This window comes from Sander vitreus, chromosome 14, assembly GCF_031162955.1.
Source record: "Sander vitreus isolate 19-12246 chromosome 14, sanVit1, whole genome shotgun sequence".
NCBI classification, from domain to species: Eukaryota; Metazoa; Chordata; class Actinopteri; order Perciformes; family Percidae; genus Sander; species Sander vitreus.
Genome location: NC_135868.1, coordinates 1,933,336 through 2,005,424, shown reverse-complemented (window position 1 = coordinate 2,005,424; position 72,089 = coordinate 1,933,336). Strand labels below are relative to the sequence as shown.

At 42.4% G+C, this 72,089-nt stretch overlaps 5 protein-coding genes across 11 annotated transcripts in view; 4 read left to right on the top strand and 1 right to left on the bottom strand.

The window, feature by feature from the left end:
* LOC144528557 (uncharacterized) overlaps positions 1-11,311 on the top strand; it is a 55,361-nt gene extending 44,050 nt beyond the window's left edge. For 3 of the 5 annotated variants that reach the window (XM_078267223.1, XM_078267225.1, XM_078267224.1), the window contains exons 3-4: positions 2,289-2,516; positions 5,702-11,311. In XM_078267223.1, coding sequence (XP_078123349.1) covers positions 2,289-2,516; positions 5,702-7,332 — 1,859 coding nt within the window. In that variant the 3' untranslated portion in view covers positions 7,333-11,311. Of the gene's footprint in view, positions 1-425; positions 519-2,288; positions 2,517-5,701 lie in introns of all 5 variants that reach the window. The other 2 variants (XM_078267221.1, XM_078267222.1) reach the window with 1 other exon arrangement.
* Positions 11,312-13,763: 2,452 nt separating this feature from the next.
* On the top strand, positions 13,764-40,240 carry LOC144529239 (uncharacterized). Its single transcript, XM_078268242.1, is given in 11 exon segments — positions 13,764-13,903; positions 14,048-14,105; positions 17,624-17,902; positions 19,530-21,253; positions 23,617-23,709; positions 26,340-26,568; positions 28,693-29,843; positions 32,740-32,796; positions 33,062-33,119; positions 34,617-34,895; positions 36,378-40,240. Coding segments are annotated over 10 exon segments (5,262 nt in total). The 5' UTR covers positions 13,764-13,903; positions 14,048-14,065; the 3' UTR covers positions 37,730-40,240.
* Positions 40,241-42,679: 2,439 nt separating this feature from the next.
* On the top strand, positions 42,680-50,241 carry LOC144528574 (uncharacterized). Of its 3 annotated transcripts, none has more exons than XR_013502912.1 (3): positions 42,680-42,825; positions 47,543-49,932; positions 50,181-50,241. XR_013502912.1 is itself a non-coding variant. In XM_078267248.1 (2 exons), exons 1-2 carry the CDS (start codon positions 42,777-42,779, stop codon positions 48,946-48,948), a joined length of 1,455 nt encoding a protein of 484 aa, XP_078123374.1. In that variant the 5' UTR covers positions 42,680-42,776; the 3' UTR covers positions 48,949-49,986. The 3 variants fall into 3 exon arrangements, 1 of the variants encoding a protein (XP_078123374.1); XR_013502913.1 differs by lacking the exon at positions 50,181-50,241 and adding an exon at positions 50,072-50,101; XM_078267248.1 differs by lacking the exon at positions 50,181-50,241 and having other exon boundaries at positions 47,543-49,986.
* Positions 50,242-53,833: 3,592 nt separating this feature from the next.
* On the top strand, positions 53,834-64,087 carry LOC144528565 (uncharacterized). The gene is made up of 2 exons (XM_078267238.1): positions 53,834-53,972; positions 58,397-64,087. Exons 1-2 carry the CDS (start codon positions 53,924-53,926, stop codon positions 60,025-60,027), a joined length of 1,680 nt encoding a protein of 559 aa, XP_078123364.1. The 5' UTR covers positions 53,834-53,923; the 3' UTR covers positions 60,028-64,087.
* Positions 64,088-70,433: 6,346 nt separating this feature from the next.
* LOC144528587 (protein Pat-like) overlaps positions 70,434-72,089 on the bottom strand; it is a 1,884-nt gene continuing 228 nt past the window's right edge. The window contains exon 2 of the mRNA XM_078267263.1: positions 70,434-71,722. Coding sequence (XP_078123389.1) covers positions 71,229-71,722 — 494 coding nt within the window. The 3' untranslated portion in view covers positions 70,434-71,228. The remainder of the gene's footprint in view (positions 71,723-72,089) is intronic.

The window sequence follows — 72,089 nt, the reverse complement described above, 5'->3', positions numbered from 1 at the left end:
TTGTTGCAAACTGGTACTACCGACAAAATATTATGTATGTTATTACTATAATATTAGTGCATTCCTGGAACTAGGCGTCTTGGATATACCAAAAAACGTTTTCAGCAACACCGGGTGATCCCGCGAGATCCAGCACAGAGCACATCTATTGCCAGAAAAGCCTCCCGGTAAAGTAGTGAAGAAGGAGCAAGAAGCGAGAGAACAGAAGAAGAGATCAACGAAATGGCAGAGTTTGAGGGTTCCCACACAGACTAATGTGTGGCGGTGCACTATCAACACCGGCCACCACACATTGCGTTTCGTTATTATTATTATTATTATTATTATTTTTTTTTTAAACGCTATTTAAAACACATTCAGCTGCATTTCCTTTACCTACTCTCCTCCGTCTCTCTGTCACTTGTGTCTCGCTCACACACACACAGCTCCTCCCACCGTGCGGTGTTTGGTGTTTTTAGCCCCCAACGTCGCCATCGAAGGAGAGAAGACTGCTGGCGAAATTCACAAGTTCACGAAAGGTTGGTATCTATCTCGTGAACACCTTTACACCATCACACATTAAAAAGTTCTATAAAAATATTTTATATTCTGAATACAACGTTGTCAGTGTGTTAATGCTGGAGTCCCGACCCGACTAGCAAACAAGTGATTGTGCCCACTTTAGAAAGTTAACTAGTCGCAAGTTTGCGGTAAAATGCAGTTGGGTTGTCGAGGTCAAAACACTATATGTAGCAGCTGTGAATCAAATTAACGTATTCTAAATAATGTTATGTCATTTTTTACTCTTACACTGAATGTTTTCTGCTTAAATCCAGATGAGTAGGGGCGACGACGATGAGGTTGGCATCAAAGGATGAGTGGCTCAATTTTCAAAGGTTGTCTGTACCTATTTGAGCCTGAATACATGGACAAGGAGCTACAACTAATGCAATGTAGAAGTTTGGTACCATTCCGGCAATTATTAGTAGGATAATTTACGAGATAAACCTTGGTTCCATTAGCGCCTGCACTAAGCCATTCGGCTGATTGCGCTAACTCCTCTGATTAAGCAGAACGTTGGGCATTTGTCATCTGTGGTCCGGCCTAGTCTAAGGAACCTTGGGGTGACATTTGACAAATCCCTATCTTTTGAAACTCGCATCAAATCATTGACCAAATCCTGTTTTTTCCACTTACGCAACATTAGCAAATCAAGGGCTGTGGTCTCTCAGTCAGAACTGGAGATGCTCATCCATGCATTAATTTCCTCCTGTATTGACTATTGCAATAGTTTGAGTATTGCACTCTTCCCCTCACTTAACAAATCTGTCTTTCACCGCCTGCAATCCATTCAAAACGCTGTTGCAAGGCTACTTACTACAACAGGCGCACCCATATCACCCCTCTCACTCAAGGCTAAAGGCCATGGTGCAAAGGACCTTAGGGTGAAATTACTCCGAACCATCCCTTTAACTCCAAGAAAAACTTGGAAAAAAGAGGCCCCAGAATGGAGCCTTAGAGAACTCCGCATTTCATATATGTCCGCTCAGATTTTTATCTATAGACACAACGTAGTCCCTGTTCTTTAAGTAGGATTCAAACAAGTTATATACGAAACAATGAAATAAGAATAATATAAGCCTTAAGTGTAATCGTCAGTCTTTAAAAAGCCCCGAGGAACAGCGCCATGTCTTGAAGCAACCATGGGCTTAGCGGCCAATGGTGGAATTGCAAGGTCTGTCAACCAGCCAGCCCAGAAGGACATTTCCCATAGACTTTACATGGCAAAAAAGAAACGTCTATATGTCAGCGGATAGTTATTTTGGGGATACATCAACTTAACAGTCCGAACACTTAAATGGTCCTTGTTCAAACCATCATGTTTCAAATTGCACTAATAGCCAAATCCAGAATTATTTAATGCACATGTAGAACGGGAGAAGACCTACAGGACTGCGCCCACGTCGCCCTGTACTGCAGGCTCATGACGGTTCTCCTGAGATCCTATAGCTGTAAAAATGTATGTAATGGCTATAATTCATTATGTATATTATCTAATGATACATCCGAGCGCTGTATGCTGTAAAGCCTGTAACCTGGATGCAATGTTATAAACATCTCTGTTCCCAAACTGCCAGGGCTAGCTATCTTCAGCGGTAGCTGGAATGAATGGGGCTTCGTGCCAAAACACTGTCCATCCAGTTCTCTTAATACATCCATGGTCTTTACAGCTTGAGCACTCTGGAAGTTAGTATGCAGAAGCATGTAGTCCCTGTTTTCCTCAATGTGTGTTCCCCTGTTTCCGGCAGATGTGCAGCAGCTGTTGGTAGTTAAAGAAGAGGTTTCCCCTGAGCAGCAGAAGTGTAGCTCCAGTGTGGACCAGCAGGAGCCAGAGCCCCCCCCACACATTAAAGAGGAACAGGAGGAACTGTGGAGCAGTCAGGAGGGAGAGCAGCTTCAAGGGCTGGAGGAGGCTGATATCACCAAGTTCCCATTCACTCCTGTCCCTGTGAAGAGTGAAGATGATGAAGAGAAAGGTAGGAACAACTTGGACGTGTTTATTTAATGTGTTTTTAGGGGAAGGGGGAAACACTCTGCAGAAGTCTAGGGCTGCCCCCTCTGAGTGGATTAATCGACGAATTGGTTGTTCTTAACAAGTTGTATTGGTGTCTAAACTTAACTGTCTTCGCTGCATGACGCTCACCTTTTGTCGGCTAAACTTAAATGTAACAGCCTCTAAGAGGACCATCACCTCTCGATGCTCAGTACCCGGCGTCACGGGACCAGCCGGTGGTCTCTTATTCCATGTGTTATCATACGAACAAAGAATGCATTGTTCAATCTGTGTGGGTATGCTAAATTACACTCTATAGGTTTCCAACAAGTAACAAAGTCAGGACTAAGTCAATCTGATAATGATCTCAAGGCAAGGTTGGAGGTGGTAAAGGTAACATGGAGAAGAAAATAATTTGTGGTAGTATGTCTATCTTAACTATTGACACCCGAGCTTGTAGTGATTTTGGGAACTAAGACCATCGATCAAGATCAGGTTCCATTTAATTGTATATTGTAGGCTAGATCTGCATTTCGCTGTCTTTGTACATGTACACTGCACAATGACAATAAAGTTGAATCTAATCTAGATGTCCTGGAAGTTTTTATTAGCAATTATATTAAATGAGGGCAAAATGTCCACCCCCAAGTAGTGTATATCCTCGACGTTCCACTTACGGGATTGTTCCGGTTACGATAGAATATCTGTCACCTTCCTCTGTCTCTGTGTTGGCGTTCTAAACTCTGGTAGATTTATTAGGATTACAGTTAACTGCTCCTCAGATCTCTGCAGGGTAAATCCAGACAGCTAGCTAGACTATCTGTCCAATCTGAGTTTACTGTTGCGTGACTTAAACTACTTTTGAACGTACACGTTCCACCAAAACAAGTTCCTTCTCGAGGCTATTTTGCAGAGGCACCGTGACTCCCTCCGGCACTTAGCACCACCCAAGATGATTGTGATTGGTTTAAAGAAATGCCAATAAACCAGAGCATGTTTTTCTCCCATCGTGGATGCTGTGTGGACTAGCCCGACCTTCCTCCACAGCGCTGTGGAGGTAGGTCCGACAAAGCGAGACTAACCCCCAATTGCTTAAATTGTTTTACAATAGGAATACGTTGGAGTAATGAGCTAGGGTCCAGTTTTGAATTTAATGGAAATAGGGCTGATTTCGTTGAGTTAAGTTTTATAACAGGACAGGGAACTGAATTCTGCAAAAGTTTCTAAAATATGATGTACTGAAGTGGCAGCTTTGTTTAAGTATAACAAAATTTCATCAGCATTAGGGCTGGGATGATTCATCAACATCATCGATTACAAAAATACTTTGATTTTCATAACTTGCGTAGGAATGGAGGAAGATGACATCCCCCATAAAGGCCCTGACACACAAAGCCGACGGCCGGGTACAAGTGGCGACAACAGCCAACTGTGGTGTTGCATCACGTCGGCGCCGGTCGTCATGGCCAAAAAATAGCACTTCTAAATTACCGTAGAGACTACAGCTAACGGCCAAGTACAACGTACATTCTGGGCACACAGTAAAAAAAATTATACCCACAACAAACAACGTTTGCTCGAGCAGCACTCAGAGCCTACGGTCCCTCTGCTTCACTTCCCGCCGGGAATACAGCTGTAACCGGGAGATGGCTAACCAGACTGTGCCTCTCCTGTTCTGTCGTCTGTTCTGTCAGCAAAGAAGCATCCCTATGTGGGAGCGAAGCGGAACTACCCGAACTGCCGGCTGCTGACTCGTTAGCTAACGTTAGCTTGCTAATTTCACCCACCCAAATTACCTTCATCATACACTGGTTACAGAAAATTAGCCAAACAAAATTGTCACTTATCTGGCAATGGCAATGTGCTTTCCTTCCATTTGACAACAGCATATGAATTAAACATTAGCTAAATAGTACTAATGTAGAGGCTGGGCATCTGGCTGGTAAGCTAGCTAGCTTGCTTGCTAGGGGGCTAATTGTTTAGCGGTGCAGAGAGAGAGAGGTCTATTACGGTCTTTATATTAAATATTACAATATAGGATATTTGTATATTAAAGTTAGTTTATTTTGTAATATGTAAGTATGTAGAGATCTTTTAAAAGACATGTTATTGTGGCAATAAATATACCTTCACAAGTAGTTATGTAGCCTAGCTATAGCTTGTTGGACGTTTGCCTTCTTATGGACTGTGGTAGAAGTTCTAGGTGAGATCTGAAACAAAGCTTTAGTCAACAAATTCTTTTAAGAGTTTATTTCTTGCAAGAAAGGTTCAATACATCACAGCACAAGGTCTGGAAGAATGAAAAAAGATACAAAAGACTCACTCACTTAAAAACCCTCTCACAAGATGGCAGACAGGGTATGGGCATAAAATTAACAGCCCTCACCAGCGGACAGCACATGGGAAGGGGTGAATTACTAGCCCTTCTGACTATCATTCCATCTGACCTCCAAATCAGGGACCAAAATGGGAGGTAGAGAAAAACCAGTCCCTGCACTTTAGATACAGAGAACAGAAGAACATAACGTTTGGCTATCAGGATCCATACATCAATATAGGGGTAAAGAGGTCATGCTGCTAAAAACAAAACAAAAAACAAGTCAGTAGTAAGATATGTTAAAAGACAAATATGTGATTTTTTTATTACAGGACATAAAGTGCAAATATACTTATTCCAATAGTTCAAACCTGTTGTGTGTTTTTTAGAAGGAACATTTAAACGTAATTTGGTCACAGTCAACATTATTAATAAAATATTTAAATATAAATTAAATTTTTTGTATTCATTTTGGGGTAATTGTTATACTTATCAAGTAGTAATAAAAACAAATCTTTAGAATAATATCGAAAAATTAATCGATGACATAATAAACAAATAATCGTTAAGCAGCATACAACAATATGACATGAGTGGTGTTATTAAAAGTGACGGGGGCGATAGCATTCTGTTCACCACAAACCAGCCAGGCCTTCTCCAGGTTACAGTCCCCTTTCAATGACCTCCAGACCTTCCTGTTAAGTTTAAATCTTGTTCTCACCACTGTCAGTTACACTGTGAGTTATGAAATGTCAGGGGATCTGTTCCGAAACCGAGGCAAGTTGTTGAATGGTGCAGTTGTCTTGGTTTTGTCTGACGTCCCAGTTTTCCTTAATTTGTGTTTCCTGCAGATGTTGAGCAGCTGTCGGTGGTTAAAGAAGAGGTTCCCCCTGAGCAGCAGGAGTGCAGCTCCAGTGTGGACCAGCAGCAGCCACAGCCCCCCCCACATATTAAAGATGAACAGGAGGAATTATGGAGCAGTCAGGAGGGAGAGCAGCTTCAAGGGCTGGAGGAGGCTGATATCACCAAGTTCCCATTCACTCCTGTCCCTGTGAAGAGTGAAGATGATGAAGAGAAAGCTCAGTCCTCACAGCTTCATCAAAGACAAACTCAACACATGGAAACAGAAGCTGATGGAGAGGACTGTGGAGGACCAGAACCAGCCAGGAACTCACATCCACATCCACTTCTACAACCAAAGACTGAAGACCAAACCAGAGACTCTTCTGAACCTGAGACTGATCACAGTGCTGATTGGAAGGAGACCAGAGAACCTCAGTCAGCTTTAAAATCTCTGAAACATGATTCAAGATGTAAGAAAACATTCAGCTGCTCTGAGTGTGGCAGAAGATTTGGGACCAAGACACATCTGAAGAGACACATGGTGACTCACACAGGAGAAAAACCTTTCAGCTGCTCAGTGTGTAATAAATCTTTTACACAGAGTGGAAATTTACGGTCACACATGAGAATCCACACAGGAGAGAAGCCTTTTAGCTGCTCAGTTTGTAATACATCTTTTACATGGAGTGGAGATTTACGGTCACACATGAGAATCCACACAGGAGAGAAGCCTTTCAGCTGCTCAGTCTGTAAGAAATATTTTACACAGAGTGCACATTTACGGTCACACATGGCAGTCCACACAGGAGAGAAAAGATTCAGCTGCAGTGTTTGTAACAAAAGATTTTCCTGCCGTTCTGATGTCAAAAAACATAAATGTGTTGGTCCGATGGAAACAGAAGGTCATAGAGAGGACTGTGGAGGACCAGAACCAGCCAGGAACTCACATCCACTTTTACAACCAGAGACTGAAGACCAGACTGGAGACTCTTCTGAACCTGAGACTGATGACAGTGCTGATTGGAAGGAGACCAGAGAACCTCAGTCAGCTTTAAACTCTCTGAAACATGATTCAACATGTAAGAAAACATTCAGCTGCTCTGAGTGTGGGAAAAGATTTGGCTTCAAGTCATACCTAAAGAGACACATGCTATCTCACACAGGAGAGAAGCCTTTCAGCTGCTCAGTTTGTAATACATCTTTTAGACAGAGTGGAGATTTACAGAAACACATGAGGGTCCACACAGGAGAAAAACCCTTTAGCTGCTCAGTTTGTAATACATCTTTTAGACAGAGTGGAGCTTTAAAGATGCACCTGAGAATCCACACAGGAGAAAAACATTTCAGCTGCTCAGTTTGTAATACATCTTTTACACGGAGAGATGGTTTACAGAAACACATAAGAATCCACACAGGAGAAAAACCTTTCAGCTGCTCAGTTTGTAAAAAATCATTTCCACAGAGTGGAGGTTTACGGTCACACATGAAAACTCACACACGAGAGAAAAGATTCAGCTGCAGTGTTTGTAACAAAAGATTTGCCTGGCGTTCTCATGTCAAAAAACATAAATGTGTTGGTCCGATGGAAACAGAAGCTGATGGAGAGGACTGTGGAGGACCAGAACCAGCCAGAGACTGAAGACCAGACTGGAGACTCTTCAGAACCTGAGACTGATGACATGGAATAACGTTTGTTCCTTTGAGTCCAAGCAAAACTTCTAGACTACAGACTCTTTACTACATTTAACAATTATATATTAAACACTAAATATAAAATGTAAATAATAATAACCAGCTTTTCAAAATAACCATTGCAATGTGCAATTTTAACAAACACATACAAACTATACAAATATTTAAAAATATTTGTGCTAAAAAGTGCTAAACAACATTACAACTAAAACAATTATAACATTTTAACAAACACTGTACAAACTACACTCACCTAAAGGATTATTAGGAACACCATATTAATACCGTGTTTGATCCTATCCTATCAATATGGGCCAACATTTCTAAAGAATGCTTCCAGCACCTTGTTGAATCAATGACACAAAGAATTAAAGCAGTTCTGTAACAGTGGTAACAAGGCATGACGGATCCATGTTCTCAATCTGTTTACGCCAAATTCTGACTCTACCATCTGAATGTCTCAACAGAAATCGAGACTCATCAGACCAGACAACAATTTTCCAGGCTTCAACTGTCCAACTTTGGTGAGCTCGTGCAAATTGTAGCCTCATGTTCCTATTGTTAGTGGAGCTGAGTGGTACCCGGTGGGGTCTTCTGCTGGTGTAGCCCATCCGCCTCAAGGCATTTTCGCCCCAGGACTGACGCATACTGGATGTTTTTCCTTTTTCAGACCATTCTTTGTAATCCCTAGAAATGGTTGTGCGTGAAAATCCCAGTAACTGAGCAGATTGTGAAATACTCAGACCAGCCCGTCTGGCACCAACAACCACGCCACGCTCAAAGTGGCTTAGATCACTATTTTTTCCCATTCTGACATTCAGTTTGGAGTTCAGGAAATGCATTGAAGCAGCTGCCATGTGATTGGTTGATTCGATAATTTCATTAACGTGAAATAAGGTGTTCCTAATAATCCTTTAGGTGAGTGTATACAACACTAAAGTGCAAAAGAAAATGCAAAACAACATTAAAAATGCGCAAAGGTGGTCACAGTCACAGCTTATGGCAGAGCTGACATCTAGCATCACTACAGGCTATTCTCCTTGGTTTTAAAAACATTTAACCCTTTGGTAATTACACTCTTTTCCAAGTGGACTGTTGATACTTATTTTCATGCAGGCTGTCAGACTGTTGCCCTGCAGCCTGTTCCGCAAGTCTGTCTTGATCTATACACGGAGAGTGAATGATGTTTAGGTTATTTTATACTTTTGTGTAATATTTACAATTTTGATAGAATCTAAGATTGAGAGATGATGATGGTCGCAGAGAAATCCCTCTCAAAATTCACACTTGAGACCGGTATTGTGAGGGGATTGCTGGTAGGAGGGACAGGTTTGGGTAAAGCAGATGTAGCTCATCATACCCAGATGCCATTGCAGTCATTAGGCTTGTTCGAGATGAGCCAGGTCTGCGCAGAATCGATCACTGGCGATCGCCGCCCAATGCATGCTGGGTAGATTTGTGTCCGACTTGATCCCGACTTGCTCTGACGTCACGCACACGTGGGCAACGATGACCTCACGAGATCAAGGCGGCCGCAGTTTTTAGAGCCAGGCGCCACAGTTGCTTTCCATCGACTGCAAGACCCAGGCGGACCCAGGGCATGCTGGGAAACGCCGGCCTCTGAGCTGATCTAACAGCTGATTGGTTCACAATCGACTCAACATGATGTTTTATATCAACTTTTTATTGATTTTGATTTGGAGGGATTTTAACTGCTATTTGTCTGATTTAAAGGCTTATTCGGTACAGAACACCTGTTGTGTGGCTGATAGTGACGTTTAGAAGTCAGAGAGACTAAATCTGGTCAGATTACAGATCATCTCCAGTCTGTTGTTTATTAATATCAGCAACAGATCACATGTACAGCATTTTAACAGCTACTCCGTCATAATAAAAACAACTGGAGACGGTGTAGGAGCTGATATATGGGTCTGATAACATTTTATTAAATCAGAATCGAACCACAGTGTTTCTGTGACTTCCTGTTCAGCCTGAAGGCTGCTGGAATCAGCTGGAAACTGTCCGACTTGACAGCAGAGTTTTCTCACCGCCCTCCGGCTGCTGCCGCCTGCTCTCGTCCACTTTACAGGCGAGGAGCAGTTTATCTCCAACGAGCCTATTATGTCTAGCTGGGACTTGTCCTAATGGATGAGAACATTGGTCAATGACAGAAATGCGTGAACTTAGATAAACAACTTCATATGTTATGTTAATGACTCACTTTTAAGATTCCAGTTGTTGTAAGCACTTTAAAGCTCTGCCATTCTTGGAGAAGTGTCTCCTCATTGATGGGCGGGATCTGATTGGCCAGCATTTGTAGGTCTGAGATGGCACGACTCTCATCACCTTGTGGTCCTGGTGGACCCAGAGCACTTAAGGCACCGAGAATTTCAAGCTGCTGGAACCTCCGCTCCAGGTGCTGAATGAGGCTGTCAATGTAGGGCTCCGTTACCTATTAACATTAGATGTGAGAGAAAATTAAAATTTAGGCTGATAATATTTCAGAGACTGTTTATTCATTCTTGAGCTTGCTTACCTGTGTCTGAAAACGTGCCCATCAGGTGAGGTTGGAAAGAGGCGCCCCACGTCTCCCCCTCTCTTCTTCGGCGTCGATATTAAGATGGGTCACCTTCTCTTTGACCTGAGCTAGAGAGGAGCCCTCTGGTTGCTGTTCACCTGCTGCTTTAATTTCCCTTAATGTCTCAATGGTAACAGGAACCTAAATAGACATTTACAAAGGAAAACTGACATTTAATTCTATAAATAAAAAAAAATCAATGTGACATCACAACCTACATGGTTTTTGATTGCCATGAAATTGACATCTTCCTTCTGGAACAATTTGGAAAGCTGTGCCAGGTAGGGCAGGATGTCTGCCTGCAGGTGAACAGCTGCAACGAATCTGTAAGTTGCAAAGTGCAACCCTCGTGCCACTGGGTCCTTAACCTCCTGGGGTGGGGGTAGGGCAATTAATTCAAATCCATATGGAGTTTGGAGTCCACGGAATTTGGTGTAGCCTACGATGTTTTCACTTACTGTGACTTTCAGGTCCGCTACTTGGAGAAAATGAAGGTGCAGGTCTTGTGGAAAGCTCCCTGCTGGACTGATGAGCCTACGTCCCTCCTTGGATTCACGCATTTGCGCACATGCGCAACTTTGCTATTTCCTTTTGTAGTTCGCTGCGGACATGAGTACAGCTGCTCCTAAAGTTGCACGTTACTTGTGTAAAGCTTCTGTTGTGTTACCGTGTGCGTTATTGTGAACGTAAGTGCACAATTTTATGTCCATGCTGGCGTTGCATGTATCTTTGTGTAGTCAACATGACAGTATCTCTCTCTCTCCTGTAGGGACCACAATGGAAATAAGTCTTTGGGCTTTATTGTGTCATCCCTACTAGTTATGTATTTTTAATGTATGACACATGTACTGTTTCATTTTTTTTTTTATATTTAAGTGGTCAAATAAAATCAATCACTCTTAATTATAGTTCAGGCTCATGTCTACTGTAATGCTATGAACTTACTGCAAAATCTATCATTCAGAAACAGTAGTTGATACTTTGATTCATGGATGCATGTTAGTACAGTGTTGAATATTCATTAATTACAACAATCCTGCTGAGGATTAGATCAGCTGTTGCACTCCCGATGGTGTTGCTGGTTTAATTGTTGAAGAGCATTTCACCGTGCCGCTGGTCTATCACGTGACTATTGTACCTGTATGTTGCTGTTATGTTCATTTGTGGTCTTAGACTGCCATCTAGTGGCCAATAGAGGTAACTGTACATTATACAGTTATACACATTTCCATATTCTGTATTTCCTTATTTTACAGAAACCCACATACAAACATACTATCGCAAGCAACAAGCACTGTATTCACCTGCTGGAATTGGATGTCAATAAATCTGTTGAACTAAAACCAAAGGTTGCAGCGACTCTCTTACTTAGTACACAGCCACCTCGGGTAGCGCCAACACATAACGTACACGGACTTCACAGGTATTGAAGGTGCTTTCTGAAAGTTTTAATGTATGGCACTCCCTCTGCTGCATGTTTACATGCCAGGGCCAGGCGATGAGCAGCACAGTGCACTGACACTTATCTTGGCCAGGTGTCGGTCAACAATTTTGCTGTGCCATTCTGTTTTCCTAAAATTAAAAATTAAAGTTTTAAGTCATTAACTTAACTGTCCTTTTCCTTCATTCATTCACTTTACCGGTCATCACCGCTGCTCCATCTGTGTTAAGGCCAAAGATGTGGTCCTGAGGCATTTCTTTTTTTATGATGACCTGCTTCACAGCTTCTGCAATAGTTGTGGTAGGGCCATCTGGAATGGATAAAAGATCCAGAAATTGACAGAACAGCTGTCCTTCCTTGTCTGTATACCTGAAATATTTACAAAAAAACTTTGTTTAATCCTGGTTTTGTTACACAGGACACCATCATGACCCATTTAAAAATGAATAAGAAGGTGGCCGCTACTGTACCTGACATGGATGTCTAATTGTTTTGTCACAGAGATGTCTGTGGACTCATCAATTTTCAAGCCAATAGCCTTTGACGTTCTATGGGCTTCTAAAATGGGCTCCTCAACCACTTCACCTAGAATCTGTAACATTTCGTCCACAATCCTGTGGGACCTGTAGTTGGTCCTTTTGATCAATCTAGGAAAATATATTCTTAAATTATAGTTAATTTTATTACAAATCCATGACAGCAAATTTACACTGTAATGAAATAAAATTCTTACCTTTAATTTGTCAAAATATTCACAGCCTAGGAGGTCTGCCAGATCCAGCAATGCCGGGTAATTTGTATGGTGCGCGATTTCATGCTTTAGCTCTTTTTCTTTCTCTCATTTCGGCCGGGGAAATGAGAAATGACCCCCCCTCACGGTGTGAATGTCCAAAATCAGGCTGCAAAATCTCTCAAATGGGAGGTAGAGAGAGTTAGAAAATACTATATCTTATTGTCCACCATGACAAGTTGTCTGTTTAACTTCAGACAGTGAGCTGGATTACCTTTACTCTTTGCCCAAGTAAAGTATATTTGTATTTTATTTTCACCATATGACAGGTATCATCCAGTAGAAACTATTTTAATTCAGTAGCTGTTAATTTATTTGATCTGCTGCACTTTGGATCAATAGACTGAGAGTAAACATGATGTCTAATGGATGTTTGTTAGGTTTAAGTGATGCTGTTGACTTAAGCTGCAGATCATCTTGTCTTTGCTGTCTCACAGAACGGTCTCATAACCTGAGAATGAAATGCTGTCCTTCAGAATGAGATTTTCATCCTTTGACACCTGTTGGGTACTTTTCAAAGAATGAGTGCTTAAGGTCCTTGTTTCACAAAATGAATATCAAATGTACAGATTGGATGCTCTATATGTAATAAGTATTTATAAAATGAAATGTCCAAATTTAGCGTTCAAAGCTTGTCCTTTTGATGACTCAAATGTATGCTATACAAAAAATGTGTTTATGGTTAAATCGCTTACAAGAACACAACATTGTTTACAAGAGCACAGGTTCTACATAGATCTAGCCTCTTCATTTGGCTCTCAAAGTTCACCAGATTGATGCATTATACTTTAAAATGTACAAAATGTTCTTCCGGGGGAGCATAACCCAGGACCCCCCTGGATGGTCAGGGATCCGTCGTATCCTTCTCACATTTTATACCCATGACCTGTTTGTATGCCTGAGTGGATCAGCGGACCGCTAACGTTAGACCCAGCCCGCCGTTGAGCTCATTCTGTGTAACCGATGCAGCATAAAAGCACGGCGGAACCAGCTAGCCGGCCGGTGTGAGTTGGCTAACGTTAGCTTGCTAACTCCGCCACCAAAAAGAAGATTCTGTTCAGCTGCAGCGTTTGTGACCAAAGTTTCACCTGGTACAAACAGCTCAGGGAACCATCAGAGTGTCGGTGGTCAGAGTCAAACTGAGGAGAACAGAGAGGCAGCTGAAGACACAGAATCAGAAGCTGATGGAGAGGACTGTGGAGGACCAGAACCAGTCAGGAACTCACATTCACATCCACTTTTACAACCAGAGACTGAAGACAAGTCTGTCTCTGTCGGTGGTATGAAATATACCTGCTCTCAGTTTGGGAAAAGATTTAACAACAAGCCAAATCTGAAGGTGCACATGATCACATGACTGTGTAAGCTCTGCTTTTTGTGAGTAGTTGGCACTAGTCTCTACGTTCAAAACAGTTAGAGACAAACCGAAGTACAGACGTAGGGATAACTAGTTTGCCACGTGGTTTTGCAGATAGTGAAAAAGGTTAAGAGGAAGTTACACTAAACCATAGAGCTTTTATTGTGAAAAGCGGAAGTGGATAAAGTGTAGTATTGACTGTGCTGTGGGTGAATAAAGTGAGACGTACAGTGCCGTCTCTGTTCCGGCATCGGACGCCCGTGTTTCTTTATTTTATAGTCAAACTTGAGTCTAGGCAACAGAAGAAACCCTCGGTTACATTAGTAAACAAACATCTGCCCGGAAGTTGTCGGTACGACCCGTAATACCGTCCGTCCCCGGAACTAACGTTAACTGTTTGTTTTCTCTTTTAATGTCGCAGGGAGTCGGTGCTAAAGCTAAGGTTAGCAGCTAGCAGCTAGCTCCTGCTAACGTCTTGTTGTATTTCCTGAAACAGGTCGGGGGGAACTTTAACATGAAGTCTGAGAGGAAGCTGTCAGCGGACCAGGGGACAGGTGGGACACGTTTACATCTGAAATATATAGAAATATATACAAGATATGTGTGTATACATGTATATAGAAGCTATGTGTGTGTATACATGGATATAGAAGCTATGTGTGTATACATGTATATAGAAGCTATGTGTGTATACATGGATATAGAAGCTGTGTGTGTATACATGTATATAGAAGCTATGTGTGTATACATGGATATAGAAGCTATGTGTGTATACATGGATATAGAAGCTGTTTCCATGGCCAGTAAAAGGGAATATTCCACTGATAGAATGTATGTCTTTTGCAAACAGACTGTGCTGCTACGTTCACAGCTATAATGTCACTGCTACTTCATACTCCTCAACAAACACACCTCCCTCTCTCTCTCTCTCCAATGCACACTTGTAAACGAGAGGTTGTGTGTGTGTGTGTGTGTGTGTGCGTGTGTGTGCAGGGCTCCAGACTAACTTGTTTTACTAGGAGCATTGCAGCCCCTAACAAACAAAATGTAGGGGCACAGGCAGAACATTTAGGGACAACTTATATCGACCTGCAACGCAATTTTTCACATTTCCCCCATGTTAACTGTTTACATGCTTTGGTAATAAATACAGAAACTACAATGTGCTGTTTTATTTTAGCTCACAGTCACATTTTAATTGAATGGTGCTTAACAAATGCACATTCAGAAATGTAAACAAAGTATTATTATTGTCAGTGTACTGTATTATTGCCTCATACAGGCTCTCCCTCTCTCCTCTCTGTCTCTTTTTTTGTTTACACTGAAATAATCATCTAAGGTGTTTAAACTTCCATGGAACGGGGAGTATCTAGGCTAACTAAGTAGCTAACACCCAGGTTGGGAAATATTGAGTAATGAGGGAGCTAGAGAGAGAGGAGCTCACAACACTCACACAAGCACTATTTGTTTTTACGAGGTAAATAGTTATATATTGAGCATCCTATGTGTATTTTTTTTCTTCATAGAAGCGGTATCCACTCTCTGCTGTCACATTTCTACCTCTCTCACCCAAGTGTGGGTAAAAGAAATTTCGGAGCTGACGTTTAAAAATGCAATCAGTGAATGCACTACAGCACTGCTGAGGTCTATCAACACAGCTCCGCCGACCGGAAGTGCACGCAAGCCGGGTTGAGACGTAAACAAAGTGAGGGAAAAAGAGGAGGGCTAACGGTAGGCTAAGGCTAACTCCTTATCGGCTATTACTACGCAGCATTTTCTTCGCCAATGTACGTCTTAATGTCTTTAGCAAACAAATGGATGATCTTTGGCTGCGGATCACCACTCATGTACACCATGTATTGTGGATGGCAACATCATGATTTTCACAGAAACATGGTAACAACAGCGCTGTGCAACATGTCACGGCATACTCTATGCTTAAGGCTAAGATTGTGTTTAACTAGTGTATTGTGTTTAAACTGTGAAGTGGCTGCACTGTTGGCCAAGATGATATGTTCCCCGCAGTTCTGGGGTAGCGACTGCAACATTCTCAGTTCATGGAGTTTGTCTCCTTACAGTTCCTCAACCAGCTGAATTCTTGCAGCCACTCTTCCTGAAAACGGTGGGTTAGGGCCTTTTTCGCCACACAAACCTCTGACTGAATCATCATCTGACTGTGACAGTGTAGACTCTAGCACTAGCACACTAGCCACAGGTCGGAAGAACGAGTCAGTAGTTCACTTGCTCATTGTTCAGACGTACGGAGCAGGTTGTGATATCTGTCTCCTTCCCACAGATGTTTATGCGCGCTTGATTATCTCTAGGACCCTCTCCCGCCACACATTAGCCACTTACAGTGGCCATTCCCTATCCTTCTCACACTCATTGGCCTGCCACAGATTCCGGATTCATTGACGCGCCCCTTCCACCTTTTAATGTGTAAAAAAAAAAAAAAAAGTGGGCGACCAGTTTACTGGAACATTGTCGCAGTCTGGAGCACTGGTCTGTGTGGCTGTGTATGTATGTGTGTGTGTGTGTGTGTGTGACACTGTTTCTGCCGCTGTGTACATGAACTATCATGCGGCATGTGTGTGCCGAAGACAACGAGTGGACACCCGTCCCGAGCGTCGGTTTCCTGGATGTATAATAATAATAACGGTCGGCTCATTGTCCAAATGCTCTCCCTTTGTTTTTACGTTCATATGCGTAGGCGGTGCACAAAAAAAGTTAGGCGCTGCGCCTAAGCCGTATAATAGCAGGGAAAACCCTGCATTTAGCTAATACGCATTCAGCCCACCTATTTCTTCTACCTGCCCACCCTAACATAGCAGGCTAGAACCTGACCTGGTGTTGAATCTACTCCGAAGCAGCAATGCAGGACGTGTGAATGCAGCCTAAAGCAGCCTTTAGAAACTTCAACAGGTTTGTGGTGAATTGTGGGCCTCGTCTTAGAGCTACGCTTCCTTCGGACTAACAACAGATGCTTGTTAACTACTAACAACAACCAGATATATTTAGTCTACAGTCATTGAAGACAAACAAAATCAACATATCCTTAAATTTGAGGAACCGTCTTCTTAAAATTGGGGCTGCAGCTGTCGATTATTTTAGTAATCGAGTATTCTACCGATTATTCCATTGATTAATCGAGTAATCGGATAAGAAATACTTTTGTTTTATTGAAGAGCAATAATAAACAATAGTTTGGTTACATTTTCGGAAAAAGCAACATTTTTGTTGCCTACATTGCTTACAATATCATCTCTCAAAAAACTAAACATATGAAGTGCATTTAAGTGCCATATTACATTGTAAAATGTTTCAATTTAATTTTAATTTATATATAATATATAAATTAAAATAGATTGAGCTCTGTTACACTTATGCTAGTAGATCGTTGATCAGCTGTTTCTCCGTGAAGAGAGAGAGTGAGAGAAAATGGTGCGCAAACAATCAGCTGTTTCTCCGACGGGATAGTCAACAAGTCGGCTCTTTAGATCAAATTGTGGTCACTGCTACGTATTTTCTTGTCTTTGTTTTTGCTAGTTGTTGTGTTTGGTGTAGTTTCATCATCCATACAACTCCGTGATTTACTTTAGTCGGGTCCTCTTCGTGGAATGGATGAGAAATGTTTTCTGTTGAGATGCTGAAGCATTGACGTTGTGCTATTATTGTGGTAAGCTAGTTTGGTTTTTCAGTACACACTGTTTGAACTGATTCCAAACTTTGGACACTTTCTGTCGTTTTCTCCAGCCTGTCTCTTCTCTTAGCCCCGCACTATTTACGCTCTGGCATGTGCCACCCACAGACTTAGCGTCTGGTGTGCAACAATAATAATGATCCGTGTGGAAACACCATCCGTCAGCAATACAACGTTGGTATCATTGATTTAACGAAGCTTCGAGGCAAATCACTTTGCATCGAGGATGTTTTGTAATCGAATTATTCGAGTTATTCGAGGAATCGTTTCAGCCCTACTTAAAATTGTTGCTGAATAATTTTCAGTGTTGTATTTCCACATTTAATGGAATTGTAGATCTTAAATTGTACAAATATTCACACTGTGTTTCAGCTTTATCTCAATATGTTCTGGAAGTGATTGTTGGTGAAGAGGAGCAGCAGGAGTGTAGCTCCAGTGTGGACCAGCAGGAGCCAGAGCCCCCGCCACACATTAAAGAGGAACAGGAGGAACTGTGGAGCAGTCAGGAGGGAGAGAAGCTTCAAGGGCTGGAGGAGGCTGATATCACCAAGCTCCCATTCACTCCTGTCCCTGTGAAGAGTGAAGATGATGAAGAGGAAGCTCGGTCCTCACAGCTTCATCAGAGACAAACTCAACACATGGAAACAGAAGGTAATTGTGACGTTTTGAAGGAGAGCGGAGAACCTCCGTCAGGTTTGAGAAGTCACGTGACTGTGTGTTGATGTGATCACACAGCAAACTTTAACGCTTATAGACAAATAATTAGACATGCACCGATTACAATTTTTTAGGACGATTCCGATTTTTCATTGCGTTTGACCTGCCGATACCAATTTTAGCCAATTCTGATTTCATTTTTTCTAACTACTTTAGGGCACACACAAATATTTATTTTCTATCTTTTCTTTAATAGAACATTTTACATTTTGCATAGAACATAGAACATTTTTTGAGCAGATAATCGATCGCTATAAAATAGAACTTATAAATTACTCCTGGTGGGAAATTCACACACATCTAAAGTGTAATGTTATGGAAGAACCATTTCCTTCTTTTCACATCCAATATCCAAATAACAAAATGTGATACACTTCTGTATAAAAACAGGGAAAACAGGTAATGGCAATACAATAATATATAAATAACAAAGAGAGTAGAGCTGTCCTATCGATTCATTTTTCGATTCATCTAACGATTAATTTTTCAATTAGCGATTATTTTCCCATTGCTCAATTATTAACAATTTACACAAAACAAATTTCAATGAGGTTCAAAGGCTCTATTTATTAAAATTGTTTAACACTGCACTGTTCAAGTAAAATGAATGTATAGTGCAACCTGAAGCCAAAATAAAGTCACTTTCAGGAGGAATACAAAAATAAAAACTTAAAGTAAACAGAGCAAGTGCAAAAAGAGTAACCTGTATTTGGTTTGCTGTCTTAAAATCCATTTCAACATCAACAAAAATACATTAAACACAAAACTTTTATTTTCCACCTTAGTTGGGAATCAAAACAGTTATCAAAATTAAAAAATTCTGGTAACACTGCTCACTCAGAGTAACATTGATAAAACTGGTTGTGCTTTTGGATAGGGGTGCACCAGTCAGATACTCAGGATTGGTATCAATCCGAACTGTAATAATTGAACTAACTTTAATAATTGAACACTTAAGTGCAAAGGAGTGGAATTGAATTGCCTTGTTGCTGAAAGGTGCTGTAGAAATAAAGTTGCCTTGCCTTACAACCTCAGCCTGTCAGTCAGTCACCAGGGCACAGAAACCACACACCATGCCTGCATGTCTCAGGAGGAAGTGTCACCGCGAACGCTTTCGGCTCGCCATTAATATCATATCGCAGCAAACACCACTTTACATTTACATGCTACAGTTCCAGCCAATTCCGGTCACCAGCCGGTCAATCGGTGCATCTCTACAAAAAAATCAGTGCAAGTGTCTTCTGTTATCTGAGCCAGTGGAAGCATGTAGAGGCCCCAGAATGGAGCCTTGGGGAACTCCACATTTCATATTTGTCCGCTCAGATGTTAATCTATAGACACAAAGTAGTCTCTGTCCCTGTTCTTTAAGTAGGATTCAAACCAGACCAGAAAATTAAATAAGAATACATTTTCTTTTATTGTCTTTACAGCACTTGGGCTGAAAGTTCGAATGCAGAAACATGAAATACCAGTTACCAGAGATTTGAAAAGAGACTCTTGATGCTGTCTCTCTGTGTCTGTGTTAACGTCTCTTTCTCTGTGTGTTTCCTGTTTCCTTCAGATGTTGAGCAGCTGTTGGTGGTTAAAGAAGAGGTTCCCCCTGAGCAGCAGGAGTGTAGCTCCATTGTGGACCAGCAGGAGCCAGAGCCCCCCCCGCACATTAAAGAGGAACAGGAGGAACTGTGTATCAGTCAGGCGGGAGAGCAACTTCAAGGGCTGGAGGAGGCTGATATCACCAAGTATCCATTCACTCCTGACTCTGTGAAGAGTGAAGATGATGAAAAGGAAGCTCAGTCCTCACAGCTTCATCAAAGACAAACTCAACACATGGAAACAGAAGCTGATGGAGAGGACTGTGGAGGACCAGAACCAGCCAGGAACTCGCATCCACATCCACTTCTACAACCAAAGACTGAAGTCCAGACCGGAGACTCTTCTGAACCTGATACTGATGACAGTGCTGATAGGAAGGAGACCAGAGAACCTCAGTCAGCTTTCAACTCTCTGAAACATGATTCAATATGTAAGAAAACATTCAGCTGCTCTGAGTGTGGGAACAGATTTGGCACCAAGGCACACCTGAAGAGACACATGAGAATCCACACAGGAGAGAAGCCTTTCAGCTGCTTTGAGTGTGGTAAAGCTTTCTCAGATAGTGGAACCCTGAAGAAACACATGATAACTCACACAGGAGAAAAGCCTTTCAGCTGCTCAGTCTGTAACAAATCCTTTACACAGAGAGGAAGTTTACGGTCACACATGACAGTCCACACAGGAGAGAAAAGATTCAGCTGTAGTGTTTGTAACAAAAGATTTTCCCGGCGTTCTCATGTCAAAACCCATAAATGTGTTGGTCAGATGGAAACAGAAGCTGATGGAGAAGACTTTGGAGGACCAGAACCAGCCAGGAACTCGCATCCACATCCACTTTTTCAACCACAGACTGAAGACCAGACTGGAGACTCTTCTGATCCTGAGACACACATTAAAGAGGAACAGGGTGAACTGTGGAGCAGTCAAGAGGGAGAGCAGCTTCAAGGGCTGGAGGAGGCTGATATCCCCAAGTTCCAATTCACTCCTGTCCCTGTGAAGAGTGAAGATGATGAAGCGGAAGCTCAGTCCTCACAGCTTCATCAAAGACAAACTCAACACATGGACACAGAAGCTGATGGAGAGGACTGTGGAGGACCAGAACCAGCCAGGAACTCACATCCACTTTTACAACCAGAGACTGAAGACCAGACTGGAGACTCTTCTGAACCTGAGACTGATGACAGTGCTGATTGGAGGGAGACCAGAGAACCTCAGTCAGCTTTAAACTCTCTGAAACATGATTCAACATATAAGAAAATATTCAGCTGCTCTGAGTGTGGGAGAAGATTTGGCCAAAGGGGAAATCTGAAGAGACACATGCTAACTCACACAGGAGAGAAGCCTTTTAGCTGCTCTGTTTGTAAGAAATCTTTTACACAGAGTGAAAATTTACGGTCACACATGAGAACTCACACAGGAGAAAAACCTTTTAGCTGCTCTGAGTGTGGTAAAGCTTTCACTGAACGTGGAAACCTGAAGAAACACATGATGACTCACACAGGGGAGAAGCCTTATAGCTGCTCAGTTTGTAAGAAATCTTTTACACAGAGTGGATATTTACAGAGACACATGAGAATCCACACAGGAGAAAAACCTTTCAGCTGCTGAGTCTGTAAGAAATCTTGTACAGAGAATGGAAGTTTACGGTCACACATGGCAGTCCACACAGGAGAGAAAAGATTCAGCTGCAGTGTTCGTTGATTGTCTTGAGTTGATTGTGACAGTTGATGTGTCTGAGCTAGTTCAGTTTGTTTGTTTAAAATGTAACAAATAAATCTGCATGGAGTGAATATCAACAGTCTCTGGAGTCTTCATGGTGTCCTCGCATAGAAATAAAATGGATAGAAAGACCATTGGACTGTTTTCCGTGGTCATTTGATGGGTTCACAACAAAATGGCGATTGTTGTTTGTTGTCCAGTGACAATATGCGTCAGTGGGGCTGTAAACTGTGTTGAAGCTCGCTGGGAGGAGAGCCTCCTGATGCAGCTCGGGTGACGTCGGAGGGAATGAGGAGGAAATAGAACCAACACCTGTTTTTCACACGACACGCAAGCGTGTTGGAAGCGCTTCCAGGAAAAATAGAATAGGAAAAGATGTTTATATGTCATTTTGACACAAATACATATTAATAAATGACATGTTGATGTTTGAAAGTCTCTAGGTTTTGACATGAATGCAGATATAAATGTAATTTTAAAAAAATTATCAATTTTTAAATATTGTACCTCTCAATACAGAATGAAATATTCTGTAGCCTATTTTGCTTTCAGTACTGCCGACGTTGTCTTTGTTGTAATCAAAGCAGTATATATTTATGTTTAACATGAAGTATACTACTGCTTGAGTGCAGTAAATCAATGGGAAACATACACGTGTACAGTCAAGGCTAGCAGCAGCAGCGCAGCGTCAGATACGTTGTTGTCTGCCGTTTTGAAACAAAAATGATTTCACTAACGTGATTTGTGCAGATCCGATGATAAGAAAAATATTGGGGGGGGGGGTGTTGAGACTAGAGGGCATTAGAGCTGTTCTTCTCAAAGCCCAGGAACGTTAAATGTCCAAAATCAGGGTGCAAAGCTTGTCCTTTTGATGACTCAAATGTATATTATACAAAAATGTGTTTATGGTTAAATTGCTTACAAGAACACAACATTGTTTACAAGAGCACAGATTCTACATAAACTTAGCACAAAAAGTAAGGTGTTTGGTAGATTATTTCTCTGTGGTAACAATGCTTTTTGGCAATAATTTTTATACCGTTGGAAAGCCTGTTTAGTTCCCTTTCAAATGGTGCCCCATTCGTAAGGAACATGCGTTTGTGGGATGAGCAGCAGCGCTGAGTATGTGGGTTGCGCTTATGAAAAATTTGCCAAATCTTCTCTGCCAATGCCAAACAGGTTATTTTGTTGTTGCTATTGACACTTGTTTGTGAGGTTCTGGTACCCCTAGGTGCTGCCAATCAGGTGCCTAGATAAAGAGATGAGATTCTGCAACCAGTGGCAATCCCCATATCTCCACAGTCTGGGACCGAACTCTATCCTCCAAGATGTCAACGCTCGCCCCCACAGCCAGGGGTTTATCAGAGACTACCTCCAGAATGTGGGAGTGGAGAGGATGGAATGGCCTGCCAGCAGTCCTGACCTCAACCCCGTTGAACATACTACTATTCAGATAATAAACTGGCCCATCGCGGCGTAAAGATCAACTAGTCTCCCGCTTGTCATTCGTCAGTCTACACGCAACACAGAGTCGAGGGGTCATAGAAGTGCGACTGAGCATGGTCACATATATATATATATATATATATATATATATATATATATATATATATATATATTTATTTATTTTTTATTGGTATGGTTGTTTTTTGTTTGTTTTCTGTCTGTTCATTTCATGTTTTGTTTGTGGAAGTAAAAGTAACAGTGTTTTGTTTTGTATGTTGCTTGTTATCAGTGCATTGACTGTTGTGAGTTACAGACGGCCGGGGGAAAAAACCCCAATAAAAATAAAAATGTTCACCTTCAGACAAACAACAAAATCAGATGAAATTACACTGCAAGACCAAAACTTGTATCTTCTGTTTGACACATTAAAAGGAAAAGGAAACAAACTATCATCATCTTTAATTTGGTTAATTGGTTTCTCAGAGCTCTGAAAATTTAATAAAATATTTATCTTCCTTTAATTTCAAAGCTTGATGGTGTTTTTTGCCTCCAACGTCGCCTTCCAGGCAGCTAACCAAAGACCGATTTCAAATTCTTCTCATTTATATTCATGCGTGTTTTTTTTAGAGGGAATCTGGAACACTTTCGGACTTTTATTTTGAAGCTCAGCAACTAATCTGCACCGGAAGCTATAGTCTTCACTGCGGCTAACTTCACACTTTGAACAAGCTGGCGTCTAGCAGAAAGGTGTGTTATCAGAGTCTCTCTGTTGTGTTGAGAAAGAGGTAAAATGTGTAAAGTCCAGATGCTGAGAGCGTTGGTGGAGCAGCGACTAACTGCGGCTGCTGAAGAGATATTTGGGCTGTTTGAAAGAACGATAGCAGAGTACGAGGAGGAACTTTGTCGTTCAAAAGAGGAGAACGAGCGACAACGGGAGCTACTGGACGCTGTTTTCAACCCTCAGCTTCGGTTACACAGAGCAGGTTTGGTCATTAAACCTTCAGTTGATCTTTCTCTCCTTCCTGTCATCTCTTCTCTCAGCAACGATATGACGATAGGACGTCTGTAAATAAGCATTTAGTCATAAGATCTATTGTAATCTTCGCTCTTTAACAGGCCTTCGCCAAACCCACCAGACTCCATGTAAATATCATTACTTTTATCATCGTAAAACACACTTCATTCAAAGTGGACAGAAACTAAATAAAACTATCAAAGCCATCTTGTTTCATCTTTCCACTGTTCCAACAATCACCACTCTGGTTTGGTTGAAATTAACCCTTAATTCACCCATTTACATGTGGAAATATGCTGGCTCTACACACGCTAAAAGTCCTGATTATTTACATGGAGTCTGGTGATGGTGATTTCGGCGCTGTTTTCTAAATAAACAAAGGTTCTTATTTAATAGGTATTCCCTTAGGACTGTATAGGTGATGGTTACATAGTAGTGATGTTTACGGTGGCCGACAGGGGCAAACGCCCTGCAACTTAAGAAAACACATGCAAATACACACAACACAACCAAATACATAAACGCACTGCAAATATAGAAAAGATGCAAAAAGAAAACCACACAAACCCCGAAAAAAGAAGCGATGCAAAAAGAAAAGCAGACAACCCCCGAAAACAAATGCAACAAAAAAACGCTGCATCCAGATTACAGGATTACGGAAGCTCTCCAGGCTTCTAGAGGGAAAACTAAATGGAACAGCTTGATTTTCGACCCCACAGAGAGAGAAAGAGAGCCGGTGGGACATGTTCAATCTCAGAACGGTTTGTAAAACTGCTTTGAGATCATAGACTGTAAATATTACGTCTATGTTTGAGATCTGAGGCCTGTACTACGAAGCAAGATCAACATGTCCTGGATTTCTTTCAGTTACCCAGCTTCACCTAACCCTAACAACCGCGGTCCTGCATAACATGTGTCACGGCGGTGGTTAACAACTAGTTCAATCAACCCAGGGTTCATAAAAGAGGCGGGGTTAGCACAGCACGACCAATCACAATCATCTACCAGAGCAGCATATTTTATAAAAGAAGAGCACATTATAATTCTACATGAATATGAAGAACACAAACACGGTTTTACAGGCAAAACGCAATCCAGTCGCTGCTTCCTAAAACAGGAGGAAAGCTTGCAAAAAATAGCTGACGTTGTAAATGCATAAATCACAACACTTACCAATATCTTCCTGTAATATCCGTGTAAAGGAAAGGCAGATGGCGGGGTGGATTTATCTGGATTTAATGAACACTTATTCAAGTGTTTCAAGCCATTACATGAGCTTGGCGGTCTTAATACAATTACTGCAGAACAGCCTTGAGCCACACACTACCCCCATGCTCCCAGATGAACCACTACTGCCCTCTAGGGACACACTCCAATATGACATATATAACATCTCCCAACTACTACACTTCCCCATCAGTCAGACACAAGATCTGACCATAATTACACTTGTGCTTTCCATAAACTGTCGTTGCTTTAGCCTTTTATTTCAGTTGCAGCCCCGGCAGTGGAAGCGATCGTGAGAGCAAATAAAAAATATAAAAACATAATTCAAACCGATGTGCGTATTGGCAACACACGGCTCAAGAAGCCGATAGCCTATATGTAATTCCCTCCCATTAAAATCTATATATTTCATAAAAATACCCATCAGGGAATGTTAACGGGGTTGTCGGTCTCTAAATGTTTTAACTATTATGTGCGTATCTCTCTCTCTCTCTGTCTGTCTGTCTGTCTCTCTCTCTCTGCCTCTCTCCCTCTCTCTCTCTGTGCACCGAGCTCCGCCTGATCTTCTAAGAACGGTGACGCCGTTATCAATCGAGTATTGATTGGTCAGTAGGCGGTGCTTTTCCACCGGTTGATCTCTAATCTCCAACTTAACCTGCTCCCGACCAGGTTAGGTGTTCAGCGTAAGTTACCACAGCGATTGAACCTGGTAACAAGTGATCCACCGTTGTGATACACAAAACCCTGGGTTGAACCTGAAGTTACCTCGTTAACGCCAAATCTTGCTTCGTAGTACAGGCCTATGTTTTCTCTCGTTTGGTGGGTGTGTCTCGGCTCAGGTCAGATCTCAAACATAGACATAATATTTACAGTCTATGATCTCAAAGCAGTTTCACAAACCGTGCCCCTGTCGGCCACCGTAGATGTTCGCCTTGGAACACAACAGCACAGTATTATAACCACTGAGGCTTAGAGTGTGTGTGTCTGTGTGTGTTTTTATGTGTGTGACTGTGTGTGTTTCTGTGCGTATTGTGTGTTTGTGTCTCTGTATGTACGTGTGTGTCTCTGTGTGTGCGTGCGTGCGTGTGTGTCTCTGTGTGTGTGCATTTGTGTGTGTGTGTCTATAACAAGAACAAATACAAGATACAAAAATATAATGACAATTCAAATCATCTTAACCGGTACTTAGACGTAGTCATATTTTAAAATCTCCAGTTAGCTTGTAGCACTGACTTCATGTAGGGCCCTATGGAGACTTGTAGCTTTTTTAGAGTCTCATTTTCACACTGGCCACCGAGCTAAACAACTGTTCTGGGGGGGAAACTGCAATCTCTAAGCTTTAGCTGACATTAACTTCTGTCTGTGTTTCAGCTTTGCCTCCAGACGACAAAAGCCAGATTGTTATTAAAGAGGAGCAGCAGGAGTGTAGCTCCAGTGTGGACCAGCAGGAGCCAGAGCCACCCCCCACACATTAAAGAGGAACAGGAGGAACTGTGGAGCAGTCAGCAGGGAGAGCAGCTTCAAGGGCTGGAGGAGGCTGATATCACCAAGTTCCCATTCACTCCTGTCCCTGTGAAGAGTGAAGATGATGAAGAGGAAGGTAGGAACAATGTTAACAGGGCTTTTAGGGGAAATAAAGGGTGGAAAATCTGCAGAAGTCAAGAGCATAAAAGTTCAGGAGAAGCTGGTTTATTTTATTTTAGGAGTAGGGTTCCTTTCACACTAGTCTCGCATGTCCAGACCTTCCTCCACAGTGCTGTAGAGGAAGGTCCACACAGCATAACTGGATGGGAGAAAAACGTGCTCTGGTTTATTGGCATTTCTTTAAACCAATCACAATCGTCTTGGGCGGTGCTAAGCTCCGGACAGAGCCACGGTGCCTCTGCTAAATAGTCTCAGGGAGGAACGTGTTTTGGTGGAACATATTTACGTTCAAAAGAACATCTATGAAAAATACATCTCTGCCTGTGTGTGTACTACAGCAGATAACTTCTAAAATAACATTAAAATACAACTACACCTGGCCTATAAAAATAAATCTTTCACCTGTCTGGATACGATAACACAGGCTTTTCCGGTGTTACAAAAAAAATCTGTGACCCTTCAGAATGTGTTACTGTTGCGCCGTTTACCTGCCATAAACAGTGATGGGAATAACGCCATTATATTTTCAGTAACGAGTAATCTAATTGATTACTCTTCCCATCTTAATAACGCCGTTACCGTTACTGCCAAAAAAATGTGACGTGTTACTATATTTCAAGCTGTTTTTTTTTCATCAGACCAACTAGGTCTCTGAGTCTGAGCCGAGAGGCAAATACTTTTTTTTTGCTGTTCTTCCTCGGTTAGTGGGCAGTGCACGACGCAAGCGCATAAATGCTGACGATTGGCTGAGGTTGAGTAAAATGTCATGGTAAGCCAATCAGAGGTAGAGTTGGGCAGGTGTTCGAAAGCACGCATAGTCAGACACACAGCGAACAACACAAGCGAGTCAGTCAACGAGAGAAAGACAGGTATGGCGTTATGAAATCAAGGAGAGGATTAACTTTTCCTGCTACAGATTTCCCACCTTGGTCAGAAAACACAGAGGAGACACTTTGTTTCTCTCACTATATGACTCTAGAGTCGGTACTCACTCCAAAGCTAATTGCCGTCACTCTATCACTTCTCCCTCGCTCTATCACCTACTCCCCACACAGCACACACACACACATGCCGGCTCGACGCACACACCAGCGCACAATATAAACATCAGGCCACTTGCGTTATTTGCACTACAAAGAGTGTATCTCCATACATGGCATTTGATTGGAGGCTAGTCTCACTTTGTCCCACAACAACATTAAAATAGTTTAGATTTGTGTACATTGTTTCTGTTAATAATGTATTGTATTAAGTGTCCATTTCATTATAATATTCAGATTTATCATAAATAATTGAACATGCACATGTATTTTAAGTTCCGTTAAAGAGGGGTGGAGGTGGGGTCACATTTGAGCATTTAAAAATGTACTTGAAAGTAATGCAATAGTTACTTTCTGAAGTAACTAGTTACTTTCATAATTTGTAACTGAGTAACTAATTTAGTTACTTTTTGGAAGAAGTAACTGTAACTAATTACTTTTTAAAAGTAACTTGCCCAACACTGGTCATTCTGTGACTACGCGGGAAAAATCAAACCCGAGCAGCAGCACTAATAAAAACTACCTAAAAATAGCGTTAGTCTTGTTTGCTGTTACCACGCATTTAAGATCATACTATGAAAAATGACAGTTACATAAACACTAAAAAGTTACATAAGTCATCAATTTACTTCAGTCCTTCCAGAAAAATGCGTTGTTTGACAGGAAAAAAAAATAGACGATTTTTGCATCGTCAGGTTTTTTCCAGACACACTATCTCTCGTCTCAGGGGGACATGAGGGAGGGAAGCACGGTCATTTGAAAATACTACTGGGTTTCTACTGATACAAAGCTTAATGCTAATCGGTGAAGTATCCCTTTTAAAGGAAGTTTTTCTCACCACCAAGGTTTCTTCCTAAAAGGGAGATTTTCCTCGCCACTCTCGCACTAAATGCTTGCTCTTGGGGGAATTACTGGAATTGTTGGGTCTTTGTATATTATAGAGTGTGGTCTAGACCTACTCTATCTGTAAAGTGTCTTGAGATAACTCTTGTTATGATTTGATACTATAAATAAAATTGAATTGTATGTGCTTCCTGCAGATGTTGAGCAGCTGTTGGTGGTTAAGCAGCAGGAGTGTAGCTCCAGTGTGGACCAGCAGGAGCCAGAGCCCCTCCCACACATTAAAGAGGAACTGTGGAGCAGTCAGAAGGGAGAGCAGCTTCAAGGGCTGGAGGAGGCTGATATCACCAAGGTCCCATTCACTCCTGTCGCTGTGAAGAGTGAAGATGATGAAGAGGAAGCTCAGTCCTCAGAGCTTCATCAAAGACAAACTCAACACATGGAAACAGAAGCTGATGGAGAGGACTGTGGAGGACCAGAACCAGCCAGGAACTCACATCCACATCCACTTTTACAACCAGAGACTGAAGACCAGACTGGAGACTGTTCTGAACCTGAGACTGATGCCAGTGCTGATTGGAAGGAGACCACAGAACCTCATTCAGCTTTAAACTCTCTGAAACATGATTCAACATGTAAGAAAACATTCAGCTGCTCTGAGTGTGGGAAAATATTTGGCCGCAAGGAAAGTCTGAATAGACACATGAGAACTCACACAGGAGAGAAGCCTTTTAGCTGCTCAGTTTGTAAGAAATATTTTACACAGAGTGGAAGTTTACAAAAACACATGAGAACTCACACGGGAGATAAGCCTTTTAGCTGCTCAGTTTGTAAGAAATCTTTTTCACTGAATGAAAATTTACGGTCACACATGAGAACTCACACAGGAGAAAAACCTTTCAGCTGCTCAGTCTGTAAGAAATCTTTTAAACATAGTGGAAGTTTACGGATACACATGATAACTCACACAGGAGAGAAGCCTTTTTGCTGCTCTGAGTGTGGTAGAGCTTTCACTGTTAGTGGAACCCTGAAGAAACATATGATGACTCACACAGGAGAAAAACCTTTCAGCTGCTCAGTTTGTAAGAAATCTTTTACACAGAGTGGAGATTTACGGTTACACATGAGAATCCACACAGGAGAGAGAGGATTCAGTTGCAGTGTTTGTAACAAAAGATTTGTGTGGCATTCTGATGTCAAAACACATAAATGTGTTGGTCAGATGGAAACAGAAGCTGATGGAGAGGACTGTGGAGGACCAGAACCAGCCAGGAACTCACATCCACTTTTACAACCAGAGACTGAAGACCAGACTGGAGACTCTTCTGAACCTGAGACTGGTGACATGGAATAACGTTTGTGCCTTTAAGTCCAAGCAAAACTTCTCAAGTATCAAACAAAAATCTTTATGTATCAACATCTAGATGGAAGACATTATATTGTGTGGTAGGAAAAAAGTACACTCTTATTTTGAATATTTAATTAGATGTTGTTTTGTCTTGTAATATCTGTCATATAATCAAGAAATCAGACAAATGTAACCACCTGATATTTTATAGGGCCCACACATATATTCACTTCTTTCTAAGTAACGTATGTTTAACAAGATTCACTATTAATCATGTATCAATATGGGAGTTTATTCAATACACATTGGGTTCATGTTTTAATTTTGTGTATCATGTTTAAGCACGATTTAGGCCCAGCAGTCTCTGAGAGGAGACTTTTCTCTCTGTGTCAGGGAGACAGGAAGTGCAGGTTGAAAGCTATCTTTAGTTTAAACAAGGGAGATGTGAGGGAGGTAGCATAGGGAAGTTAGCCTAACATGGTGTTTCCTGTCAGGGAGAGGAGGAGTTTTCTCTTTGAATCAAAGCTGAGATGGACATATTATGATCTGTATAAAACTATAAAAACTCACTTGTGCATTGCTATGTTCCAAGGTAATATGATCAGTGACACCAACATGATTAAGGTCTTTTGACATGTATAGTGTCTCCTATGCCACTAATTAGGCCATGGTAAAGCTAATAAAGTAAAGAAATATAATCATTTGATATGACCGGTGTGGTACACCAGGACATGCTGAGTACCCTCCAGGATGAAATAAAGTTAAATCATTTGAAGTAAACCATCTGTTGACTAGTATGTACGTTAGTAGTTATTGTCTGGGTCACAACGACCTAGGTGTACTTAAGGAAGATGAGAGGACTGTTGGAAGTAAAAATATCACCAGTTCAGGTCCATCTAAAGATGTAACCAACATGAGTTAACTGTGGGTGTGAATGTGTCCAACTGACACCGCCCAAAACATATAAGAAGAGAGAAATTTTGGGTATCTATACTTTACTGGAGTAATTCTTTTACAGCAGACTTTTTATTTCTACTCCAAGAAAACTGATTTTTACAAACTAATGTCAATTAATTAAAAATATATAAGGTAAAGAAGATGATTGCATAAATATTCCCCCCCTTTAAAGTGACTGACCTAATTCAACAGAAGTCCAGTTAGTTGATGCCAGCAGTGTCACAATTAGTGAAATTGAGATCACCTGAGTTCAGCTGATGTGTGTCAAGTGATTGTAGTATAAAAAACACCTGTGTCTGGGAGGTCCAGTCTCTGGTTCATCAGTGTTCCTACTACAATTGCAACATGAAGAGAAAAAAAAAAAAGAACACTACAAGCAGCTCAGAGAAAAGATCATTGAAAAGTACAAGTCAGGAGATGGCTACAAAAAGATGTCCAACTCACTGGACATCCCACGGAGTTCAGTTAAATCCATCATTCAGAAATGGATGGAGTATGGCACTTGTTTAAATCTGCCTAGAGCTGGCCGTCCTCACAAACTGAGTGACCGGGCAAGAAGAAGACAGGTGAGGGAGGCCACCAAGACACCTACAACCTAAAAGCTTGGTGGGAGAGACTGTACATACAACAACTGTTGCCCGGGTTCTTCACCAGTCGAAGCTGTATGGGAGAGTGGCAAAGAGAAAGCCACTGTTGGAAAAAAGCTCATATGAAATCTTGTCTGGAATTCGCCCAAAGGCATTTGGTAGACTCCAAGGTCAATTGGAAGAAGGTTCTTTGGTATGATGAGACAAAAATGTAGCTTTTTGGCCATCAGACTAGACGCTATGTTTGGGGAACACCAAATACTGTACATCACCACAAACACACCATCTCCACCGTGAAGCATGGTGGTGGCAGCATCATGCTCTGGGGATGCCTTGCAGCAGCAGGCCCTGGAAGGCTTGTAAACGCAGAGGGGAACATGAATGCAGAAATATATCGCCAAATCCTGGAGGATAGTCTGACTCAGTCTGCAAGAGAACTACAACTTGGGAGAAGATTTATTTTCCAGCAAGACAACGACCCCAAGCATACAGCAAAAGCTACACAGAAATGGTTCAAAGACAGTTGAATGTTCTGGAGTGGCCAAGTCAAAGCCCAGATCTCAATCCAATCGAGAATTTGTGGCTGGACTTGAAAAGAGCTGTTCACGTCCGATCCCCCAGCAACCTGACAGAGCTTGAGCTGTTTTGCAAGGAAGAATGGAGAAAAATAGCAGTGTCCAGATGTGCCAGCCTGATTGAAACATCTCCACACAGACTCAGTGCTGTAATTGCAAACAAAAGTGCATGTACTAAATACTGACCTGAAGGGGGTGAATATTTATGCAATCATCTTCTTTAACTTATATATTTTTAATGAATTGACATTAGTTTGTAAAAATCTGTCTTCACTTTGATATTAGTTTTTTTTTTGTGCAAATTCTTGTAAAAAAAAAGCCAAATTATATTGACCATGATTTCATGTATAAAAGAAACAAAAGGGTGAAACATCCAAGGGGGGTGAATACTTTTTATAGGCATTGTAGTATCTATACTTCTAGCTGAGTAATGAATGAATACTTTTGACACCTCTGTATAAATAAAATGAATAAAACCCCCACAATTGAATGAGAGTAACGATCCAATCCATTTTACTTGCAAAAAGCGTTTTCCATGTTATTTTGAGGCAATTTGGTTTTAAGTAACCTATATTTCTGATACAGAAACCTTAAACTCTTAAAACGTAAGAGGAAGTTACAGTAAACCATAGAGCTTTTATTGTGAAGGGGAAAAAGCGGAAGTGGATAAAGTGTAGTATTGACTGTGTTGTGGGTGAATAAAGTGAGACGTGCAGTGCCGTCTCTGTTCCGGCATCGGACGCCCGTGTTTCTTTATTTTATAGTCAAACCTGAGTCTAGGCAACAGAAGAAACCCTCGGTTACATTAGTAAACAAACATCTGCCCGGAAGTTGTCGGTACGACCCGTAATAGCGTCCGTCCCCGGAACTAACGTTAACTGTTTGTGTGTCACATCGTGATGAGGACGGCGGAGTAAAAGGCGCCAGTGTTTAGTTTCTTAAGAAGAAAGAAAGGTCCCAAACTGCTGGATGTGGTTTTAAAAGCTGGAACAAAGCTACACAGAGCAGGTTTGTTTTCTCTTTTAATGTCGCAGGGAGTCGGTGCTAAAGCTAAGGTTAGCAGCTAGCTCCTGCTAACGTCTTGTTGTATTTCCTGAAACAGGTCGGGGGGAACTTTAACATGAAGTCTGAGAGGAAGCTGTCAGCGGACCAGGGGACAGGTGGGACACGTTTACATCTGAAATATATAGAAATATATACAAGATATGTGTGTATACATGGATATAGACGCTATGTGTGTATACATGTATGTAGAAGCTGTGTGTGTATACATGTATATAGAAGCTATGTGTGTATACATGTATATAGAAGCTATGTGTTTATACATGGATATAGAAGCTATGTGTGTGTATACATGGATATAGAAGCTATGTGTGTATACATGTATATAGAAGCTGTGTGTGTATACATGGATATAGAAGCTATGTGTGTGTATACATGGATATATAAGCTATGTGTGTATACATGTATATAGAAGCTATGTGTGTGTATACATGGATATAGAAGCTATGTGTGTGTACATGGATATAGAAGCTATGTGTGTATACATGGATATAGAAGCTGTGTGTGTATACATGGATATAGAAGCTATGTGTGTATACATGTATATAGAAGCTATGTGTGTATACATGTATATAGAAGCTATGTGTGTATACATGTATATAGAAGCTATGTGTGTATACATGGATATAGAAGCTATGTGTGTATACATGGATATAGAAGCTATGTGTATACATGGATATAGAAGCTATGTGTTTATACATGGATATAGAAGCTATGTGTGTATACATGTATATAGAAGCTATGTGTGTATACATGTATATAGAAGCTGTTTCCATGGCTGGTAAAAGGGAATATTCCACTGTTACAAATTTCTAAAAACTTGGCTCGGTCTTTAGGAGTTTTAGCATTTATTCACTGACAGATAAACTGTAAACAGACTGTGCTGCTACGTTCACAGCTATAACTTTACTGCTACTTCATACTCCTCAACAAACACACCTCCCTCTCTCTCTTTTCCTCTCTCTCTCCAACGCGCACTCGTAAACAAGACGGCTGGAGCAGCCGCTGTTTGCGCATCACGCGTAGTTTAAGTGTGTGTGTGTGTGTGTGTGTGTGTGTGTGTGACACTGTTTCTGCCGCTGTGTACGAGAACTATCATGCAGCACGTTTGTGCCGAAGACAACGAGTGTACGCCCGTACCGTGCGTCGGTTCCCTTGATGTATAATAATAACGGTCAGCTCATTGTCCAGATGCTCTTTTATTGTTTTTACGTTCATATCCGTAGGCGGTGCGCAAAAACGGTTAGGCGCTGCGCCTAAGCTGTATAATAGCAGGGAAAACCCTGCATTTAGCTAATAAGCATTCAGTCCACCTATTTCTTCTACCTGCCCACCCTAACATAGCAGGCTAGAATGGGCCGTGGGCTTCATCTTAGAGCTACGCTTCCTTCGGACTAACAGAAGCTTGTTAACTACTAACAAAAACCCAGATATATTTAGTCTACAGTCATTGAAGACAAACAAAATCAACATATCCATAAATTTGAGGAACCGTCTTCTTAAAATTGATGCTGAATAATTTTCAGTGTTGGATTTTGCCACGTTTAATTGAATTGTAGATGTTAAATTGTACAAATATTCACACTGTGTTTCAGCTTTACCTCAAGATGTTCTGGAAGTGATTGTTGGTGAAGAGGAGCAGCAGGAGTGTAGCTCCAGGGTGGAACAGCAGGAGCCAGAGCCCCCCCCACACATTAAACAGGAACAGGAGGAACTGTGGAGCAGTCAGGAGGGAGAGCAGCTTCAAGAGCTGGAGGAGGCTGATATCACCAAGTTCCCATTCTCTCCTGTCCCTGTGAAGAGTGAAGATGATGAAGAGAAAGCTCAGTCCTCACAGCTTCATCAAAGACCAACTCAACACATGGAAACAGAAGGTAATTGTGACGTTTTGAAGGAGAGCAGAGAACCTCCGTCAGGTTTGAGAAGTCATGTGACTGTGTGTTAATGTGATCACACAGCAAACGTTAACACTTATAGACAAATAATCAGTGCAATTGTCTTCTGTTATCTGAGCCAGTGGAAGCATGTAGATGTTAAAGCTCCATTGTGTAAGAATTTCTCCCATCTAGCGGTGAAATTGTATATGACAACCAACTGAATATTACTTTCTAGCCCCTCCCATTCCAAACACATTTTAACTCCTACTGTGGCCATATTAGTCCAAGAAGTACGACTTCGTCCATGAGCGTTCCTCGTGTAATAATAGTTTTACGTTATTTTGGTACCATTTCATTGCTAACATCAGCTATCAGGTTCCCAAACACATGCAAGCTAATGTTAGTAAAGTATCAGTGCTATCGTTATTCTGTATATTGTACGAGATTAATAGTGTAAGGCAATGTTTACAGCTTAGGAGAGAAGCAACGGAAGTTTGTGTTTTTCATATATTTCTCTGAGCAGTATGGACAATCATGTCAATGAAAACCGAAAAATCGTTTACACGCAGCTGTTCTAGCTGTAACTAGTCTGTGTTACAGCTCCATTACGTGAGTTGTCTGCTAGGGAAATCACGACACATATGATTACATTTATGTTACAAGGTATACTATAAAACTTTGAATTTACACAAATAGGCAGAATTACCAGTCTAGAAGAAAGCAGGCAACTTCAGGGTCCCTTTTAAAATCCTTGCTCCTTATGAGCTCTTTCCATCTTGGAAAAGCCACTCCAATATTAACTTTGGTATTGTTGCTTAGCCTGTCGCGTTGTCGTTTTAATTCTCTTTTTAACTTCCTTGGCGACTCCGTTACATGTCCTCTCCCTCCCTGGCATTCGTCACGGTGCCACTGAGTATAAAAGCGCGAAAGGCTGAGGTATGTCCCTCTTTGGCTAATGTATTTTAAAGATGGAGGCGCAACATGGCGGTCGTTATTCGAGCGAGTCGCTCGTATGTATTCTGAATGATTCTGAACGGTAGATTCTACGCATACGAGAATACTTCGATTAGTTGGTGGAAGTAATTACACATGAATCAGCACATATTTGTGAAAGAACAAAGGAGGTTTTGCTAAGAATCAACTCAAAAAATTACACAATGGAGCTTTAAACAGAAGAGGCCCCAGAATGGAGCCTTAGGGAACTCCGCATTTCATATTTGTCTGCTCAGATGTTTATCTATAGACACAAAGTAGTCCCTATTCTTTAAGTAGGATTCAAACCAGACCAGAAAATTAAATAATAAGATAAGCCTTAGGTATAATTGTCAGTCTATACAGCACTCGGGCTGAAAGTTAAAATGCAGAAACGTGAAATATCAGTTTTTTTTACCACGTAAAGAGATTTGAAAAGAGACTCTGTACTGTTGATGCTGTTTCTTTGTGTCTGTGTTAACGTTTCTCTCTGTGTGTTTCCCGCAGATGTGCAGCAGCTGTCGGTGGTTAAAGAAGAGGTTCCACCTGAGCAGCAGGAGTGTAGCTCCAGTGTGAAACAGGAGGAGCCAGAGCCCCCCCCACACATTAAAGAGGAACAGGAGGAACTGTGGAGCAGTCAGGAGGGAGAGCAGCTTCAAGGGCTGGAGGAGGCTGATATCACCAAGTTCCCATTCACTCCTGTCCCTGTGAAGAGTGAAGATGATGAAGAGAAAGCTCAGTCCTCACAGCTTCATCAAAGACAAACTCAACACATGGAAACAGAAGCTGATGGAGAGGACTATGGAGGACCAGAACCAGCCAGGAACTCACATCCACTTTTACAACCAGAGACTGAAGACCAGACTGGAGACTCTTCAGAGACTGAAGTCAGTGATGGTGATTGGGAGGAGAGCACTCAGTCAGGTTTAAACTCTCTGAAACATGATTCAAGGTGTAAGAAAACATTCAGCTGCTCTGAGTGTGGGAAAATATTTGGCTACAAGTCACATCTGAAGCCACATATGAGAATCCACACAGGAGAGAAACCTTTTAGCTGCTCATTTTGTAAGAAATCTTTTACACAGAGAGGAAGTTTACAGAAACACATGACAGTCCACACAAGAGAGAAAACATTTAGCTGCAGTGTTTGTAACAAAAGATTTGCCTGGCATCTACAGCTCAAAAGACATAAATGTGTCGGTCGTCAGTCATCACAGCTTCATCAGAGTCAAACTGAGGAGAACAGAGAGGCAGAGCCTGAACCTCAGTCAGCTTTAAACTCTCTGAAACATGATTCAAGGCGTGATGAATCATTTAGCTGCTCTGAGTGTGGGAGAAGATTTGGCCAAAAGGGAAATCTAAACAGACACATGATGACTCACACAGGAGAAAAACCTTTTAGCTGCTCAGTCTGTAATGAATCTTTTGCACAGAAAGGAGATGTACAGAGACACATGAGAACTCATACAGGAGAGACGCCTCTCAGCTGCTCTGAGTGTGGGAGAAGATTTAAGGACAGGAGAAATCTGATGAGACACATGAGAACTCACACAGGAGAAAAACCTTTCAGCTGCATGTTTTGTAAGAAGTCTTTCACACAGAGAGGAAATTTACAGACCCACATAATCATCCACACCGGAGAGAAGCCTTTCAGCTGCTCGGTCTGTACGAAATCTTTTGCCCGGATCGGAGACTTACAGAGACACAGGAGAACTCACACAGGCGAGAGGCCGTTCAGCTGCACAGTCTGTAAGAAATCTTTCACACAGAGTGGAGATGTGCAGAGACACATGAGCGTCCACAGGAAAGAAGAAGAAGAAGAACAAGAAGAACAAGAAGGAGGACGAGGACGAAGATGAAGACCAACTACACACAGCTTTTTCCAGCAGGGCTGCTGTCTGACTGCAACTAACGATTATTTTCATTGTTTGTTAAAGGGTAACTTTGTTGTTTTTCAACCTGGACCCTGTGTTTCCTATGCACATGTGTCTAAAGCACTATTCGCACGGGATTAGTATCACCTGGTGACCTCTAGTCATCTGTAATAATTAAAGACGTTCTTCTGTGATCTTAATCCCGTGTCTGTAATTTGTGAAGAAAAAATTCTCCTGCAATTGTCCGTGTTCCCCCGAAAACTGATGATAACATTAGTCCCGTGTGAATCGACGTGTGGTTTGGCGGGGTCGTATATCATTTTTCAATGTTTATGATTCCTGTGCGCCTTTTTATCTGTCTGGCAACAGCCAACGTAGTCTGGTCCACTGTCAACCAGAGACCTCCGTCCCCGAGTTGACGAGCTCCCATCGGCTTCCTCTGAGGGCTGACGGTGATGCTGTGCGGGCGCCACTGCGGCGGAGATGATAGGGTATGAGCCTATAGTAACCTCTAACGGGCCTGGCCCAAAAAGATGCAGAACCCCGATACGAGTGTGGTGCAGCGGCCTCGCCCTGGCCGTCCTCCGGGCGCCTCCGGGTACCCAAGTCGCGGGTACAGATATGTCAGTAAATTCAAGTAAAAGTTTCGCTTATCGTGTGCGAATGCACCACAAGAAACTCAGATGTGGGGGGGGGGGGTGTCATTTCTAAATTACACGAGGTCCCCAGATGATGCTAACGCTGTGCTAATAGGGCTTAAGTGACTGGCTCAGTGTTGAGTGTGAACGCTGGAACCGGCAGCCGTGAACCGGGCTGCAATGAAACCCTACAGGACAAATGTTTGAGTTGGAGTCCACTAAATGTTAGAGTGGTCTGGCTGCAGACAGCCACTGTGGAGGTTGCTTTCTGCTCCACCGTCAGGCGGATCAGGACAGAAAATAACATTCGTAAATCAGGGGTCTTCAAAGTTTTTTAAGCCAAGGAGCCCTTAACTGTAAAAGAGACGGATCAGGGACCTCCTGTTATAAAAGATTAAGTTGCATAATAAACTGGGCCTACAGTAACAAGTAGGGCGGCCTAAAGCCTTTATACAGGAGTTTTTTTGTACAGAGTACTGATCCGATACCGGTGTGTTATATATTTTATTATGTTTTAACATAATATGTATAGTATACTACTATCCCTGTATGGATGTGATATGATTTCTATCTTTGTTGCCGGTCTGGCTCAGGTTAAACTCTTTGTGAAACATGAACAAACACAAACCATGAATGCCACAGAACTTTCTGTTATTCTCCAGTTTGACAGTTATAACGGAAAAAGAACATAAATAAACTACTTTAACGTAGATTTTCTTTAGGGCTTTATTACGTGGTATCTGATCGGTGCATTAACTCCAGTACTTCCTGATACTGATACCAGCGTTTTAGGTAGATAATTGTTGGCATGATTTTATGAATCATATTTTATTGTTGAACAGACAGTGAATCCTCAGGATGATCTGGATCTGCTACCTTACCTATAGGCCAGTCAGCCTATCAGCAGTGGGGATTTATATTTGGTAATATTGTGTTGGATTCATGTTAAGACTTTAATTTTTTTAACATGTTTTCAAAAATGAACAATAATTTGAAGATGGTTGTTGTAAATTATGTGTGTGTGGTCTAGACCAGTGTACTTTGGAGGACTGCAGGGGGTACGTGTCCCCCTAGGGGTACTCTGGAGGACTGCAGGGGGTACGTATCCCCCTAGGGGTACTTTGGAGGACTGCAGGGGGTACGTGTCCCCCTAGAGGTACTCTGGAGGACTGCAGGGGATACGTGTCCCCCTAGGGGTACTCTGGAGGACTGCAGGGGGTACGTGTCCCCCTAGAGGTACTCTGGAGGACTGCAGGGGGTACGTGTCCCCCTAGGGGTACTTTGGAGGACTGCAGGGGTTACGTGACATTTTTTGCAAAATGTTTTTCAGTTACAAGGCTATAGTTAGTTCTACTGTCTTTTTTTTTCTCCAAATTTGTTGCTGTTTTTGAAGTTTGTCACCTTTTTCAAGGTTTTGCCGTTTGTTTTGACCTATTCTTGCTTTTTTTGCTTACTTTTTTTTTCTTCACTTTTTTCTGTCGCCCTAGTGTTGCCTTCCTTTCGTCTTTTTCCAAGGTTTTTCGCCTTTTTTCATCAGCATTTAAATGTTTTCCAGGTACAAGGCTGTTGTTTAGTAAACCTATCGCTGACATTGCTGTATTGTTCCTCTTTATATAGACTTTTTTTTTTTCTACCAAAGATTATTTGCGCTGGTTAGAGGGTACATGGCTTAAAAACACTGATTAAAGGGGGAACATCATTGAAAAAAGCTTGAGAACCAGTGGTCTATGGTGAAAACCCAGCACAAAGCACAGAGTGTGGTCTAGACCTGCTGCATCTGTACAGTGTGCTGAGATAGCTCCTGTTATGATTTGATGCTGTAAATAAAGTTGATTTGAAGGTACCGTTAGCCAATCAAGAGTTGAGTTGGCGTTTGATGCTTTTGGACTTTTTTTTTTTTTTTTTACACTTGATGATTTCAACGTTTGATATTTTTATTGAGATTATTGACAGTTTTTGGGGGATTTTTTATTGGGTTTTCTTTTTCAAAGTTTGACTTTTTTTTGCGGTATTTTTTCGACTTAAGTCGTAATGGGCCAGTAAAAATTGATTTTGGGCAAGCAGAATTATTATTTCTTTTTTACAGAGTACCGATTCCGTCCGTTACGCAAGATAAAGATAAATAAGCAAAGTAGATAAACTAATGTTTATATGTGTATATATATCATATCTGAATAAATATAAAGCTTAACATCAGTGTTTCTAATGAACTTTATACTTGAATACGTTACAACAAAACATCAAAAAGCCTTAAACATAAAAACACAGACAAGATACACACAATAATTAATATAATTTATTCCATCAGTCTTACTTTCTTCAATGATTGCATTTTTATTTATTTCATGAGGATTTATTTTGTCACACGAGAGAGAAAAGACCGGCAGTCACAGTTTCCCAGCATGTCTGTCTCTTGTGATGTGATTCTCATTCTTTTTTTATTATTATTTATTACAGGGACCGTGCATATTAATAAACATGTCTGTCACTATGCCAGAGTTAGCCAGACGGCTGTTTTCATCTGCAGTCCCATTCTCCAGTGATTCTCTGCTCTGCTCTGTGCTGCTGCTGATCTTCAGCTCATTAGACAGTCCGTTAGCTCCATCTAGTGGCCAGAAAGCAGAACTCCATCTTATTACTCAGTTCATTTAAGAAAGGGGGGCTGGAAATGAATAAAGAAGCATGATTACACATGGGTAAAAAATGCCAGAATGAGCCAATTTATTTATTATGTCACACGCAGAAGAGAAAAGACAGGAAAGGCAGTAACAGTTTCCCCTCTGAGGATCAATACAATGATTTCATATCTCGAAATATATTTAAGAAATACATAAAATGTATAAAAAAAACTACATTAATCTATCAGTAGGGGAGAGCCAGGACAGTTGAAACACTTTTTAATTAAACGTAATTTACAAAGTGATCATATCGCACTGAGAGCTGATATTTTGTCACTAGCAACCTACACCTGTCATCTGGCAAATACAGTTACATTTTCAGCTTTGAACAAAACCGTTCAGGAATTATTACAGCAAACGTGGGACGTGCGTAATGTTTCATTCATCCCTCCTGGCCGGGACGGATGAAACAGCATGGGGGGGGGGGGGCGAATGAAACATACAGTTTAAGCCATTTAAACTCCCCACAACTTCAGGATTTGACTACATATCATGAATGGTACTCCCAAAAGGTGTTAGTTTAGATTGTTGCTGGGCTGTACGTCTTGGTGAATATCTGGTAACAACTCATTGCCGTCACCTTGAAGCGTGTATGAAGTGATTATTGAAATATCATGCACTGTGGATGATTCTGCCATTGTTATAGCTAGAACAGTACGTTTTCCCATTTATATCATGTTTCTATTGTGGAAAATGTCGTTTCACTAGGTTTTTTTTTTACGTGGGTCAGGCCACCACACATCCAAATAAGTTCCCTTAACGACCCACAGCCCGTCAGTCTCCATAGGATAACATGGGAAAACTCGACCCCCTACCTGGTGGGGTCCAAATATATTTTCATCTTTCTAAAACTGCTTTTCCATGTCTCACCTCCATAAATTATTGTATAAACACAGATATTTGTGCATTTACTTAAAATACATGGAGTTACAGCCAGGTCGGGACAGTTGAAACAGCTGTTTCAATCGTCCCGACATAGACATATGCCATTATAGCCTGTTTTGCTTTCCATGTAAACAAGCATGCAATATGAAAGTCTGGGATTGTGGAGAACACTAAATGGTCTCCTCAATAAGCACGTAGTTAAACCTTTAAATGAAAAACACTCATAATAATCGAAAAAATGTAACCGCTAATGAAGTTTACTTTCGACCATCAAAACTCGTTTATGGCCTGTAACTCTGTAATAAAAGGAAATAACAGGAAGATATTTGGCTGATAGGAGGAAGTTAACATGCTCTGTGTGTTGACCTAAGATAGTCTGTCCATCATCATTGCACTCGGAGAAAACTGGAATATTTCATCCGTCCCGCGTTTCAATCGTCCCGGCTCTCCCCTACAGTCCAACTGTGTGTGTGTGTGTGTGTGTGTGTGTGTGTGTGTGTGTGTGTGTGTGTGTGTGTGTGTGTGTGTGTGTGTGTGTGTGTGTGTGTGTGTGATGTGTGTTCCTCTTTGTGTGTGCGTTTGGACTAAAAAAGGTGGTACATGATCTTGGTAAGCAAGTTTTAGTGCATAAAAAGTCACCAAAATGAAGGAGTTGAACCTCATAGTTAAATACGAAATGAAAGAAATAAAAATGAGAATAACGAGGCTTTTATTTTGGCAGCGACCCCCCCGGAAGTGGTGTCTGTTGTTGTTTCCCAGTGAGGAGAGAAGCCGTTAGCTGAATCCAGATCAGGGAATCCCAAACAGCGTTTCTTAGTTTGTTGATCAGAGATGGAGCGACACCGGGAACACACGGAGGAGACCAAGCTGCGGGGAGAAGGTTAGTCTGACAATCTAACTGCTCTCATAATCACGCTAAGCTAACGTTAGCCTGCTAGCTGTTAGCATGCAGCTAGCTCCTGAAGCTAATAGTTTTTTTAAGCTTCACGGTCCTTCAGCTGTTCATCTGATCCTGTCAAGGACCGGCTGGTTGGGACACGTGACTGTCCAGGAGCCTTTTTATAAACGTCAACAACGTGTGTGTTACTGGATGTACTGGCCCTTTAAGAAGGTATTTCAACAGGTAGAAAGTCCAGTGTGGGATATAATCGGTCAGATAAAAGCGTCATAAATGAAATCAAGTCATTTTGAGGAAGAAACAACCTTTTTAAACACAAGCAGAGATCACTAACATCATGACATTAGGACTACAACAAAAACTTTCATTCAACATTTAAACAGAGGTGGCAAAAGTACTCACTTCCCGTTCTCAAGTAAAAGTACAGATACTTGTGTTAAAAAATACTCAGGTGAAAGTAGAAGTACTGATTTAACTTATTTACTCAAGTAAAAGTAACAAAGTACAGGCTTGGAAATTAACTTAAAGTATAAAAGTAAAAGTAGCCTTGCGAATGGCAACCATTTTTTAATGCAGAGCTACCTGGACCACACACATGTTACTAGAGAGCAAGCTGAGACACTTCAGTGGACTCTTTATATGCCATTGCTTACATCCACGAATGAATGCCGCCGAATCTGTTGAGTCGTCTTGTAGTGGTGTGTCAAGTGCAACATATATTCCCCTCCAATTAGATTGAATTTGGTATTGACGACGCAAAAAATAATGACGGTAACTCCACTGAAATTATTTGAAACTAAAGTAACGAGCCAATTTTGTAAAATGTAAGGAGTGGAAAGTGCCGATATTTGTGTTAAAAATGTAAGGAGTAAAAGTTGAAAGTCGGCACAAATATAAATAGTAAAGTAACAATATCTGAAAAATCTACTTGAGTACAGTAACAAAGTATTTGTACTTTGTTACTTCCCATCTCTGAACACAAGGTAGAAGCTGCAATCACTTTTTAGCAAGTGGAAAAAAGACTGGATGGTTATAATGTAGGGCAGGGGTTCCCAATCTGTAATGTTGTTTCGTTTATATTTGAATGCACCTGAACATACCTCCCTGTAAGACCAGCCTGCCCAGAATGCACCTGAACACACCTCCCTGTAAGACCAGCACGCCCAGAATGCACCTGAACACACCTCCCTGTAAGACCAGCACGCCCAGAATGCACCTGAACACACCTCCCTGTAAGACCAGCACACGCAGAATGCACCTGAACACACCTCCCTGTAAGACCAGCACGCCCAGAATGCACCTGAACACACCTCCCTGTAAGACCAGCAAGCCCAGAATGCACCTCAACACACCTCCCTGTAAGACCAGCAAGCCCAGAATGCACCTGAACACACCTCCCTGTAAGACCAGCACGCCCAGAATGCACCTGAACACACCTCCCTGTAAGACCAGCAAGCCCAGAATGCACCTCAACACACCTCCCTGTAAGACCAGCAAGCCCAGAATGCACCTGAACACACCTCCCTGTAAGACCAGCACGCCCTGAATGCACCTGAACACACCTCCCTGTAAGACCAGCACGCCCAGAATGCACCTGAACACACCTCCCTGTAAGACCAGCACGCCCAGAATGCACCTGAACACACCTCCCTGTAAGACCAGCCTGCCCAGAATGCACCTGAACACACCTCCCTGTAAGACCAGCACGCCCAGAATGCACCTGAACACACCTCCCTGTAAGACCAGCACGCCCAGAATGCACCTGAACACACCTCCCTGTAAGACCAGCCCGCCCAGAATGCACCTGAACACACCTCCCTGTAAGACCAGCACGCCCAGAATGCACCTGAACACACCTCCCTGTAAGACCAGCACGCCCAGAATGCACCTGAACACACCTCCCTGTAAGACCAGCACGCCCATGGGCCACAGATGGGCACAGGTGCATTTGCTAATTAAACGACGTGGGCGCTGGTCGGCGAATTGACAACTGCGTTGGTCTTAAAGATGAACTGAACTGGAATTTGAGTAAAGGTGATATAACTGATGTATTTTATTTATTCTCATTGGTAAAATGATTAAAATGGCTGAATTTGTTAAAAGGGATAAAATGGTACATTGAAAGTGTTGTTGTTGTTACATGGGCGCCGCCGTGTTGGAATTCCATAATCGGCTACGTCACTGGCATGATAAGCAGCCATAGAGCGTAAACAGTCTGAGACAGTCGGAGGCTAACGGACATGGCTGAGGAAACAGAAACCAACAGGTCTAGGGGGGGTCATACTGCATTGCCCCGGCTGCAGTAATAAATTGTATAGGGCTAAGGCAGCTGGGGTTACCATACATTTCCACAGGCTGCCTTTGACAAGGAAACCAGTCCTCAACTCATGGCTAGCTGCCTGAAAACTGGCCAGCCCTCCAACAGACCCTGGATTTCGAGTGTGTAGCGACAGACTATTTAGAGAGCTGTAATTTTGATACAACAGGGTCACTGGTGAGGATTAAGTCCAACAGACTGAAACCTGAGGCCATTCCGTCAGTTATTGATTTTTCAGGCTACAGTACAGGGCAGACCGATAGACCAACGGCAAGTACAACACCACCGATGCTATCTGCCGCAGAGACAGGGCGCTGAAACGCTCACATCAGGCAGAGGACAGAGAGGTTTAGCTGTTATCCAGCATGCTAGCAATCAACTAGGCAAAGGGCTGGATGTAAGGTTGTTGTGACATACACAAAACACGTACATATTCACTTACACGCACAAATAAAGCCTAACGTGTAGGCTTTATAGCGTTCAACAAAACTGAGACTGACACACTGGGCATCATTGAAAATGAGTCACAAAACCAAGCTAGATACCAAACGATCCAACCTGGGGAAAGGGCTAGCAGCTAAACACGGTGGAAGCACTAATGTCAAACTCCACAAGCTAGGGCTCCGACCATAGACTGTATGAATAAACCATGACTCAGACGATATCACAGATCAATAATAATGCGTTACTAGCTGATAACTAAACCACAGCGGGTCTGTAACAGAATCCAATGTCCCTTTCTACTCACCCTGAAGCTAGCTGATGTCTCAGGGCACATTGTTGATGGAGAGGGAGTTCAACACGCAGAAAAAGCTGCTAGTTCCATAATAAGAGTATCTGTGCAGTAACCATTTGTGCAATATCCATCAACGACCACAAGGAAAAAATCTGTTAACTCTGCACTAGCCTAAAGTTAACGGAAAAACTTGTGAGTCCTCCGTGCATCTATGGTCAACCTGGGGTGACTCTCTACGTGCAGCTAACTTTTTTTTTTTTTTTCAAACTTTATTTGTTTTGGTTTTAACATTTTGCGTGCAGCTAACTTAACAAGCGATCCCATTGGATGAATTCGTCCAATCACATTTCCCATTTATCTGCCTCGATTTTCTAAAACACACAGGACCTTTTCTATTTTCTCTAAATGCACACAATATATAAGCAGTCTCTATTTCCTAAAATGCATAATATGCTTGGATACAATAAATGAAGAGTGCATGACAGTAGGCTACAGCCCTCCAACCTCCCACCACATTTCCCTCTTATAACACCATGAACCACTATATTATATACTATATTGGTCCATTAATCATTTCTATTAATTTAACTTCCAACACCTCTCTCTCACCGCACAGCATCAAAAATGTCCTATGCATGGAGATGCATTCCATCCATCAGTAAATGGTCCAGGTTGACCTCTCTGCAACATATGGATTCAGTTGCAGTGTCCATGCTCCGGCAGAGCCCACACACCCACCAGTCACTCCCCCCCAAACGATCCGAAGGTGGAGCCTGAAACGGATCGTCCTCCATGTGGTGGTAGTCAGACACTACAGGCCTGTCCCTCACAGGCTCAAATGCGTAATCCATGCCATTAAAATTACTCATTTTCATGTGTTTTTAATATGCTGCACTGTAGCCTATATACCTTCGCAGGTCATACCATGCCAGTGACGTCATTGAAATTGTCAGCGTTCTAATACTAACAAACGTATTTTTTGTGTTGCTTAAAAAAAGCTATATTGATTTTTTTTTTTTTTTTTTAAAATGTTTAGTGTAATTTTTTTTATTTGTCATAACCAACACGTTATCAACATTGATTCTTTCAGTTCAGTTCATCTTTAAGCTAGCAAAGACACTTGTGTCGGGCTTTGCGCTGTGCCGGGTGCAAGATAAGGCCCAAGGTCAGTTTTTGGATATAGACTTGGTCGGTGACTCATCATAGCTGGGGGCGGGGCTTGTTGCAGAGTCGACGTGGGGGGAAACACTCCGTTAACCCAGTATGGCTACTCAGAAGCACTTTTACCGCTTGACAGAGTAAGATACATTAAACAAACTGAGCCGTATTGGGGCAGATTGTCCGTACATCATAAGTGACGGGACAAACGACCCAACGGAGCGACCAGAGGTGTCGTTTCCCGAAATCTTTTGTTAACGTTAGCTACCTGATTGAGTCTCCAGGTAAGTGACAGGTAGACCTAAAGATCTTTGTCTTAATGTCTATCATTTTACATGGGCTCGGGCTTGCGTTCCGGGTTGTGCGGTAAATGAGTGGTCAGGTGATGCGTTTCGATTAGCGCGAAAATGGATGCTGAGGAGGTGAAACGGCGGCTGTACGGAGGAGTATCCTTAAGATTTGTATTAATTAATGTCTGTCTGTTTCAGATTTACCGCCAGACGTTCTTAAAGTGATTGTTGGTGAAGAGGAACAGCAGGAGTGTAGCTCCAATGTGGACCAGGAGGAGCCAGAGCCCCCCCCACACATTAAAGAGGAACAGCAGGAACTGTGGAGCAGTCAGCAGGGAGAGCAGCTTCAAGGGCTGGAGGAGGCTGATATCACCAAGTTCCCATTCACTCCTGTTACTGTGAAGAGTGAAGATGATGAAGAGAAAGCTCAGTTCTCACAGCTTCATCAAAGACAAACTCAACACATGAAAACAGAAGCTGATGGAGAGGACTGTGGAGGACCAGAACCAGCCAGGAACTCACATCCACATCCACTTTTACAACCAGAGACTGAAGACCAGACTGGAGACTCTTCTGAACCTGAGACTGATGACAGTGCTGATTGGAAGGAGACCAGAGATCCTCAGTCAGCTTTAAACTCTCTGAAACATGATTCAAGACGTAAGAAAACATTCAGCTGCTCTGCGTGTGGGAGAAGATTTTCGCAGAAGAGATATTTGAGACAACACATGGCAATCCACACAGAGGACAAACAATTCAGTTGCAGTGTTTGTGACAAAAGATTTGGCCGCAAGTCAAATCTGGAAGATCACATGAGAATCCACACAGGAGAAAAACCTTTCAGCTGCTCAGTCTGTAAGATTTCTTTTACACAGAGTGGAAATTTACGGTCACACATGGTAGTCCACACAGGAAAGAAAAGATTCAGCTGCAGTGTTTGTAACAAAAGATTTGCCCGGCGTTCTCGTGTCAAAAAACATAAATGTGTTGGTCAAACGGAAACAGAAGCTGATGGAGAGGACTGTGGAGGACCAGAACCAGCCAGGGACTCACATCCACATCCACTTTTACAACCAGAGACTGAAGACCAGACTGGAGACTCTTCTGATCCTGAGACTGATGACAGTGCTGATTGGAAGGAGACCAGAGAACCTCAGTCAGCTTTAAACTCTCTGAAACATGATTCAAGATGTAAGAAACGATTCAGTTGCTCTGAGTGTGGGAGGAGATTTGGCCGCAACTCAAATCTGAAGAGACACATGAGAACTCATACAGGAGAAAAACCTTTCAGTTGCTCAGTTTGTAAGAAATCTTCTACACGAAGTGGAGATTTACAGAAACACATGAGAATCCACACAGGAGAAAAACCTTTCAGCTGCTCTGAGTGTGGTAGAGCTTTCACTGTAAGTGGAACCCTGAAGAGACACATGAGAACTCACACAGGAGAAAAACCTTTCAGCTGCTCAGTCTGTAAGAAATATTTTACACAGAGTGCAGGTTTACACAAACACATGAGAATCCACAGGAGAAGGATGATGATGAAGAGGAACTTACAGGAACTACACCCGCGCCCCCCAGCGCTGCGTGGCCACACACTGTTCTAAATGCCTGAGCTAACTGCCGAGTCAGAAACCAGAGACGGCTTCACACTTTGACTGAGGCGTTCACAAACCATTTTTTAATTTTCCAAAGCAACTTCCAATGAGTGCATTCAAGGTTCAATCAGAACAGCTTGTAAAGACAGATTATAAACCAGTGTCAAACTCTCAGTGAAGACTACATTCTGAGAATGTGTTCACTTTCTGACTTTATCAGAAAAGCCTGATGATCGCTCTATAAGTGACCAAACTGATGTTAAAACATGCTCTATTCCCACTGATTGCTCTGCAGCCACCGCGGTGCTCGTGCGTGTCTGTGTGTGGGGGGAGCCGCTAGGGGATGGATAGATAGATAGATAGATAGATGTTAATTGTCATTGCATATATTACACAACAAAACTTAGTTGGAGCATTCCAGTTTGCAGCATTAAAGGTTAACTACCGCTTTTTTCTACCTGAACTTTCATATGTTTTAGTGTCTAAGTGACTGATGGGAACAACTATCTTTGACATTGGTCCAGGCAGAGACCAAATAAAACTATGAAAAGCCATTTTGGGTCTTCTTTCCACTTTTCCAACCATCACAACTCTAGTTTTGTTTGAAGTTTACAGATTTACATGTGAGAATATGTTGGCTCTATACACGCTAAAAGTATTGTTTTTTTACATTGAGTCTGGTGGGTTTAGGGCTAGCAACATCAGAGCTGTTTCTGGTTAAACAGAAAGGTCTTTAAGAGGTTTTAAAGGTCTATCTCTGTAGGGATCCTTTCATAATGTTGTCAGGCACTTAGAATAATAATCTGAGTCTGTCAGCGGCAAAACAAGTACTGCCGACTGCAGGCACTCCAGGGGGCTGTTTCACAAAAGCAGTTCATTTATAATAACTGATGAAGCGTGGCTTGACCTAGACTAATCTGTGCAGTTACACAACGGCCAAGCCAGGCTGAGGAGGAGCGACTAGGTCGAGTCGGGCTGAGGAGGAGAGACTAGGTGGAGTCAGACTGAGGAGGAGAGACTAGGTCAGACTGAGGAGGAGAGACCAGGTGGAGTCAGACTGAGGAGGAGAGACTAGGTGGGTCAGGCTGAGGAGGAGAGACTAGGTCGAGTCGGGCTGAGGAGGAGAGACTAGGTCAGACTGAGGAGGAGAGACTAGGTCGAGCTAGGGCTGAGGAGGAGAGACTAGGTCAGACTGAGGAGGAGAGACTAGGGTCGAGCTCAGGCTGAGGAGGAGAGACTAGGTCAGGCTGAGGAGGAGAGACTAGGTCAGGCTGAGGAGGAGAGACTAGGTCAGACTGAGGGAGGAGAGACTAGGTGGAGTCAGACTGAGGAGGAGAGACTAGGTCAGACTGAGGAGGAGAGACTAGGTCGAGTCAGACTGAGGAGGAGAGACTAGGTCGAGTCAGACTGAGGAGGAGAGACTAGGTCAGACTGAGGAGGAGAGACTAGGTGGAGTCAGGGACTGAGGAGGAGGAGAGCTAGGTCAGGCTGAGGAGGAGAGACTAGGGTCAGACTGAGGAGGAGAGACTAGGTGGAGTCAGACTGAGGAGGAGAGACTAGGTCAGGCTGAGGAGGAGAGACTAGGTCAGACTGAGGAGGAGAGACTAGGTGAGTCAGGCTGAGGAGGAGAGACTAGGTCAGGCTGAGGAGGAGAGACTAGGTCAGACTGAGGAGGAGAGACTAGGTCAGACTGAGGAGGAGAGACTAGTGGAGTCAGACTGAGGAGGAGAGACTAGGTCAGGCTGAGGAGGAGAGACTAGGTGGAGTCAGACTGAGGAGGAGAGACTAGGTCAGGCTGAGGAGGAGAGACTAGGTCAGACTGAGGAGGAGAGACTAGGTCAGACTGAGGAGGAGAGACTAGGTGGAGGCTGACTGAGGAGGAGAGACTAGGTCAGACTGAGGAGGAGAGACTAGGTGGAGTCAGACTGAGGAGGAGAGACTAGGTCAGACTGAGGAGGAGAGACCAGGTGGAGTCAGACTGAGGAGGAGAGACTAGGTCAAGTCAGACTGAGGAGGAGAGACTAGGTCAGACTGAGGAGGAGAGACTAGGTCGAGTCAGACTGAGGAGGAGAGACTAGGTCAGACTGAGGAGGAGAGACTAGGTGAGTCAGACTGAGGAGGAGAGACTAGGTGGAGTCAGACTGAGGAGGAGGAGAGACTAGGTGAGTCAGGCTGAGGAGGAGAGACTAGGTCAGACTGAGGAGGAGAGACTAGGTCAGACTGAGGAGGAGAGACTAGGTCAGACTGAGGAGGAGAGACTAGGTCAAGTCAGACTGAGGAGGAGAGACTAGGTCAGACTGAGGAGGAGAGACTAGGTCGAGTCAGACTGAGGAGGAGAGACTAGGTCGAGTCAGACTGAGGAGGAGAGACTAGGTCGAGTCAGACTGAGGAGGAGAGACTAGGTCGAGTCAGACTGAGGAGGAGAGACTAGGTCAGGCTGAGGAGGAGAGACTAGGTTGAGCCGGGCGACTGCGAGGTCGATCACAGATTCACTGATGCTAAAATGGAGACTACGCATTGTGTATTCTTCACACAGAGTGAGCAGCAGCTTCTTGTGGAAGTATAACGTGAAACTTTACATTATTTGTAAGAAACACGGCCGCTGTGATGAAACAGCGAGAGAAAGCGTTGCAAACAATCATGGACTGGCTGAACATGTAAGCAGCCTAAAAATAGACATTATGGGACCACGACTCTGAACTGTAACCGTCATAATCGTACCATTCAATAAATTAAGCTGCTAATCATTTGCACACATTAACAGTTGTATATTTGGCCTTTAAAAGTGGTTCGTAAATGTATATTTTTAGACTATCATTCAGTCCGTTCGCTATTGTCTAATATTCTCTCTGTTTTATAACAGAGGCCGAGTTCCTCCTTCACATATTATATGCTTTGCTTCCTCTAAAATCTAGAAACTAGTAAATGTAATGCACACTGTAAACAATGACTGTAACTGAGTATTCATCAGTTATTTCCCCCCAGGAAAATAGAAGGTCAAAACCCATTGATGTGTTCTCTCCCTTTTGGTACTGTATATTGTTACACTATATACAGTAGTTACTGGTCCAGTGAACTAAGACTATAATTAAGGAGGACTGTACAGTTAGGATAGGTTTTTATAATGGTACAATCCTCCCAAATTATAGTCCCAGTTTACTGGAGAGAGAACACGTTGTGTGCTAAGAATGGCAGATAAAATAAACATGATCCTTTATTGTTAAAGAATAGAAAAGAAATAAAAAGATGTATTGGTCTCTGAGCAGTCTGCTGTTGTTAGAACCATTATAGAAACATGTATAGGACTTTATATATTACTCTTCATCACTGACTTCATTATAGAAACACATGTATAGGACTTTATATAATACTCTTCATCACTGACTTCATTATAGAAACACATGTATAGGACTTTATATAATACTCTTCATCACTGACTTCATTATAGAAACACATGTATAGGACTTTATATATTACTCTTCATCACTGACTTCATTTAAACCACATCTGTAACTTCATCAGCCTTTTCTATTTCTCTCAACAGCTGCCGTAATATATTCACCAAACGTCTAACAACAATATGAACAGCAGTCTTCATACAGCAATATAACAGCACCAACCACACATTAATAATGTTTCAAATAATAGTATTAAACTAAACAGCAATATGTACCTGTTGTGTTTTAATGCAGGCTGATAACAATAAGGTAAAACCACTGCTGAGTGAACAGAAAAGGTTGTTAGCCTGGTCAGGAGCAGAATAAATCTCCATGGTAACTTAGGTATATATATATATATATATATATATATATATATATATATATATATGATATATATATATATATATATATATATATATATATATATACACATCACAGTACACACACACAGTCACACAGACAAACACACATGCACACACAAATCCCGGCTTAATCCGTTTTCTAGCTTTTGTGACACACAGTAACATAAAAAGCATCTTGTCTTCTATCTGGATATTGTTGCAAAATATATTCAACTCATGTAAAACATCAAATGTTATCAAACTATCAGCTATAAACATATCTAAATAAATATACATCAATCCATCATTTTTTCTAATAATATTTACTGTTTAAAAAGGGTTAGTAGATTAGATTCAACTTTATTGTTATTGTGCAGAGTACAAAGACAATGAAATGCAGTCTGCGTCCAACCAGAAGTGCCAAAAAAGCAGAAAAGAGCAAATGTGATATACAAAGTATAGACGGGACAAGAAATATAGTGCAGTGTGGACAGTAGTGTACAGCTGGTTTACATGTTCAGTGTATTAGTAGTTACCTTATAAATAATAGATTAAATATGGCTATGTAATATGAACAATGTATGAACAACATGTACAGATATGTGTAATGTAGTAGCAGTAACATTATACTAGTAGTAAGAATAATATAGATATATGCAGTGTATTAACAGAATATATTATAAGAATGTGTAAACCAGTAAAACAGGGTTCCTAAATGTAACAAAATATATCCTCATGAAAGAAATCAAAACAAAAAAAGTGAAAATAGATTAACGAGGCTTTTATTTTGACAGCGATCTCCCGGAAGTGGTAGTGTTGTTGTTGTTTCCCAGTGAGAGAGAAGCCGTTAGCTGAATCGTGTGTGTGTGTGTGTGTGTGTGTGTGTGTGTGTGTGATGTGTGTTCCTCTTTGTGTGTGCGTTTGGACTAAAAAAGGTGGTACATGATCTTGGTAAGCAAGTTTTAGTGCATAAAAAGTCACCAAAATGAAGGAGTTGAACCTCATAGTTAAATACGAAATGAGTGGAAAACTACTGTATTCTTCGGCCATGTGTCTTCATGAAAGATATAAAAATGAAGAGAATAAAGAAGGCTTTTATTTTGACAGCGGTCGCCCCGGAAGTGGTGTTTGTTGTTGTATCCCAGTGAGGAGAGAAGCCGTTAGCTGAATCCCGAACAGCGTTTCTTAGTTTGTTGATCAGAGATGGAGCGACACCGGGAACACACGGAGGAGACCAAGCTGCGGGGAGAAGGTTAGTCTGACAATCTAACTGCTCTCATAATCACGCTAAGCTAACGTTAGCCTGCTAGCTGTTAGCATGCAGCTAGCTCCTGAAGCTAACGTGTTTCCATTAGAAGACTCATTGAGTCGTTCCTGTTGTTGAGATTATTCCTGGAAGCAGCTGTGAACGGCTTCACTTGGAAACACATTTGATGGATAGATAGAGATATAGATAGATAGAGATATAGATAGATAGAGATATAGATAGATAGAGAGAGATATAGATAGATAGAGAGATAGATAGATAGATAGATAGATAGATAGACAGGTAGATAGATAGAGATATAGATAGATAGAGATATAGATATATAGATAGATATATAGATAGATAGAGATATAGATAGACAGGTAGATAGAGAGATAGAGATATAGATAGATAGAGAGATAGATAGATAGATAGATAGATAGATAGATAGATAGATATATAGATAGATAGAGATATAGATAGATAGAGATATAGATATATAGATAGACAGGTAGATAGAGAGAGATATAGATAGATAGATAGAGAGATAGATAGATAGAGAGATATAGATAGATAGAGATATAGATATATAGATAGACAGGTAGATAGAGATAGATATAGATAGAGAGATAGACAGAGAGAGAAATAGATAGAGAGAGAGAGAGAGAGAGAGAGAAAGAGAGAGAGATTGTCTGGTCCAAAGCAGTGACAGTAATAGTTGTTGGTCGAGGTTGATGAGAAATACATCTGTAGAATACCAGAGAAAGTTCTGGCAGACTTTGTCCCAGTACAGTTAGAATACACATCTTCTGTTATTCACACGTCTCTCAGACACTGCTCACTTATACCTGCTCGACTCGCCTCGACCGTACTCGCCTTTTTTGGTTTTCCATTACGATAAAAAGTCATCACACACACACACACACGCTGCCAACAGGTCCTTTATGTAGTATCACCTCCGTCGAGGTTCCAAGCGAGCTGAGGCGATACCAAAAGGTGACGTGAAAACCTGCAGACCACTGATTGGTCGGAGAGAATCGTCACTAATCACTGCATCATCATTGCTAGCGACAGACGGGGGTTAGGGCTGCACGATATATATTTTTTGCGATAAATAAACATATGTTAAAGTTTACTAATTTCTGCAGCTTTCACTATTCTGCTAAAATCCAACAAATTGCTTGTTGAATTTAAAACAAACTAAAGGAAATCATTTCCAACATTATATTATTGAACAAACTTAACATTGAACTGAATATAAAAGGCTCCACTAAAAAAGGGCGACAGTTGTTTTTTTTTTTAACTGTAATTTTCTTCTGATATTTTCTCTCAACTAACACAAACAATCTCGGAGCGTCTATCGCAATGTGTCGCAGCTTTTCGTGATGGGTATATTGCCCTAGTTGATATTGCGATAACGATAAAAAAAACGATATATTGTGCAGCCCTAACTGCGGTGTCCTGAACAAACCACCATTTTTAAATAGTTTAGCCAGCGGTGTGGTTTTTTTTGCTGGCGCAGCGCAAAGCCCGACGCAAGTGTCTCTGCTAGTTTAAGACCGAGGCAGTTGTCAGTTTCCCGTCCAGCGCCCACGTTGTTATAACAACGTTGTTGTGCATAACAAATGCACCTGCGCCCGTCTGTGTCCCATGCTGGTCTTACAGGGAGGTGTGTTCAGGTGCATTCTGGGCGTGCTGGTCTTACAGGGAGGTGTGTTCAGGTGCATTCTGCGTGTGCTGGTCTTACAGGGAGGTGTGTTCAGGTGCATTCTGGGCGTGCTGGTCTTACAGGGAGGTGTGTTCAGGTGCATTCTGGGCGTGCTGGTCTTACAGGGAGGTGTGTTCAGGTGCATTCTGGGCGTGCTGGTCTTACAGGGAGGTGTGTTCAGGTGCATTCTGGGCGTGCTGGTCTTACAGGGAGGTGTGTTCAGGTGCATTCTGGGCGTATTGCTATCTTGAGGCAGTGGGAAGTGATGGCACCATTGACCATCAAAAACCTGGTCTAAAGTCAATAACGCAGCATTTCATTGTTATTTTAAAGCATTAGTAAAATGCTCCTAGGCTCGTGCACGGCACGTGCACACTATGCTTGTTACACACACAGGGACGCACAGCAGCACACACACATGCAGAAGATTACAAATACAAATATTACGGTGCAGATCCTCCATCATAACAGCAATGCTCCAAGGTCCAAACGCGCCTGGCTTTTAAAGGGAATGGGAGATGATCTCTGATTGGTTGATTGCATGTTACGCCCAAAACACACCTCTGATTAATGAAGACACTAAGGTCAACCCTTTAGAACCATGACCCCGGCACACGGACCCTTTTTTTCCGCCGTCAAACTACAAAAGTGGATTAGGACACGCCCTAAACACACCTGCACCAGGCGCCTCACGCCGTGACCGTACATCATTAAAATAGGACCCTAAATCTGTTCTTTAATGCATTTAAAGCCTTTTTTACCCTTTTGATGCTTTTTTCAATGTTTTGAACACTTTTCGGCGCTTTTGCCTCTGGTGTGCTGGTTAATAATTTAAGATAACGGTGTTGTGATAGTTGTCGGAGCACAGATAATAAACAGAAATACAACCACGAATCACCTTCTGTTCACATATACAGTCAAACAGCTGTTATACACCGAGTGTACCATGTCTACTTTATGTTGTCGGAGTTGTTTGCGATTCCTTTCCCCCAGAATCGATTATTTTTTTGATTAGCCTAAATATTTTCTGTTTCTACGGTAACACACACGGCGACTACATCATGTCCGCTTCCAGGGAAACAGAGCGAAAGCAGAAAAAGTAGAAAATCCATGTTATGTTCTTCTTTACAAAGTAAATAAATGTCAGAAACACACACAGTTCACACACACACACACACACACACACACACACACACACACACACACACAGTTCACACACATAAATGTCAGACTGACTGACTGACATGTGATGTCATTCTTCTTAGAAAATTATCAGTTTTTAGAAATGTCTCCTTATATATGGTCTCTAGAAGTGTTTTACTTTACTTTTGCTTTTGTTAAAGAAGGAAATGAAAATCACATATCCAATCACACAGACAGACACACACGCGGACACACATGCGCACACGCGCGCACGCACACACACACACACACATACACATCGTCCCAGTCCTAACTAAGACCAGAACGACTAATCGACTCAGAGGGGGCAGCCCTAATACAAAATATGGAAACATAGCCTATCATAAAACCTAGTTCTGCACCTTTTAGTGCTGCTTGGACCTGTGTTCATCAATTTAATCAAATTCAAAGGAGCTTTATTAACACGGAAACAGACGTTTACATCTGCAAATCAAAAATGTAAAAACAATAAGTAAAGATCTGCTAGAATAAAGTGTAAACAGAGCTGTGTGACATTGTAATCCAATATATGAGTGAAAACAAGAAAAGTGTAACTCATATATACATACAGGCCTAGATACAACTTACAATAATAATAGGAAAGTGTTGACATCGCTGTTGAAAAATATAAACACAAGAAAGTGAGAGCAATGTGAATTGCAACATGTTTGTTTCTGTATTTTGTCAACAGTTAACTTCATTTAATATTGTATGTGACGTTTTCTTTTGCTTGGTGCTAATGTTCCACCAAAACAAGTTCCTTTACCGTAGCCAGACCTCAATCCACAGGAGTCAATTGTCGCTCCCATCCCATCCCGAGCCCACAAAAATACTCCCGTCATCGTGACTGCCCCCCCCACAAAAAAAAATCATGTCCTGCAAGAAAGAATCCCGTCCCGCTCCCGTTTCGTTCTCTATGTTGTCTAAAGTTATCCGACTCTGTTGCCCCCCTGTAAACAACATGAAATCAAGGAGAGAGTTAACTTTTCCTGCAACAGATTTCCCACTGTGGACAGAAAGAACAGGGGAGACACTTTGTTTCTCTCACTATGACTCTAGAGTCACTACTCACTCTGAAGATAATCACACACACACACACACACACACACGCCGGCTCGATGCACACACCAGCGCACAAGTATAAACACCAGGCCACTTACGTAGGCTATGGCAAAAGCTCTGCATGGATCCTCCGCAGAACCATAAATCAAGCTTAAGTGGCTCTTTTTTCTAAAACGAAATGCCTTGCAATCTTTGGAGGGACCCGCTCCCATTGATTTCTATGCTCTATTCCGCCCCTATCACTTTACCAACAGTGAGATTGACTCCCGCGGGAATACCGTGACTTGCGGGAGTCCCGAAAAATTGTCACCCTCTACTCCACAGCACTGTGGAGATAGAGCTAGCTATGGGAGACTACAGAAACCTTACTCCATGTCAATATTGATGGATAAAAACTCCACAGAGAATCTTTAACGTAAATAATTGTGAAGAGAAGTTTGTGGGTATCCTTTAACAGATGTCTCTCCGTTTGTTTCAGCTTTACCTCCAGATGTTCTGAAAGTGATTGTTGGTGAAGAGGAGCAGCAGAAGTGTAGCTCCAGTGTGGACCAGCAGGAGCCAGAGCCGCCCCCACACATTAAAGAGGAACAGGAGGAACTGTGGAGCAGTCAGGAGGGAGAGCAGCTTCAAGGGCTGGAGGAGGCTGATATCACCAAGTTCCCATTCACTCCTGTCCCTGTGAAGAGTGAAGATGATGAAGAGGAAGCTCAGTCCTCACAGCTTCATCAAAGACAAACTCAACACATGGAAACGGAAGCTGATGGAGAGGACTGTGGAGGACCAGAACCAGCCAGGAACTCACATCCACTTTTACAACCAGAGACTTCAGACTCTTCAGAGACTGAAGTCAGTGATGGTGATTGGGAGGAGAGCACTAAGTCAGGTTTAAACTCTCTGAAGAATGATGAAGTCACTGTCGGTGATATTACCTGTACTTCCGTTGAGAGATCGTTCAGCTGCTCTGAGTGTGGTCAAAGATTCGGCCGCAAGCCACATCTGAACGCACACATGAGAATTCACACCGGGGAAAAGCCTTTTAGCTGCTCTTTCTGCGGCAAAAGATTTTCTCAAAAGGGGAACTCAATCAGTCACATGAGACTCCACACGGGAGAGAAGCCTTTCAGCTGCTCTGTGTGTAAAAAGAGTTTCCGATACAGCGGAGATGTCAGCAGACACATGAGGATCCACACAGGAAAGAAAAGGCTTAGATGCAACATTAGCGACACAGGATCAGAATCGGTGGGGAACGTGGATCCACAAAGTAATTCACAGCCGGACGCTCACGATAAGCGCCCAGAACGAAAAGCCGAAGTGAGCGATGAAGGTTGGGATGAGAGCGGAGAGCGCTGTCTGTCAGGTTCAAACTCTGACGATGCCTCTGAGGAGGGACGCAACGCTGAGAAAGAGTCGTTCAGCTGCTCTGAGTGCGGGAGAACGTTTTGTCGCAGGGACCATCTGATGAGCCACATGAGAACGCACACCGGAGAGAAACCGTTCAGCTGCTCCGTGTGTCAGAAACGTTTCAGCTGCAGCGGAAACATTTTGGCACACATGAGGATTCACACAGGCGAGAAGCCGTTCGAGTGCTCATTTTGCGACAAGAGCTTCAGCCAGAAAGGAACTTTGCAGCTCCACGTGAGAATTCACACGGGAGAGAAACCATTTAGTTGCCCCTTTTGCGATAAAAGATTTGCACATAAAAGACGCATGACGCTGCACATGTCGGTCCACACGGAGGAGAAGCGTTTCAGCTGCAGCGCTTGCGACAAACGGTTCACGTGGTACACGCAGCTGAAAACCCACAAGTGTGTCGGCGAGTCGTCACAGCGACAGCGTCAGAGTCCGAGCAAAAAGGCTCGAGCCAAGGAGTCGTTCAGCTGCTCCGAGTGCGGGAAAACTTTCAGCCTGAAGGGCAACCTGAAGACACACATGAGGATTCACACGGGAGAGAAACCGTTCGGCTGCTCCGTCTGCGGCAAAGGCTTCAAACAGAACGTGCACCTGACGGAGCACATGACCATCCACACCGGGGAGAAATTGTATAAGTGCAGCGTTTGTGGAAAAGGATTCAATAAGAAGTCGCTCGTCAAAAACCATCCTTGTGTTTAATCCCTTTTGTCAGCTTTTGATCACATCCTGACCCTGTCGTGTGTGTGTGTGTGTGTGTCAGGGTTTCTGCGGGGTCTTAAAAACTCTTTAAATTACAAAATGTAAATGTCTTAAATTCGCGAAACTATTGTGTTCCAGGTCTTAAATAATTTTAAACAGGTCTTAATTTTTCTATGTCCATGTTAAGCCGCCTACACATGATAGGCAGCAAAACTGCTTTGCGCCGGGCGTTCCATTGATTTCCTACGGGGGGCGGGGGGGGAGGGCGTGCCACCCAACTATACCCCTGGCGTCGCGCACTGCTCCGATTTTCCAATCAGGCCAAATCATTTATCATGTGTAGGCGGCTTAATGCTACCTCTAATGCTCTGAAATGTTCCTGTAGCACTTTTAGAATGTTTTTGTTTTATTCCGTGGTGTATTAGTTTCTTTCTTTCACTAGTCCAAATATAATACACTGTCTTACGAACAACAACGTAATTGCAGCCAATCAGCTTTTGTGTTTTTGGTCTCTTTTGGATTGTACATACGTAAATCAGATTTTATTTGTTTAAATGTCATTTATAAAGTTCTTAAAAAGTCTTAAATTTGACTTGTGAAACCTGCAGAAACCCTGACATCCTGAATTCACCGAGTCATATTTACAGAGATAACAAGTGATGAGTGTCTATTTCGCTATGGAGGGGCGAGTTTGTCTGCAGCTGTGACATCATGTCCAAGAATAGTAGAGCTGCCACGATTAGTCGACTAATCAGTCATCCGATTAAAAAAAATAATCGCCAACTATTTTGATAAACGATTAATCGTTAAAGCTCCATTGTGTAATAATTTCTCCCATCTAGCGGTGAAATTGTATATGACAACCAACTGAATATTACTTTCTAGCCCCTCCCAAACGCCTTCGGTGGCCGAACCCGAAATGATCTCTTAGTATCTCCATGGTTTACACGCAGCTGTTCTAGCCACTCCAATATTAACGTTGGTCTTGTTGCTTTGCCTGCCGTGTTGTCGTTTTCATTTTCTTTTTTGTTTCCCTGGCGAGTAATCTCCCCCTGGCATTCATCACGGTGCCACTGAGTGTAAGAGGGCGAAATGTGGAGCTATGTCCCTCTTCGGTTAATGTATTTTAAAGACGGAGGTATGTCCCTCTTTGGTTAATGTATTATAAAGATGGAGGTATGTCCCTCTTTGGTTAATGTATTTTAAAGACGGAGGTATGTCCCTCTTTGGTTAATGTATCATGAAGATGGAGGTATGTCTCTCTTTGGTTAATGTATTATAAAGATGGAGGCGCTACATGGTGGCCGTCATTCGAGTGAGTCGCTCAGTATGTATTCTGAATGATTCTGAATGTCAGATTCTACTCTTACGAGAATACTTGGAGGTGGAAGTAATTACACATGAATGAGCACATATTTGTGAAAGAGCAAAGGGTTTTTTGCTAAGAATCAACAACAAAAAAATGACACAATCTAAAAATTGCAAAAATAATTCAGTTTTTCAGCCTCCCAAATATGGAGGTTTTCTGCTCTTTTCTGTTTTATATCATATTAAACTGAATATCTTTGGGTTTTGGACAAACACAAGACATTTAAAGAGACCAGGGCTACAACTAATGGTTATGTTCACTGTCGATTAATGTGTGGATTATTTCCTGGATGAATGGATTAGCAGTATGGTCTCTAATATGTGGATCAGAGTTTCCCAAAAAGCAAAAGATGACGTCCTTAAATGTCTTGTTTTGTCCCCAACTCAAAGATATTCAGTTCACTGTCACAGAGGAGAGAAGAAACTAGAACATATTCACATTTAACAAGCTGACATCACACTAGTTTTAGAGATACATTTTATAGTTGGCAACTAAAAGTAAAAACTTCTCTGATTCTAGCTTCTTGAATGGGAATATTTTCAAGTTTCTTCACTCCTGAAACAAAGAACAAGTGTAAATGGACTGTATTTTTATAGTGCTTTTCTAGTCTAGGACTACTACAATGACTACTCAAAGCGCTTTAATACACTGTGGCTGCTCATCAGATAAACATTTACACTCTGATGGCAATTCTGGGTTCAGTGTCTTGCCCGAGGGCACTGAACCCACACTGCAGGGTCAGGGATCGTACCACCAACCTTCCGATTTGTAGGCTACCGGCTACTGCTTTATCCCCTGAGCTACATCCACCCTAGCCTATATCATGATGTTCCACTTCCAGGATTGCTCCGGTGCCGCAGGAAATGGTGCCGCAGGAAATGGAAAAGATCGGCCATTAGGGGGCGCTACAAATACAAAATAAAATGATATCTCATGAAGAGCTTTTTTTATAAAACTTAGAGGGTACGCCTAAAATAGAGCTCAACAGTCCCGCCCCTCCTCTGAGAGACCTTGGGTTCCAGAAGTAAATTTCCCGTTCATTTCTCCCATTGACGTCTGGAAAAATCCGTATATAAAGAGTTTTAGACCGTGCCTTAGGCTAACCAGATGCTACGTGACTCATAAGCGTACAACGTACCATTTCGAGTAAAAAAACGAACAGAAAATCCCCAAAAAAGTCAAAGGTACAAGACTGTGTACATATCGTCAGTTCAGAGCAAAGGAACTACTCCTCCCATAAACCACCGCGCACCACTGAACAAAGGAAGCTAACGTTAGTTTAGCTAACAGCTAATTCGGCTAACCGCTAGCTGAGACAGCATGTAATAACTTTAAAAGACCCTCAAAATAAAACCTGAAGATAACTGTTAACATATATAACAGCTGTTACGTCAGCTGTAGACGGCTTTACCCAGCGTTTAGTTTGAGTTAACGTTATTTTAGACTGAATCAAGCTGTGGGCTAGCGGATAGCAATTAGCTAAACTAACGTTAGCTTCGCAGCAGAGGCTAACGTCAGAAGCGTGGAACAGATCGTGATTCGTACAGTGTCGTAGATCCTCGTGACGGATCGTGCAGGCAGCACAGATCGGGTACTGACACCCCCCCTCCTCACCAGCATGAGTTCCACCAATCAGAGGCATCACTGTGGGATTGTTCAGGATTGTGGGTAATGAAGTACTTATCCAAGACATCGCGAATAAAAGACATTTATCTCAAAACAAGGGTAGTGCCCCATGATTTGTGGCGTCTATATGAGCATATACAATCGCCGAGTCATGTCGGCATGCTGGTTTTAAGTCTACCATCGACGGTTACCATTTTATGGCTTATACTCCAATTTGTCAATGGAGAAATTGCATTGTATTTTTACTTCTGGAACCCGCTGTGGGCGGGACTGTTGAGCTCTATAGTGTACTGATTGGTCAAAATGGGCGTGGCCTTTTACAACCTGTATTTTTAATTTATTACAGACCTTGCAGCTCACACGTTACTATAGCTGCATCTCATGTCGCTTAAATTGCCTCCTCGAGTCCTCCACTTGCCTCCCTTCCTCGCGTCTTGGTCCCTCCCACCGAGGAGGCACGGGAGAGACACGAGGAAATCATGGGAGGAGAGAGGAAACGAGCAAATGTGTTTTAGAGAGATGAGACGTCATTTCCTCTGAAGCATCACATTAATTTGTCAGCTGTTTGGGCGGAGTTAGCAACTCCTTCAGCTGCACGCACGGCTTCCAGGAAGGCTGCTCGCGTGTTTCCTCGCCTATAACTCCTCGATGCTCCCTCCTCGGGGCAGAAATAAGAGCTTTGAGACGGCCTTTGCGGAGGAGGGACGCAACAACTTCCGGTTCAGCCCGAGGACAGAGGAGTCCAGGACCTATCAAATAAGAGACATGAGCTGTACCCATTATTTCCCGAAGTTTGTCTTGCCGCGGTCGTGCTTTGGGTTTGATTTCCGCGGACTCCGCTGGTCGACGGGAGGGACTTGCGCGGGAGGCTTGGACCCCGTCATAACTGCTTGCACTTCTAGTTTTAATTTTGAGATATGATGAATGTTTTATTAACTGTAGCTATTGTAAACTCAAGGTTTTTGCTGATGATGCCCTCATGTTTCATTTCATGTGCTTGGATTCATACTGTAACTACAGTTCTGGTGTGAATAAATCTATAATGGTTTCACATTTTGATCTTTACTTGCTCGTCTGTTTGCTTTTTATAAAAGCTTCAAATGCAGATCACAATGTCGCAGATGAAGCTCTCTAGACTCTCCCGACATCACACTTCCCATTGTGTTCGTTGTCCTTGTGCACCTTAAAATCTAAAGAAATGCACGTAAAAGTATACATCACATTCTTCAGCTTCCTTTGTCCGTTATGTGACCTTGCACGTCGTCAAGGTCCAATCAGCTGTTTGCGCTCGGCAGCTTTAAGTTGTTTACGGTTTGAGTCTATGGTGCCTGAACTGCAGCTGCAGACTGTTGGACGTCCCAGTGTTTGAATCCTCTACAGTGAAATACAGACACACTTTATACCGTTCCGCTGTCAGCATTTTAATCGTGTTTAATCCAGCTGCTAGCTAACGTTAGGCTAACTTTACTTGCTGCCAGTTGTAGTGTTAACTAGCGTCACATGCAGCGATGTTTCTGTTGCCTCTAAGATTTGTCTGTTTCGGAGCATCAGAGAGAAGCGCAGACATTTAAGTGTCACTGAAATGAGGATCCGAAATCCGTGTTGTTATTCAGTACAGTAGATACCGGTCGTTTAGGCGTGTATTGCCGTATTAGCACTGGGTTTAGGTACCCAACCCTTGGGTGTATATGTATATGCAGATATCACAAGAATCCAGCTGCTGTGCAAGGTAAAGCTTCTGGGGCTCCAGCCCTGAATGTTTTCTCAAAAGCTCTGAATCTTCTAGGGTTTTAAAATAATTTCAACTTTGTGTTGTCACCCAGGGGCGGAGCCAGATTCTTATAAACATTCGGGGCTCAGCCCAAATCTATGTTCTGGGGGCGTGCTCCATTTACGGCAGTATATCAACAATTTTTCAAGCCAATTGTTACTAGAATGCCTAAAAATCTGTACATCATTTAGGAAAAACATGATAGTTGCCAAGGAAAGGAATAATAATGTGGGGACACCATCCTGTTTTGTATATAACTGTTCTGATGATTTCATGGAAAGTACCCCTGTACTAAGTCCTATAACATAGGTAGAAACTGTTTTTTTGTCGCCTTTTTCGTTGCCTTTTCATCGCCTTTTTTGTTGCCTTTGTTGTCGCCTTTTTTTGCCTTTTTTTTGCCTTTTCGTGTACACTTCCTTCAAGGCAGGTACTCTGTTGAAGTTTAAAACTATTGGATCTACCCAGAGCCACTCTGGATCTGCCATAACCAATCGCTAACGTTTGGTCGTGACGTATGTCATGCGCATGTGCAACAAGAGGGGAGACCATCAAGACTATTAGCCTTAGCACCTAGCATTAGCCTAAGCCAACTCCTTCACCACTAACAAAGCGAGCTGGAAGGCCACAACATCGTGGCCACCAACAAAACTCAGCAAAGATTGTCTTTCCTCAGGCTTTAACTTCTGGATATTCGGCAGCGTTGCCACAACGGACCAAATGGCTTCGCTCGCATCTTTCTCCGCCGCAACTCCAGCGCACGGCATCAACGTCATCGTTCTCAGCCCCTCCCTCTGTTCGCTGATTGGACCGGTAAAGATTTGGCCGGAGAAAACCCAAGAATATACTGCAAACCCAGACGTAGTAGTGAAGGAAAATGAAAATTGAGCGAAAGTAAGTAGGAGGGCGGAGCCAGGCTACATTTCGCTGCCTTTTTGTCGCCTTTGTCATCGCCTTTTTGTCGCCTTTTTTGTCGCCTATAGCCGCTTTCCGGCCAAATAGTTACAGGAACGTAGTTATAGGAAAAGTCCACTTCTAAAGAGATCTACTAACTACTCTCCCCCAAAACCGTTTTTTTCCATTTGCATTCACACTGGCCCAGTGGCCATAGGGACTATAGGAGGGGTAAGGGAGTGACGCAAGCACGGCAACGGTCTTTATAGCGTTAAAATCAGAAAACAAATACACCTGTCTGTTTCTATAAGATGTTTTTTTTTTGTGTTACAGCAGGACACGATCTGACATCATCACTGCGAAGGAATAACACGGCGAGCAGCAGCGTCGGCCGGGTGACATGGCCTGCAAAGTGAAGCGACGTTGGTCGCGAATAAGACATAGTAAGCCATACTTTGTATGAAAGTTAGACCGAAACTAGACTTAAGCCCTATTTGCACGGGGTCAGTATCATCTGGGGACCTTGTGTGATTTAGAAATGACCCCCCACCTCCCCACCCCACATCTGAGTTTCGTGTGGCGCGTTCGCGGGGAGCGCGTCGACTCGGGGATGGAGGTCTCTGGTTGGACAGCGGTCCAGACTAGGTTGGTCATGCTGCGTAGAGGGATAGAAAGGCACAGGAAACAAAAACCTTGGTGTAAAATGGTGTACGACCCCGCCAAATTACAGACACGTTGATTCACACGGGACTAATGTTATCTCAGGAATTTTTAAAAAAGTCTCCTGACTGAACGTTGACCCTTCTGTGATTATCCTACCTTTATTATTAGTCTAAATAATTCATCATTTCTGCTTTTCTATCTCCAGAATTAGGTATAATTTCCTATAAATGAGGTTTATTGACCATGAATTCCAAAAATAAGTGTAAATCTAGTAATAAGTTGGTGTTAGTGGTGTTCATACATAGTAGTGAAAGGAAGTGTAAAACGGGGGGAAAAGGGGCCAAAAACATTGAAAAAAAGCGCCTGAAAATGTTCAGTTTTGACCCGGGAGGACAACAAGTGCATGGTCCAATGGAAGACAACACAAGGGTTAAGAAGCAGTTGAAGACTTTGTTGTTCAAACAGGCTTTTACTTTTGTATGGTTTGATGTACCTTTGTGTCTTTCTTTTGTATTCTAATGTTCTTTTATTTGATTTTCATTTCACTGTGAAGCATTTTGTGATCATTATCGGTAAAAAGGTGCTGTATTAATGTGTTTATGTGTGTGTGTGTGTGTGTGTGCTTGTTTTACTATATTCGTGGGGTCCAAAAACCGGGGAATACAGTATACTTGTGGGGTCTGCACAGCCTTGTGGGGCCCAAAATGCTGGACCCCCCAAGGTTAAAGGTCTGTTTGAGGGTTAAGACTTGGTTTTAGGATTAGGGTTAGAATGAGGTTCTGGTTAGGTGGTCTTTTCTTTTTTAACTGAAAAGAGGAATGAAACTCACCTGAGATGAAATGGACTAAACTGAATCCTACCTGTACTACGGTGAGCATGCATATGTCTTTAAATAACTGCACTCAAACATATTTAATGTATTGGACATTAGTTTAAATCAGGGGTGTTGTGTTGTCGTCTTTTTCTGAGTCAAAAGTTTAAATGAAAAACCTTTTTGGTCGTCTTTTTCGACACTTTTGTGGCTTTCCCCGACGTTTTTCTCACTTTTTAAAACGTTTGTCGACTTTTTCTGAGCCTTTTGAAGGCTTTGTGGGTTTCTTCCCAAAAAATTTAAAAAAATGTTTTTTTTTTTTTTTTTTTGGTCACTTCTTTTGTCACTTTTTTTAAAGTAGTGAACTGATTATTTATTTAACTTGTTAAGAACATTGTAGTGAACCATCCACATTATTTTTTGGGGCAATTTGTTTGAAAGAAACCCAAATTTCTGATATGGAAACTTTTTGAAAAAGGGTCAGATTAGACCCGAGGACGACAGGAGGGTTCTTCACTGAGGGCCAGATGAGAGAAAACGTCTAATATCTTGACTGTATTATTGTATGTCATATATAGCTTTCTTACTTACAGTTTGGGCCTCATAAAGTCCCAAAAAAGTCACACAAAAAAAAGTTTAAAAAAAAACGACAAAAACATTTAAAAAAGCGTCAGAAATGGCGCTGACAGTTACGTTGACGCACCAAAACGACTCGTTAAGTTAACCCTCCTGTTTTCAGTCAAATTTGACCCGTTATCAAAATATCTACATCAGAAACATGGGTTTCTTTTTGACCAAATTATCCCGAAATAACATGGATGGTTCCCTACAACGCTCTTCACAAGTACTATTAATGATCACTAGACTTTCATTACATTATGACTGTTTTCTTCAGTTTTATACCATTTGAAAACAAATGTAAACGGTTTCTAAACAGTATTCAGACTCAACTCTGACATACACCAGTCTGTGATTAGCCATCAACATACATTGCTCCAATATTAGCCGAAAGAATTGAGTAACAGTGTAACAGTAGTGGTAATAAGTTGGTGAGAGGCGCGTAGACAGTACTGGTGGTAGTGGGGGAAAAGGTCAACAGTCCTGATGATGATGTGAACTCCGCTCTCCAGCTTGAAAGCGCTGTTTTATGTTGATAGATAGATAGATAATCTATCTCTCTATATCTATCTCCATGGTGGTATTGGAAGGGGGGGGGATTTTATTCTTGCATGTTTTGTTTTGTTGTGCACGATCAAAAACCATCCCAAGAGAAGACAGAAGAAAGACACGCTAGAAGCAGAAGCTAACCGGAGATCTCCGGTCGGATTGTCTTTAATGTTTTAAAGCAGTCAACACAGCCGTTACACGTCATACAAACGCTGAACACGAGACGTGAATATAAGTGAGATGCGTTTCTGTGATGAGACAGCAGAGAGCTGGGATCAGCGTGGAGTCAGCGATAACACTGTTGCATGTTAGGAAAGACTGGTGGAAGGTGATGGGAACGGTACTGCACACTGAAGATCAGTTTGGTGCTTTAAATATGTGTTAAATTATGGTTCATCATTAGATTTCTTTGCTTCAGTAGATGGTGTGTCTCTGTGTGTGTCACTGTGTGTAGAGCCCATTTAAAACCAACAAAGTGCTGTACAAAGTTATATTATGTTATAAAAACAAAGGAAGACTATAAAAACGTAGACACAATGAACATCATACAAACGACACACTTCTATACAAATGTCCCTAAACTAAATCACACGCCAAAGAATAAAAATGTGTTTTAAGACGAGACTTAAAGATCTCGGCAGTAGAGGAGGACCTGATGTGTTCCAGAGTCTCGGGGGGGGCCACAACGGAGAAGGCACGGTCCCCCTTTTGTTTTCATCCCAGACTGTGGAACAGCTAAAAGGAACTGATCAGACCATCTTAGGTTCCTGGAGGAGGGATGTAGGGTGAGGAGATCAGCAATATATAAAGGGGCCAACCCATGCAACGCCTCGGTGGGTGCTCCGGAGCTCGAGCACCCACCGAAAATACTGAGCACCCACGTGTGCCAGACTGCCAGTGGGCTCCATTCATTTCAAATCAAACATTGCAGTTGGTGCTAAGTGGAGCGTCTGTCATGGTGTGATTGGTTACGTCGCTGTCAGTCCCCTGCTCCATAGCCTACCCACCAATCACAGTGTCTCTTTAGTGACCCCCCCCCCCCCATCCCCCTACTATACAGCGCATGCATGTGCAGTAGGTAATCAGAGTGAGACTAAAAAGGACATTTGTTATGCAAAACCTAATGATGCAAGTGCATCGACGACATCCACCACCAGTGCAGACAGGACGGCATGGATTCTTACGTGTTCATCTCCAGTCCTATCTGTATCTGTGAGAAGTGGCGCTGTCCTGAGTTAAAAGCCTACTTTACGGCTTTCTTATCGTTGATGGGCGTGTGCATTGGTGTCGGCTGCTGTCCGTTTCCTAAGGTTTTTTTTAGGGAGAGAGAGATATGGTGTCGGGGAGATATGGTCTCTCCGTCTGGTACCAGTCAACAATCTAGCAGCCGCATTCTGGACCAGCTGCATCCCAGAATACAAGGGGCCGTACTAGTCAACACGAGAGGAAATAAGAGCATGAACAACAGTCTCCGAGTCCTTAGGACAGAGGAAGGATTTCAGCTCAGCAATAGTCCTGAGATGATAAAAAAAAACTACATTAACAACAATGTTAATGCTGGGTCAAAGACAAAACCTCGATTTCTGGCAAAAGGGCGCACACGTGAGGCTAAAGTCCCCAAATTTGTTGTGTGTCTGTCTCTGTGTCTCTGTGTCTGTGTGTGTGTGTGTGTGTGTGTGTGTGTGTGTAAATGATCAGTCACTCTTTCTTCTCCTTTGTTTGGTATCGTAGCTCTGAAACACAAAGCTGCGTTCACACACTCAGATCTGTTACTGCAGTAAAAGTACTAATGCTACAGTGTATAAATACTGTATAGATCAACAGCCAAAAATCTATACACAGAAAACTCATGTTTTTGCCTGTAGTTACTCCCGTTTAAAAACCCAACCGCCGAGGGAACAAATGATCTCAGATATCTGTTTGAGCTCTTCTTCCCTGATCGCAGGAGTCCCAAAATAGTTCATCTACAAAAAGGGGAAAAGGTTGGTATGAGGGCTGCAACTCATTCATTTCATTATGGATTCATCTGCCCATTATTGTTCTCAATTACTTGATTCATCGTTTGCTCTATAAAATGTCAGACAATGGTGAAACATTTCCTGAAGCTGATGTCTTCAAATGTCTTGTATTGAAAGTCCAAAACCGAAGGATGTTTAGATTAATATGATATAAAACAGAGAAGAGCAGGAAAACCTCCATATTTGAGAAGCTAAAAACAACATTTTCGAACGACTAGAGAATGCATTGCTGAAGAAATGGCGTTGTGAATGCTGTGTGCTGAAAGGCTGACGCTACGCTGGTGGCTGGCTTTGAATGTGTAAGGCCTCCTGCACACTGGCTGCGTGGCGTGTCCGTTTTTATTTGGGCTCCCATGGTAACAGGTTGGAGCGTGCACACGGCATGCGTGACACGCATGTCTCAAAAAACGCGTGCCTGCTAGAAATCAGACCGACGCCTATTTCTGTTTTTCACGCGACACGCAAGCGTGTTGGAAGCGTTTCCAGGCAACACAGAATACAAAAAGATGTTTATATGTCATTTAGACACAAATACATTTAATAAATGACATGTTGATGTTTGAAAGTCTCGAGGTTTTGACATAAATGCAGATATAAATGTGATTTAAAAAAAAATAAAAATAAATAATTATTGATTTTCTATTATTGCACCTGTCAATACAGAACCAAATATTCTGGAGCCTATTTTGCCGTCAATACTGCCGACGTTGTCTTTGCTGTAATCAGATCAGTATATGTTTATGGGAAACATCCGTGTGTACAGACAAGGCTAGCAGCGCCGCATCAGACACGTTTCTGGACGAAAACGCCACGCACCCGCCATGCAACTAACTGCCTAAGAAGAAGGTGAAGTAGTAGGAATGTTGTTATCAAAGCAGTTGGTGATTATGTTGATCTGTCGATACTAATCGATGAGTCGACTGATCCAACGGTTGCAGCTGTAGTTTGGGAGCCGCCGGCCTCGGGGAGGAGTCCCGTGGGAAACTGCCGTGGCGTCCTTAGCACCTCGTTGACGCGGTCGATCAGCATCTTCTCCTCTCTCGCCGCCACAGGGGGAAACCTCTGACGCAGGGTGTTCAGGAGAAACGCCTTCAGGTTCCCCGGGAGCGCCCACTTCCCTCTGGACCCGTCCCAGTTTGTCGTGACGCACCACGCCCAGTATTTCTCATCCGGGGTGACGAACCGGAACAGCAAGCAGCCGTAGCGATCCGCCCGGCCCTGGCTCATCCGGAGGAGCGTCTGGTGATCCTCCGGTGTCACGTCACGGATCTCCACGTCCGGATGCTGCCAGGGACGCCGGGGAATTGAAACGCCGTCGGGAGAACGGGAAGCTGAAGCCGCCGCTGTGGATGCGAGTCCGGGGTTAAACGGCGCCATCTCTGGCACATTGAGAGAGACGTTAACACAGACACAAAGAGACAGCATCAACAGTACAGAGTCTCTTTATGTGGTAAAAAAAAACTGGTATTTCATGTTTCCGCATTCTAACTTTCAGCCCGAGTGCTGTATAGACTGACAATTATACCTGAGGCTTATCTTATTCTTATTTAATGTTCTGGTCTGGTTTGAATCCTACTTAAAGAACAGGGACTCCTTTGTGTCTATAGATAAACATCTGAGCAGACAAATATGAAATGCGGAGTTCCCCAAGGCTCCATTCTGGGGCCTCTTCTGTTTAACATCTACATGCTTCCACTGGCTCAGATAACAGAAGACAGTTGCACTGATTATTTGTCTATAAGCATT

Coding starts and splice junctions, on each gene's coding strand:
- LOC144528574 (XM_078267248.1), top strand. CDS start 42,777: ATGGAGCGACACCGGGAACACACGGAGGAGACCAAGCTGCGGGGAGAA. Junction 42,826..47,542: donor GACCAAGCTGCGGGGAGAAG/GTTAGTCTGACA, acceptor TGTCTGTTTCAG/ATTTACCGCCAGACGTTCTT.
- LOC144528565 (XM_078267238.1), top strand. CDS start 53,924: ATGGAGCGACACCGGGAACACACGGAGGAGACCAAGCTGCGGGGAGAA. Junction 53,973..58,396: donor GACCAAGCTGCGGGGAGAAG/GTTAGTCTGACA, acceptor CGTTTGTTTCAG/CTTTACCTCCAGATGTTCTG.